The following is a 69531-nucleotide window of genomic DNA, read 5'->3' as shown; positions in this document are numbered from 1 at the left end:
TTATTATTGATTTATTGAGGTAATATCGAGTTTCTTTCCGAAAGCAAGTAATTGAAAGAGGTTATTTTCAGTTCTTGAGGAGGCTATTCAGTTTATTAAGGAGGCCAGTTTTGGCGCATGCGTATCTTACCTAGTTGGCAGTCCCTTCTAGGTAATAGTCTGGTTGGCAGTCCCTTCCAGACTACAGCTCGGTTGGCAGTCCCATCCGATGCGTCACCTGGTTGGCAGTCCCTTCCAGATGACATGAGGTAGTTAGTCGGCAGTCCCGTCTACTACCTGTGGTTAGTCGGCAGTCCCGTCTACTACATGTGGCTAGTTGGCAGTCCCATCTATCCACCGCCTCCTATTCCGGTTGGCAGTCCCTTCCGATGCGTCATCTGGGTGGCAGTCCCTCCTAGATGGCATGAGATGACTAGACAGCAGTCCTTTCTAGTCATCAAACGAGCCTCATGAAAAGGATGTTTTTATAAGGATTGAGGATGAGATTTTAAGAGATTTCAAGATGTTCTTGTTACGTGATTGAGATTTCAGTAAAGAGGATGATTAAAAGTATTTCCAAGATTGTTACTGCATGCGAGGTTTTAGAGAATAACTTGGGAAAGCATTAAGTTTTACTTATTCATTTGAAATTACTTATTTTTCGTCCACTCACTCTAACGGATTTTAAATGTTTTCCCCTGGGCCCTTCGGTTTTAAATGCCCAGTTTGCAGGCCAGTTTAGCTTGAGGTCGAGCGTACTTGGGGTTGAGGCATAGCTGTCATAGCTTCCGCATTATAAAAGCATCGGTCATTTATCTTGCTTTATATTCTCTTGTTCGCCTGTATATTAGATTGCTCTGATAACCTATGAGATTAATATTCTTAAATTCAGAATTGTTTATGAAATGAGAGATATGAGATGTTGTGATATAGGGAGCATGGTGGCTCCAGGAGAATAAGGATGGATGATTTAGAAGTGTGGATGTTTTTCTACAGGTTTTGGGTTGTCCATTTTTAGGGGAAGTTCTGTCAAATTTTTGGTAGAATTTCTTCTAAAGTGGGCCCCGCAGGGCCTCTTCGGATTTCAGGGTGAAATCCGGGGCGGGTCCTGTCATCTAACCACTAAGCTAACACCACATCGGATATGATAACTTATAACTTCAAGTCGAAGACTGATCTCACTACACCAAATAGTTGTAAAACAACGATCACGTTGGTGTACATCTAAAATTATTTTTTTAAATATTAATTTCCTTTTTATTTAATTCAATAGTGTTGAAAATGAAAATCCTAAGGGTACTTCTTGGTTGATCCATTTTAGTCCCAAAACTAGTTCTTGAATTGTTGATTATTCTATTGGTCTATTGGGTATTTAGAGATAGGTAGTTTAATTCACTTTAATCGCTATTGTAGTTTTAAAATTTCTATTATAATTAAATATTATACAAAATCTTCGCACATAGCTATAGACAAGGAGAACACATTAATCAAATAACCTTACTCTTATAGTTTCTAGCTTGTTATTTCCACATTCGATATTGAAGCTCCAATTTTTAATAAATCTCATGTCGTTTTTTAGTTTACTTTCTAGGTGAATTTACTCTCATTTGGTTTGCGGCAAGTAAACATTGGAAAAGGAAACTTGATCCTTTCAGCAGTTTCAGAGAAATTTCAATCCTTGTACCAAACTGAATATTCAAGAAATACAACTTTTTGTTAAAGGAAAAACATATTGTGTGCCTTCTTGGTTCCATGATTACCATCAATCAGCACAATTATAGATCAATCAGCATTCAATGTATTTAATGTAATTAATGTTTCCGTTGTAACTCTATCCCTATATAAAGGGACTACGAAATGAAATGAGTAGACCATTCCAATTGTCATTTTACTTTTACACGTTATCAGCACGCTCAGAGCAAATAGCCAAGAAAAAAAAATCAAAACCCCAAAAGTCTGAATTTCTTTCTTCTTCCCATCGAAACCAGAAGAAAACAAAACCAAAAAAAAGTCTGAATTTCTTTTCTGGACACCCACGTTTCCCCTCTGGACACCCAAGCCCCACACGGACCTCACCTTGACCCGGACGGGATTTCGGTCCGGTTTCCGTTCCCAGCTCCGACGCGGTCCAATCCTGCTCACCGGCGCGGCCTCGTCCTGCTCGCCAGTGTCCCAGATCGACTTCATCTTCCCCAGTCGATCACCTTGTTTCCGTTCCCAGCTTCGTCACCCTTGTTTCCAGTCGCACAGCACAGCCTCTCACAACCGGCGGCGACCACAGCCTCTCTGCACCCACCGGCTTCCCGGGTCCTCGCCCAGCGCCTCCGATCCAACCTTGCACCGCCGGACAACCAGATCGATCATTGAACCTCCAGCCCTGCATCCGGCAGCAACCACAGCCCCGCCTCACCGCCTGCGTCGTTTCCAGCAGCCCATTTCAACACCGATCCGGCGATCCCTACCCAGCACCGATCTGCAGCAGCCGGCCAGTCTTGCGCGCGGCGTACCACCTGCGGCGTCCGGCTCCGGCCTTGCAGAGGGATAGAAACCCAGAAGGAAGAAGACGTCGAAAAAAAAAAAGGGTGACCGGGCCAAAGTAAAGACCCGGCCCAAAGAATACCCGGCTCATCCAATCCAAAAAAAAAAAAACAAAAAAAGGCCTGTGGCCAAAGAAAAAAAAAGGTAACCAAAAAAAAGGAGGCCCTGAGGCCCACAAAAAAAAAAAAAAAAGTGAAAAAAAAGGCCCAGAGAAGAAAAACAGAAAAAGAAAAAAGAAAAAAAAGAAGAAAGCTCATTGCTGAAAAGAAAGACGAAGCAGTCCAGTTTTCTCAAGTCCAAAAAACATCGCTACGCACGCCTGCATCAACACGCGCGTGTGCTAGGATCGTTTTATTTTCTCGAAATCAAGTATGTTTTCTTTATTTTATTTTATTTTTAACTAAGCATGCTCTATACCATATTGTTTATGCCTTTATTTTATTTTGTTATTAAGCATGTTTAATTAGATAATTTTGATTGTTTTAAGCATGCCTTATTATTTATGTTTTATATCATTATATTTAAGCATGATTTATAATTATGTTGAAGCATGTTTTATATTTTATTGCTTATGTTTTTATTATGCAATTGTGAGCATGTTTTGTGAATTTTATTTACTCTTATATAATTATTCCTAAGCATGCCTTTATATTATGCTATTATTTATATTTTATTTTACGCATGATATATTATCGCTATTATTATATGTGGCATATATTTTGGTATATATTTGTGACATTTGAGCATGCCATGTAATTTATTATATGCTATGTTTTTTTATTATTAAATGTGCTATTATTAATTTTAGAATGCAACATATACAATCCGCTTTGCCATGATAATGAAAATTCATGAGCATTATACATACTCACCGTGATAATGCATTTTCACGTAGCATCGAAAAAAAAAAAAAAATGTGTGACCATTACGAATCTTGGTCTTGAAATCTAACTCATATTTTTGGAAAATAATTCACGTGGATGTCTTTATGACTGCGTAATTTATATCTTCTCTCTTGTTTTATGTAGATGGCTGATCCAACTCGACCTGAGTTTGACATCTTGGACTCAGAAGGACTTGAGTACCATCGTTGGGTTTCCGATATGGAAACTGCCTTTGTGGCAAAAGACTACACTGCCACCATTACTGATCCCAAAGATGATGAACTATCTAATAAGGTGAAAGCAGATGCCTTACTTTTTCTGAGGCGACATATTGATCCTAGCCTACGCTGGGAGTACCTTCAGTTGAAGACACCCAAAGCACTGTGGGATGCCCTTAAAAGACGTTTTGGGAACATTCACGATACTTTGCTCCCAGGACTGGCTGTTCAGTGGAATGGAATCCGCTTGCTTGACTATAAAAAGGTCAATGACTTCAACAAGGACATGTTGCGCTTAAAGGCACGTCTCAATTTCTGTGGAAGGGAAATCACAGAAGATGATATGATCTACAAGACTCTTACCACCTTTCCTAATTCAGCTTTTATACTAGCGAACCAGTATCAGTTGGATTATGACAACAAAAGAATCACAACCTTCAATAAGTTGATAAGCCTACTGCAAGTGGCTGAGAGACAAAATAAGATTCTCTTGAATAACAATGCCAGGCCCACTGGGACAAAGAAAATTCCCGAGGCTAATTATGGAAAAATGAAAGGTGGAAATAACTCCAATGCAAGGGGGTTTAGACGTGTTGATCCCTACCCACGTGGCAACAATGCACCACGTGGAAAGGGACATGGGGATCATGGAAACAAGATGCCAAAGGAAAGAGTTGACAATGAACCATGCTATAGGTGTGGATTCATTGGGCATTGGTACAAGAACTGCCAAGCAAACAACAGAGTAGTAGCCAATTACAAGAGGTATAGAGAGTCTAAAGAACAAGTGGCTCACTATATGGAAGAAGGAGGTCATGACCTAGACGTCAACCTTACAGTTGCAGACTCCAATGGCAAAGAGGAACTTGCTAAGTCAATGGATGCTCTCAATCTTGACTGATCTGCTTTACTCATTTTATTTTCCAAAGACAGTTGTGAAGGCATAATGCCTCATTTTTAATTAGACTATTGTTTGGTCTTAAAGTTTATTTTCAATCATGGATTGATGAATAAGATTTCTGAACAAGACCTTGATTTGATTATCGTTGGCTTATTAATAAATTTTGAATTTTATTCTGAAGCACTGAATTTATTCAAATTTATTTACTACACATATTTACATGGTTCGACATAGCACTATAAATATGTAAAGCAATACATCTAGAGAAAAATTATTAGAATGAAAAGAATACCATTCTACGCAAATAGAAATACTCTAAAGAATATGAGTTATATTTTCTAAATTCCTCCCATTTATTTGTAGGAATGAATGGAGGAGAACTTGAGTGCTTAGATGATAGTGGGACTACCCACACAATATTAAGTAATAGGCAATTATTCATTGAACTAATAGCCTATAATTCCTCTGTGACTACGATGATTGGATTATCAAAACTAATAAAATGGCGAGGAACTGTCAAATTTTTGCTGCCTAATGGCGCAACATTTCAAGTCACAGACGCTCTATATGCACCAAGAGCTAATCGAACCTTGTTAATGTTTCAAAGCAATTTGTGCCAACGGTTATCACGTAAAAACACACCGTGAGAATGGAACTGAATACCTTGATATTACATCTAATGACTGTGGAAGGAAACACATCTTAGAGAAACTTATGAGTCAATTTAGTGGACTGTACCTCACTACGATTCGGATCATTGAATCCTATACTGTCACCAACAATGAATTGTGGGACATTGACTCATACAGGCTTTTGCATGACCGCCTATGGCACCGAGGTCGTGACATGATGATCCGTATTTTTCAAGAACTCACACGGACATCCCTTCTTTCGAGTGAAAAATGGGAGAAAAATCCGCCACACTGCAAGGTGTCGGTTCTAGTATTGCTCAAATGCAGTCATTGCCTTCTGAAGTACCAGAAGCACTACCTCCCTCCCATTATGCCTCATTGACTATTTCAAAGGTACATCACTCGTTTTGCAAAGCCTGCTCTTTAGCAAAAACAGGATCGAGACCTTCCTATGCTAAAGATACAAAACAAAACATTCCATTCTTACAAAGGATACAAAGAGATGTCTGTGGACCTATCCATCCAGAATGCGAACCATTCAAGTACTTTATGGCTCTGGTGGATGCTTCGACAAACTGGTCACATGTCGTTTTATTGTCCACAAGAAATGCTGCAATACTCCTAGCAGAGATTATATGTTTGAGGGCTCACCACCCTGATCACCCTATCAAGTCTATAAGGCTTGATAATGCTGGAGAGTTTTACATCAAAAGAATTTGATGATTATTGCATATCTATTTGGATCGATGTAGAGCATCCTGTACCCCATGTGCATACACAAAATGGTCTCGCAGAAGCCACCATCAAAAGGATACAGATGATGGCTAGGGCATTGGTTATGCGCACCAACCTGCCTATATCTGCATGGGGTTATGCAAAATTGCACGCAGCTTTACTTATTCGTTTAAGACCCACAGCTAGCCAACCATTTTCTGCGTACCAGTTGGTAACTGGATATGAGCCTGACACTCCACACTTACGCATATTTGGTTGAGCAGTATATGTGCCTATTGCGCCCCCACAGCGCACCAAAATGGGTCCTCAGAGATGATTTAGTATTTATGTTGGATACGAATCCCCAACAATTATCCACTATTTGGAACCCTTGACAGGCGATCTCTGTACCGCTAGATTTGCGGATTGTCACTTTGATGAGACAGTCTTCCCGTCGTTAGGGGGAGATAGGAAAAAGGATTTTTCAAGGGAACGATAGGAATTGTCGTGGTTTGTCCCCACTCTGTCTCATCTTGATCCCCGCACTTCATAAAGTGAAAGTGAAGTGAAAAGAATAATCGATCTTCAGAACGTAGCAGATTCGATGCCTGATGCGTTTACTGATATCGTAAAAGTGACGAGATCATATATACCAGCTGCAAATGTGCCTGCAAGGTTAGAAATCCCCAACAAGGGGCACGGTGCCGCAGATAGAGGCACTGCAACCCCACTTAGTGGAGGTGTGGTTGAGGCCGTGGCTCCCCAAGGAAGAGGGGGAGGCCACTTGGTTCGATTGACACTCACCCAAGGAAGAAGAGGGTGAGTAAGGCACAAACCAATCATCAATGTATAGAATCCCTCTCATGAGATTGTCTCTGATTATAGTTATGTCCATGAATCAATACTGGAGGACGCTCCGATGTTTGAAATGATTACAGAGAACAAAGAAATCTCAAAGGATTACGAGAGTACGTATGAGTTGATAGAAAGATCTTCCATACACATTGATGATATATACTGTTGCTCAAGGAATCATAGAGCACGATGATATCGAACCCTGCTCTGTTGAAAAAAGTCAACAAAGAGCAGATTGGCCTAAATGGAAAGAATCAATCCAGGTAGAATTAGATTCTCTGACAAAGAGACAGGTATTTGGTCAGGTAGTGCTAACCCCACCAAGTGTAAAGCCTGTAGGACAGAAATGAGTCTTTTTCAGAAAGCGTAATGAGAAGAATGAAGTCCTAAGGTACAAGGCTCGCCTTGTGGCGCAAGGTTTCTCACAACGCCCTGGAATTGACTACGAGGAGACATACTCTCCCGTAATGGACGTTATAATGTTCCGCTACTTAGTTAGCTTAGTAGTTTCCAAAGGACTGGAAATGCAACTCATAGATGTGGTTACTGCATATCTCTATGGGGATCTAGATTCAGTGATATATAAGAAAGTGCCTGATGGCCTTACATTACCCAAGCCAAGTGACTCTAAACCACGGAGTGCGTTTGTAACTAGGTTGAAACGCTCACTTTACGGATTGAAACAATCCAGACGGATGTGGTATACCCGTCTAAGTGACTACTTGATTGGGAAGGGATATAAGAACGATGAATTATGCCCCTGCGTATTCATAAAGAAAACAAGTTCCGGATTTGCAAATTGTAGTAGTATATGTCATAACTGGTACTCTTGATGAAATAAGAGAAACCGCGAGCTACTTGAAATCCGAATTTGAGATGAAGGATCTTGGGAAAACTCGATTCTATCTAGGTCTTGAAATAGAACACCGAGTTTGTGGAATATTAATCCACCAGTCTGCATATGTCCAAAAGTCAGGCGATATAACATGGACAAAGCACATCATGCTAGCACTCCCATGATCGGTCGAAGTTTGGATGCAAGGAAAGATCCATTTCGTCCAAAGGAAGATGACGAACAAGTGTTGGGAGCTGAAATTCCCTATCTAAGTGCAATAGGCGCATTATTGTACTTAGTCCAATTTACTCGACCAGACATTGCATTCTCAGTGAACTTGTTAGCTAGATTTAGCTCAGCGCCAACGCAGCGTCATTGGAATGGTATCAAGAACATTTTCGATACCTAAAAGGAACCATTGACTTGGGACTGTTCTTTCCCTACAGAGAGACAAGAGGGACCGCAGATGGAACTGCAATCCCTAAAGGAAATGTTGATGGCGAAAACGCCACTCACTACACTAAAACGCCAAATGACATTTTGGTCGGTTTTGCTGATGCTGGATACGTATCTGACCCACATATCGTTCCCAAACTGGTTATGTATTTACCAATGGGAACACAGCGATATCTTGGAGATCAACCAAGCAAACCTTTGTGGCTACCTCCTCGAACCACTCAGAGATCATTGTTCTACATGAGGCGATTCTTGAGTGTGTATGGTTAAGAACTATCATTGCACATATTCAAGGGACTAGTGGTTTGAGTTCTACCACTGAAGAGCCTACTTGCATTTACGAACACAATGCAGCTTGCATCGAACAGATGAAGCTAGGTTATATTAAGGGTGATAACACAAAACACATATCGCCAAAGTTGTCCTACAATCAGCAACAACAGACTCTCCTCAAGATTCAAATGAATCAAGTAAGGTCTGAGGAGAATGTGGCAGATTTGTTCACCAAATCATTGCCTAAGGACACATTTGAGAAACATGTGAAAAGCATAGGAATGCGAAGACTTTCCAAGCTCCCTAGATTAATGTAAGTATCAGGGGGAGGTGTAGACGTCAGGGGGAGTCTAACACACACATGTCATACTCAAATGTAAAAGGTGCGTTGTGCTCTTTTCCTTCGACCAAGTTTTATTTTTGTCCCACAGGGTTTTTATTGTTACTTGGCAAGGTTTTTAGTGAGGCAACAACTCATGCACCATTTCGTCTTTGACTTGGCACAAGGGGGAGTGTTAAAGGAAAAACATATTGTGTGCCTTCGTCAAAGCAACTGACGGAGAGGGAATCAAGGAATCAGTGATTACCATCAATCAGCACAATTATAGATCAATCAGCATTCAATGTATTTAATGTAATTAATGTTTCCGTTGTAACTCTATCCCTATATAAAGGGACTACGAAATGAAATGAGTAGACCATTCCAATTGTCATTTTACTTTTACACTTTTGTTGTATATCACAATTTTTTCGTTAGCAGAAGAAAATAAATACGCACTTAATATATTTTGAAGCTTCACAGTGAGGTGTAGTTTTTTTTTTTTTGAGGGAACAGTGAGGTGTAGTTAGTTACCTATTTGTTGTCCGCTTCTTGACAACGTGATGCCTTTTAAGTTTTAAAGCGAAATATTTTAACTGTATGCCTAGTAGAAAAGAATGTAAATACTATGTAAGTAAGCTCGACATCTAGATTTTGTGAGACTAGGTAGGTACAAAAAGAAATTGGTAACTAATTAATCAACTTTTTCCTCCATCATTCAATCACTAAGCCATAATTTGTTCTACTAGTCTAATCACACACTTGAGTAATGCTAAAGTGAACAAAAGAAGATTTATACAATAAAATGGACATAGGTTGTACAAAAAATTTGCAAGGCAAGGCATGCACAATTAGACATGGTACTGAAGGCCTCTTGTGGTGGGAGGGAAGAGAGGGAAGAGAGAGAAAATGAGAAATATTCCGTGGGGCCCATTAGAATTACAAATGGTATAGCCAGGTGAGGTCCGTTTTAGGGGTCATCATTTGACCCTTAGGCCCTAAACCCGCCCGGTCCGTGGGGCTGAAGCCCAACCCGGCCCTTGCATTAGGGCGGGCCGGCCCGACCATTTTTTAAATAGGGTAGGGTATGGGCCATGAGAATGAAACCCGGCCCGGCCCTCCGGCCCGGTCCATTTGAGCCCTTTAGGGCCAAGCTCGGCCCGACCCTTTAGGCCCGCCAGAATAAGCCCTAATAATTTTTCATTTTTTCTATTTTTTAATTATGTTTATCTTTTTTCTATAATATGGAATTTATCTCTTTCTTTGTAATTGATTTCTTAAGGTTTGTTTTCTTTAGTTTTTATTTTCTTTGTTATATAACAATTAATATTAGGAGATTTAGAGAGATAGTTAATTGAATATAACCACCTTAACTAATATTAATAAATGTTATAAGTTAATTCCTATACACACACACACACACACATATATTAAATATGATCAACTAAAAACAATGTCTTATATTACCTATAAAACCATTGAGTCACATTTTGAGGAAAAAAAAAATAATGTAAGTTTTTTTCTTATTAAACAAAATAAGGCCCTTTTCGGCCCTACTCGGAAGGTTGGCCCGTTCAGTCCTAATAGATCGGGCTTTTAGGGCGGGTAAATGTTAGCATATATAAGCCCTGGCCCCACCCTACCCGGCCCTAAATTTTGTTGACTTTGACTAGGCTCGGGCCAGCCCGACTCTAAGCCCTAAAATTCAGGGTAGGGCCGGCCCATGATGACCCCTAGTCCGTTTGATCAGAGCATTTGGGATTTGGACGCTACTCCAGCTCACTAACTCTTGTCGCCAAAAAGGAAAAGACAGAGGGAAAAAAAAAAAGGTAAAAAGTAGAGGTTTGCTGGTCAGGAGTGGCAATGTGGCATGTTGCTTTTTTTTGGGAGGAAATAAGCTGTCCCAACTTATTCTATCTCTATTCTGTCATATGCTATTTTCTGACACTGTACACTTACTTAACAGGAAGTTAACTCCGTTAAGCCCTCATTTTCTTTTAAAATTAAAATTAAAATTAAAATTAATAGCTAATTAAAGGAAATAAAAACACCAGTGCCCTTTGCTCAAAGAGTCCCTCTCCCGTCTCTGCACTCTTGAATTGGACAGAATTGGAGAGCCAATGATTTTCAATTTTTCTGTCACTCAATTTCTCCAAACTTTGGTATTTTGAATTAGATGAGATCATGAGAGGTTCCTTTCACTTATTCAGTTGATACCTTTCCAGAAATTATTTTCGATGTTTTATTTGAATTTAATGCAGAATTAGGGTTGGAAGAGAGGGCAAGCTGCTTTTTGCAGGAAAAAGAGAAGGGATAAATTGGGGGAAGACGATGACCAGAACCAGATGATGACTTTTTTTCCATAGTTTATTCACAAAACAAGGAAAATTAAGAATTTCATAATTGCTTTTCAGTTCCTCAGTACAGTAACTATTATATGCCAGACAAGCAGTTTCATGGAAGGAAGAGTGTGGAGGATGACTTGAGAAGAGAGGAAGTGATGGAGGAGGAGAGAGGAGAGATGGAAGGAAAGCCTTATTCGGTTAATTGTGTTATTTTTTCAACCTTTTTTTTCTTCTTTTTTTTCCCTAACAGAGTTAGCTGTGGTTAAGTAAGATGCCATATGTCAACATAGAAGTGGATGAGACAGAATGGGACACCCAATTTCAGGACAGCTGATTTCCCCCCGCTTCATTGTGGTATAGCAACCAATGGTAGCTTTTCTTTTTCTTTTTTTCTTTTTTCCCTTCAAACCAACAGAAAAAATGGGAAAATGAGTGCCAAAGGCAACTACCTAGCATTCGAGAAATAACCTTCGGACTCGGTACTTCCTTCATAGGCTTCGATAATCTTCACGGTAAGTTGTCATTTTCTCAGTCATTGCACTAGAAGAGACTTCTACTCTCTCCTAGAAATTGCACCTAACGACGATTTTGATTACCAATAAGTGAATTCCTCAGAACCCTTTTCTTCAATTACAGTCACAAATTTCATAATAAGTAGAATGTTTCCCTTTATCCACATTTTGTATAAGGGACCATATGTACTATAAGTCTGTAAACTCTGCATCTCATGTTAAATTATTCTATTAACCAACTGAACTGTCGATGATTTTTTTTTTCATTCAATACATTTGCACTTAAAACAGGCATGATGATATGTCCATTTCTCCGTGTGTGAGTTATATTCAGTCAAGTGAAAACGTTATTGCTATACTTCCTTCTCATTCTGGCTTACTCACATGTAACAATTTTGTACATAGTGGAAGTCTATTTTCCTCAACAGTATGTTTGAATATTGAAGTTTAATTGTTGTGTAGTAAGTATTTCGTGAAGGCAATCAATTTAACGATGTATTAATGAAAGATGGTTCATCATCTATCAATTCCTTTTGGTGTGACTTGACTCTTTCATTTCTTTTTACTTCTTTAAACAGTGAAAGCTTAGGTCTCTGGAAATTTTGTTTGTTGTAGGTTGTTTTTTCTGAGCATATTTTAATTTTGTCCCCCTCTTTTGTATTTCTCGTTTTTCTTTCTTAAATAAATTCTAAAGCGTAAGGTGTCTCATTTAGCTGCTAGTTTCACCCAAAAAAAGAAGAAAAAAAAATGGTTTGATAATTAGCAATACAAGTAATCAAATATGATAACTTATAACTTTAAGTCGAAGACTGATGTCACTATACCAAATAGTTGTAAAACAACGATCGCTTTGGTGCACATCTAAATTTTTATTTTTTTTCTGAATATTAATTTCTTTTTATTTAAGTGAATAGTATTTTCTCTACTCGGGAATGCTTAAAGAGAGTTGTTATTGGCAGGTAGGTACCGGAGAGAACATTGGCATCTTTGCAGAAAATTGGGTGGTGGCATTGCCTGCTGGAAGACCTCTACCAACTGGGTTGATTGATATTGACATCCTGACAGTGAATGACTTAATGTGTGAACATGACAGGTGGAATATACCCTTAATACAGGGGGTCTTTACGGCTGACGAAGCAGCTGCGATTGCAGCTATTCCCTTGAGTAGGAGAGTAGTGAACGACCGCCTATGTTGGAGACTTTCAAAAGATGGAAACTTCTCTGTGAAGACAGCCTATAGGTTTGCTTTTTTGAAGTCGTCCAGCTATCAGCCATTGCAACTCCCTGTTGACTCGGGTTTTTGGAAAAAACTGTGGAAGGTGGCAATTCCAAACGAAGCCAAGATCCATGTCTAGAGAGCGTGTCTGGATATACTTCCATCTTTAGGAAGCTTAGCCTCGAAGCGAGTGGTAATGGACTCGCATATATGTGTTTTATGTGAGGATCTTACTGAAACGACTCTCCATTTATGTAGGAATTGTCCCTATACTAGGTTGGTACTACAGAAGAACGGGTATGTTATAGCCCTAGCAATATGACAGGGGATGTTATTAGTTGGTTAAGTCAGTGTGCTAAAGACTTGTCATTACCTCAGTTCAGAGAACTTTTGTTTTCTCTTTGGGGTGTTTGGAAGGAAAGAAATGATAGAGTTTGGAATCAAAAGAGGCTCGAGGCCTGGGATGTTAGCTTGGGGATTGTTTCTCGGTTAAAGGAGTTCAGATTTCATAATCAGAAACCTCCCCGATCCAAATCTGTATACAGAGCAGTGTGGAGGACACCCCCAGTAGGTCTGGTTAAGATAAATGTGGATGGTGCATTTCATCATGTTACTAGGAAAGGTGGACTGGGTTTTGTAATCAGAAACGAGACTGGAGTGATGTTAGGAGGAGGGGCTTGGTCTGTGAGTGGTTTGCTTTCTTCGGAACACGCTGAAATTTTGGCATGCAAAGCTGCATTAGAGTTTGCAGGGGAGCACGGTTTTGGTCCAGCTATACTGGAAATCGACGCATTTGAGGTTCAGCATCAACTCTCGAGGTGTGCTTCAGCTAACTTATCACTATTGGGCAGAATCTATGATGATGTAGGGATACTTTTGAAGTCCCATAGTGTGGTGCAGGTGTTACATGTCAGTCGGCAAGGAAATGGGATTGCGCATGTGTTGGCTACCTATGGTCACTCTCTTAGGCAGAATGCTTTTTATTTTTCAGTTCCAGATTTCTTACAAGTTGTGATTGCAGCTGAGCTTTGTACTTTGTAGACTTCTTTTCTTTCAATAAATGGCTGACACCTTTGATAAGACTACGAAATCGAATTCAAATTATGATTATAGTGTTGCAACATATTCTAACTTTCGCAAAGTTATAAATTACTTAAAACTCTTGAAGAGCTTATATGAGACATATCAATACATAAAGATATTGATATTTATGGCTAGGTATGTCATGGTGATTTTTCCTATATATGTTTTAAACTATACAAAGATAAATGTATCAATTTCTTTATATTGTCTAGCTTTGTTAGTATTGTTTTAACTTTGTAGGTATGAAAATTTGTGATGAGGCCCTATATGCAAAGCACACATGGTCACACCTCAGTGATAGACACATCAAACCACTATACATGGTACATGTAGCTTATCACATACATAATTGAGGCTTGCAACAATCAGGGAGAGATTCTCATCAGGGGGAGCATCCGGAAGTATGCTACCTAGGACATATGCGTGTTGTGCTATTTTTGTCCTGTTCGACCAGGGTTATTTTTGTCCCACTGGGTTTTTGTTACCTAGCAAGGTTTTTAACGAGGCAACAATAAGTGCATCCAATACCATCATTCATTGGTGGACATCCAAGGGGGAGTGTTGTAAATATTATTATCTATGTGACTGTCCACGTAAATACTCATTAGTTATGTACTTTGATGTAAACCCTACCTCTATATAAAGGAAGCTAATGAGACTGAATAAGAACACTTCTACTTCCTCCTAACTATTCTCTCTTCATCTTCTTTCTACTTTATAACAATTACATATATATAATCCTTGATGATTGCAAGTAAGGTGATTGCATGTTTCCTTATATCGCAGGTGCATGCCATATTCCTTGATTGAATGGGCAGCCTTGATTATTGGTAGCGAATATGCTGATGGCCCACCATGCAGAGGAGGCTGCCTAGATATGTGATTCCTTTCTTTCACATGTTCCGCGTTCGCCATTCCTTAATTGCATGGAATATATGAATACTAGACTCCAAACACATCCTGTAAGTGTAGATAATTAATTAATTATGTAGGAATTTATTCCACAAAATGTGGAGAAAATTGCTACGCATTTTTTTTTTTTTATAATTTTATTTTTATTTTTTTGCATATGCTCAAGATTGATACGTCTACTAAAAACATTACAGATGTATTAAACATTTCAAGTGATTACATAGGTGTGCATTACATGTAATGGCCAAGACTGGCTCATTGTTTGTTTTGATTTATTTATCAGAAATAAGTAGGAGATTAAAAAAAAATGACAATTGTTTGATCTACTTGACCAAATGCTAATTCGCTCGTGGAAAATTGTTTGAATTTTTTGTTTTTTGTTTGAATTTTGTTATTTTTATTCCAGAGTAAAGACGGAAATAAAATATATGCATAGCATGGTGACAAATTTGTACCAATAATAGCCTCACCATAAGAAATGCCAAAACTTTTACAATAATTTTTGGTCTCAGTAGCATGAGGTAATTGACAAGAGTATTAAAGCAATTAGTTAGGCCGCTTTCCTAATTAAGTTGGGCGATTAATTGTATATCTACTATTAGGTTTAGGAGCAATTTCGTACAAAGAAAATGAAGCGCAAATGTTATAAATGGTTCCCGTGGTTTAGGGTCATGACACTGTTTCCCCCTGTGGTTTAAAAAGATCTAATTTCGGTCATTTAGGCTTAGTTTGGTATTGCTGTAAGAAAACTTGGCTGTGAAAAAACTCAGTTGTCAAAATAATCAACTGTAGAAAAACTCAGCTAAATGTTTGGTAAACTCTGTTTTCAAATTGATTAAGCAATAAAAGTATTGCTATAGTGTTTGGTAAATTTTCATGTAAAATGTTATAGCTCGATATAATGACCAAAATATACATGCTAAAAGAGTTTACACTATATATATATATATATATATATATATATATATATATATTATACAATTATACGTTCTGAATGAGCAAGAAGCCAAGAATCAATATTATATATAATCAAGAGCAAGAACCAGTTTCCCTCTTAGTTATGCATTTAGGTACAATTGTCTTTGTATTAAAACCAGACCATAATCTCCTCCAAAATGTTGCAGTTCACCCTTGACTCCAACCTGTGTTAAGATAGACACGAGTTGATTGAATATTGGATTGAAGATTACTCAGATGAAAAGAGATACGATTTGGTTCAACACTTATGATCAACAAACCCATTGAACACTCAAGATATTTATTTAACCCTTCACTGAGAATTGATATAGGAAAGACGAAAGAAAAACAATTCCTTTCGAGAGCAAATCAGAAAACAAAGCCCCCAGGATTAGATAAGAAAAAAAAAAAATTCGATGAAGGGAATTGCAGGATATTAGGCCAATAGTTCATGGGAGATGAACTGAGGAATCAGACCAAAAAAAGACGAACTGAGGATTCAGGCCAGAAAAAAATGAACTGAGGGTAAAAGAAAAACTACCCAACTAATAAGGAGAAACAAGAATTGAAGAACAAATTAGCGACTACCAGTCTGGTAGTACCAGAAGAATTGATTGAATTGAAAGATCCATAGGGATATCGGGTCCGGAATCCGGAGCGAGAAGATCGAGGAAGAAGCATCGTAAGAATAGTCTCAGTCATTTTGAGAAGAGAAAAATGCACCATCAGTGCCTCAACTCATGTGCACCGGCCAATTTGATACCCACACTCTCAATGGTATCAATGTGATACCTGAACCCATATTTCGTTATCGACGAGGTACTTTCGTCAGATTTCACTGACGGCTGCGTTAAAAAAGTCACGTGCAAAGCACGTGGGCCCAAAAAAAAAGGGCAAACACGTCTTTTTACCCACACTCTGATGCTGTTGAAGGTTCTCTCTCTCTCTCTCTCTCTCTCTCTCTCTCTCTCTCTCTCTCTCTCTCTCTCTCTCTCTCTCTCTCTCTCTCTCTCTTTCTCCCCGATCAAATCTCTCTTTCTCCCCGATCAAAACCTCCACTTTTCCTCCATTCTCAGAATCATCCAAAGCAACCAATTCTCGGCATAGGCTCTCTCGCCAACTCCTCCTCCACTGCAGGTGACACATCCGCCTTCTCCCATACCCGAATTGACTGGAAGGAGACCCCGGATGCCTATATCTTCAACCCATGACCCTGCCTTTTTTCTCCAGTCGGCTACACCTGCAAATCCACTACACAGGCGCAACCAAGTCTCCATCAAATCCAATACCCAAGGGGAAACAGAATGGATCTCAGGACCTCTCCTCCCTCCGACGCCGTTAAAAACCCGTCTTTCCTTCGACCCAATCGCTTCTGCAAAACCCACCAATTCTTCTGGGTTCGTGTATGGAAGAGAGAGAGAGAGAGAGAGAGAGAGAGAGAGAGAGAGAGAGAGAGAGAGAGAACAGAGTTCGTATTTCTCTCTGATCATCAAATCCCGGCCGTGCATCCTGGCAGTCAACACAGAAGCTTTTCTCGGTGACCAACGCCCAATCTCCTCTCGGTATCGGAACCCAGCGAGGGTATTAGTCATGTCAACCTCTTGGTCTCGACATTGGCACCAAGCTCGGCCTCGGTGCCCCATCCCTCTTCGCACCTCCCGATCTCGGATTCAATTTCAAGCGGCACCCTCGGCACCTCTAGATCTCGGTTTGTTTGGTTGTTCCTCTACTCTTATGTTAAAGCTTGAAGCTTTTAATGTGGGTTTGGATCAATGGGTTTCTCTCAAATTGGAAAATATTCTTCCGTAAGTGATTTCTGGGCAAGCATTGATTAATGGGTTTTTGATCTAGCTTGTAAGGAAAGAAAGCATAAAGCTTGAGTCTATGTTTACAAATGGTTTTTTGATTTTGAATGATGTCAAATGTCGATTGATTGGAAAATATATTGTTTTCCAGATTTGGTTTTGGTTTGGTTCAGTTAGGGTTGGGATCATTGAGCTGTATGTGACCTGTGGGAGGGTGGGTGATGCACAGAAGGTGTTCGATGAAATGTCTAAAAGAGATGTGATTGTTTGGAATTTGATGATTCGTGGTTTTGCAAGACTTGTCGGAGGCGGAGGGTGACGAATCATCGTCGGAGATGATGCTCAGGGACCGCATTAGGATTTCAATTCAGACAGGGCGATCTTGCCGTCGTTGCCGATGTCGAAGAGGGTGAAGGCCTCCTTGATCGTTGCTTAGATCCTTGCCCAATTTTTTTAGGTTTTTGGGTTCGGGTCGCAAAGAAGAGACAGTCTGCGTTTGAGTTGTTGCAGAGGAAGAAAGGAAAAAATTAAAATAGGAAGAAGAAGAGGAAGAGGAGAGAAAAATAATAAAAAGAATTATTTAAATAAATAAATAAATAATTTCCAGGACATATAAGTCATTGAGGCTATCGCTCTAGGCTATTTCGGTCATTTCCCCTCTTTTTCCCCTCCACATGCTTGCCACGTCACCTATTTAACAGAGCCATCAAAGAAATTTGACGGAAGTATGTCGTTGATAGCAAATTTTGAGTCTAGGTATCACATTGATACCATTGTGAGTTTGGGTATCAAACTGGCCGGTGCACAATAGTTGAGGGACTGTTGGTGCATTTTTCTCTTTTGAGAAAAAGATGAGGACGTTATTGGAAATTTAAAATTTTCATTTAACTTGGTGCAGCACCGCGTGTTGTAGGAAAACACGGTTTTCAAAAAGCAGCCGCTCCGCTGCTTTATAAAATCGCGGTTAAATCACCATTATTTTTTTTTAACGCGCCTTATTTTGTTTTACCAAACACATGCTGTACGTAAAATGTTAAAAATAAGTGATTTTTTGTCTCAAACACAATACCAAACGGGCCCTTAGTTTGATATATCAACTAATTTTGGTCCAACTAATTTGTATACCAGTAAGAGACTCACCATAAGAAATGCCAAAGCTCTTACAATAATTTTTTGGTCTCGGTAACGTGAGGTAATTGACAAGAGTATTAAAGCAATTGGTTAGGCCGCTTACCTAATTGGGGTGGGCGATTAATTGTATATCCACTATAAGGTTTGGGAGCAATTTTGTACAGAAAAACGAAGGGCAAATGTTATAAATGGTCCCCAATTTTTATCAGCTGTGTCCAATCCTTCACACTCCATCCAAATTATCCATCAAGTGATGACGTGGAAAGAGACAGAATGGCTAAATTCCTATAATACGCTTGTCAACATTTTCCCACTCGATGTCTTTGTTCACATTGCCCTCTCTCTCTCTCTCTCTCTCTCTCTCTCTCTCTCTCTCTCTCTCTCTCTCGTTCCTCCGATTGAAACTCAGACAATACAATTTCCACAAGATGAAAATTTTTCAACTAATAAGCTAAATTAGAATTTAAGGGTTTAACGAGCTAAATTTTTTCCTAATGAATTTCTGGGTTGGTTTTATTTTGTACATTTATATGATGATATTAGTATTTTTTGGGTTTTTTATTTTTTATTTTTTGTGTGTGAAGTATTTCTGGTTTTGCAACCAAAAGGAAAAGTAAAAAAAAGAAAGAAAAAGAAAGAGACGAAGGAGTGAAGCAAGAGAGAGAAAAGAAAGAAAATAAGGAAAAATGAATTATTGCATTATTTTTGGCAAATTGGGAAGAAAATAAAATTTATTTTCTCAGCATTTAGTTTATATGATTGAGTAAAGTTACAAGACACATGGCAGACAATGAGTGGAAAATGTTGGAAGGGGAAGGTAGATGGAAAATGTTGTTAGCATTTCTCTTACTATGTTATGGTGTTAACATAATTTATAGACTTGCTTTTTTAAGTGAGTATGAATTGATTGAATTCTATGGAATTGTTGAATAAGTGGACATATATACTCTATATATCGCTGTAGCACCACCACAAACTTTTTGTCTACCGATACTCCATATCGATAGAAGGAGGATATATATGTGATGACTCATTCTAGTTTGAGTTTAATGATACATCGATATGAAATCTATTAAAAAAATAAAGTGATTTTATTCCAAAAATCAGGGTAATAAGCTTGCAAACTCTCCTTGCTGTTTTTCTAAATAATTGGGCTAGGGCATTGGGCTCCCATGTTGGGGCCTGATTTGGTTTATTCTAGTATTTTATTTCGTTTTTATGTTACAGTTGACTTAAGTCTCTTAGGGTTTTATTTTGTTTTATTTTGGTGTGGTTTAGGTTTTAATCAGTCTCTACTCTTTTGAGCTAGGGTTGTTTGGTTAGGTTAGGTTTAGTGGTTGTGCCATTGTTACGGTTTCATATCCAGGGACAAGTTGTTTTTAAATTTCGGTATTTTCTTGCTGTCAATATAATGGGGAGACGCCTCTACACATACTGGTAGTTTTGGTATATGGTGTCGGAAGGGTTTTGTCTCTTCTTGAGGTTGGTTGTAAGAATGTATTGACACTCCTGGGGTAGGTTTTGTCTATAGGTTACAGTTGAGCCCCTATTGGCTCATGGTGTTTGTAATCGCTGGTTCTATATTAAGGGTATGAGTGAGTCCTCTTATCTAATTGGAGTAGTTGAGATTTATAGTGTCATCCCCGTTGTTGTATCCTCTTGGATTAATAAATTATCTTTTTTCTCAAAATAAAAAAAATAAAAAATAAAGAACACACACTGATAACCAATATTCCACATTTGTAATTTCTAGTTTAATATAAAAAAGAGAATAGATTAATATATGTTATTTAAAGTTGGAAACAAAGTTAAAAGGGAGTTGGAACGGCTCAAGCAGACACTATAAATCATCGGGCCTTTACTCGTTTAGTAGAATTTCGAAAGCAAATGATGCAGAGGCTCAAGGTAGCTGTATTGGCCAGACATGGCGGCCTTGACAGTTGTCGTTTCCTCCGCCATTGCAGCAGAAGAGGGCTCTGCTCTCTCCCGGACACTGCCCTCAACGATGATCTTGATAACCAAGTCAATTTCTCACCACCCTTTTCTTGTATAATCCTAACGATAATGTTATATGAGCTCAATTATGTGAAAGACTCTCTCTTTCTCTCTGTTTCAGGTATTGGTTGAAGGCAAAGCTTGGTCCAGAACTGCAGTTCTCAACAGACCTTCTGTGCTCAATGCTCTCACTACTGCAATGGTGTGTGTTTTTCTTTCATAAAGTGATTTTTTTTTTCATTAGTTCGATACATTTGAATTGTTATATAATGTAATGCTTGGTTGGCTTTTGTGGGTATATGAGCTTTTGGCTAACTGGCAGATACCCAATTACTAGAATTGGGTATTTTAGTTGTTATTCTGACATTTGATTATCCGGGTGATTAGTTGTTTGCTGCATTTAGTTTCTTTTGTTGGTTTGGGATTTTAGATGACACCCATTAATGAGTGGTCTGTGGTGATCTTATAGGGGCTTAGATTGCAGAAACTGTACAGAAGTTGGGAAGATAATCCGGATGTGGGCTTTATTGCATTGAAGGTAATTCTGTTTCTTTTTCGCCCCGCTTCCCACTATTTTGGTTCTTTAATATGAGCTACTATTCTTTTGTCCCATGCTGAAGCTGATATTGCTTGGTTTTGATTACACAAGTGGTAACTTATATAAATTGGTTTGAATTTTTGAAGGGCAGTGGCAAGGCATTTTGTGCGGGTGGAGATGTAGTGTCTCTCTATCATTTGATAAACGAAGGTAGAACTGTCATATGTTTGACTTTGTTAAGACCCAGATAGCCAATTTCTTCCCTTCCAGTAAGCTAGTTCATAAACATATTTCTATGGCATGCATGTTTTTATATAAGAAAATTGGCTTTATGCAGTTAGCTGAGATGTACACCAAAGATATACTTATTTTTGATAATAGGCTCCACTGTTTTATTGGAAAGTCTGTTTCTTTGTTTGTGACAGCCCTGCATTTGCTTTACTGTTTGCAGGGAGAATGGAAGATTGTAAGGAGTTTTTTAGGGCATTATATCCTTTTATGTATCTCCTGGGCACGTGTTTAAAGCCACATGTGAGTACTCATAATTCTTGTGTGTTATTCACAGTGCTGTGAGCTTGTTTTGTAGTGACTTTATCAAACTTTTTTCTTTTTCTTTCAAATGAGTGTGCAAATGCATCTGTGGCTCCCTTTTCTTTTCTTGTGTTTCATTACTTGCACTCTTATATCGTGTTGTGTTTCACACCTGATGGTTGATCAAATTTAATGTGGTTTTCTATGAGTTAGTCCTTTCTGTTTGGATACATGGCCTTAAGATTAAGTTGAGTTCTTTTCTTAGAAAGGATGAATTACTTTACATAAAGTAAGGCACTAAGAGTTGAGGAAGGTTTATTGTGTATGTAAAAATAAACTCAAGTGGATTACTATTGTATAACATAGGGTCAGTCTAAATTTACTGCTGGGTTTACTTGACAATGTCACTGATGATCTCCATGCAGGTGGCTATCTTGAATGGTGTTACCATGGGTGGCGGTGGTGGTGTCTCAATCCCTGGAACATTCCGCATTGCAACTGATAAAACTGTATGTAATATGGATCCTTGTACATATAATTATCCTTTTGTTCTTCTTTGTATGAGGATATCATCAATTACTTTGCAAAATCTTCCTAATGTATTTCTGACTTGTGAGTCGTGACCTGAGCATTTACACGAATTTGTTTTGTACACTAAAGCATTTGCATGACTAATCTCATTTGATTTGAGCATATTAATGTAAGGAGCTAGTTGAGACATTGTTGAGGTGTTTGGGAATAATGTAATGAGATCGAAAAAGCTCAAGTATTCTTCAGGAAGTCTTTATATAAAGTTTCAGATATGCTTGAATTTATAAACTGGTTCTTATGTCGATGAGAAGGGAAACAAAGTGATGAATAGCATAGCTTAGCTAATGAAGAATGAATATGAAAGGGGTTTGAATATCTCTGAGCACAGTCACATGAATTGAGTGCTACACCTAATTGTACTTAAGAATGTAAATGTAAGAAGTTATAAATGGTAACTACCATTCCAATATAGGGGCCAGTATAGGTTATGGCTTTTGTTAGCTGCTCCTGTCCTTCAAAAAAATAGTGGATGTTTCTTGGTGTAGTATCAATTATTATTACTATTTCTAAATAAATAATTGATTTCAGTCTAGTAAGGGGTTATGCTGTATGGGATTTTCTAAGAATTTCAGAATACGTAGAATGCTTCCCTTTATCTACAATTTGCATAATGGACCATGACAAGTACTGTAACTCTGCATATCATGTTAATTATGAAGTGAAACCAACTGAAACTGTTGATGATATTCCCATTTTTTAAATTTTTTTTCCATTTAATACATTTGTACTTTAAAAAACATGCTTATATGTCCATTTCTCCCTGCGTGAGTTATGTTCAATCAGTGAAAACGTTATTGCTATAGTTCTCATTTTTGCTTGCTCACAAGCTGGCTCTGTACTTGTGACATTTTTGTACATAGTTAAAGTCTCGTTTGCTCAGAATGATGTTGCAATATTAAAGTTTAATTGTTGTTGCAGTAGGATTTCAACTTTTTATTCAACACACATAGAGAAGCCAGGCCAAGCAGTTGATATTTCTTCTGCTTTATCTATTATTCATTAGGGAAAGAATAGTGTATTAGATTGGTGAGTTGATATCATGTCATTGCAATTTGCAGGTTTTTGCTACCCCTGAAACTCTAATTGGTTTCCATCCAGATGCTGGGGCATCCTTTTACCTTTCACATCTACCCGGTCACTTAGGTATGCTTGCATTTTTTGATCATGTATATGTTTAACTTGTATTTTAGATAATCCATTTGTAGGTAAAGTAAAAAGGAAAGAAGATAAAATAGGTTATATGGCAGAGTTGTTTTCCAATGGATAGAATATGTATTTTTAGGTTAACAAAATCATTGGAATGTTGACACATATATTTTGTATGTGTTTCCCAAACTCCAAGATTATTATGGAAAATTCTTTGGAGATCCTCACAAGGGTTAACGTCCATGCTGCCTTTTTGTGAAAATGACTGATGTTGCCTTGAGTCTCCTGAGTCTTTGAGAATGCATCTAGAAAGTATTTATGGAAAGACTGATCTTCTTTTCTGTTGAAAGGGAAAAGAGTGATCTTTAGAAGCTGTTAGAATTGACATCACTATACATCTTCATTTAAGACTCTGAATGTGCCTCAGCTAGTACTTCTGCAGGACATCTTTCTCTTCTGACCTTTACGTTGGTCATCTCTAGTTTGCTTGCTCATCTCGGATCTAGTAGTCATCTTTCACTTTTCTTCTCTTTGTTGACTTAGTTTTTCTGCAGTGTTCTGTAATTAATTGCCTGCTATTTTTGAAGAAAAGCTGAAGAAGATTGCAATTAACAACTGTTCAAGCGAATTGGTCATTAATCATTCAATTTTTGAAGTCTAAAGTCTAAACATATTATATATCGCTAGTGTACTTTATGAAGAATTGAGAGAACTGTGCTGCACTTGGTTTTTAGGCCATTGTAGTGTCAGTTTAACAAAACTTTTAACTGCTATTAGAGGTCGTTTTTCTTAGAGGAAGAAAGCTGATTTGTTTACGTTAGTAATATTTCAAGGCTCCTGATGGGAGGTCCTCTCTTGTAAAGTGCTGCAGAGAGATTGACAACCCTTTCAAATTTTGTTGCTCATGTCTGCTCTTGTTTGTAGGGGAGTTCTTGGCTCTTACAAGTGAAAAACTCAATGGACCTGAGATGCTTGCTTGTGGGCTTGCTACACACTATTTGCATAGTTCAGTTAATTTCAGAACCTTTTCCGCAATATACTTATAGATACTTTGGTCTATCTTTTTATATAATTCTGGTGTAATTTGTTTCTTTTATAATAGAGGATTCCATTAATCGAAGAAGAACTTGGGAAGTTAGTCACTGATGATCCTTCTGTCATTGAAACTTGTTTAGACAAACATGGGGAACTTGTCCATCCAAATAAGTCAAGTGTGCTTCACAGGTTTGTTATATGAAAGCCTTCAGATAGAAATTCTAGTTCCAAGGGCATATACTTGTCCTAAAATTCTAACTCGGGACAAATTTAAATGTTGATTGTTCATTGCAGAAAGAACTTCATACTGTTTACTATTTAATCTAATTGAGGTTATTAACTTGTACTTTCATGTTTGGGTTTGTCTAGGATTGAATTACTTGATGAATGTTTCAGCCATGACACAGTTGAAGAGATTATAGATGCCTTGGTAAGCATTTATTGGTTTTGCTTATTTCTCTAGTTGTTATCGAGTTTTAGGAAGTCATGGTGTTTTAACTTTCTACAATTTTTATTTACTCTTTATTTTTAATTCTATTTTTTTAAGTAAAGTATTTCACCCATGAGATATGTGTGCAATCTCTCTATAGAATTAAGAACCAATTTAGAAATGAGGTAATGCAATCTATTTCAAGAAAGATTTATGATCAGGGATCAATTTTCTAAGGTGCCTAAGTTCCTACATCTGAGATGTGCCTGCATGGAAAATAATCTAAAAGTTCTAGATGACATACTGAAATCTCCAGTACACTGTTCCTTTGAAATATTTAGCGCCACTGAAGCTCAAAATTGTTTAGCTGTTACTTTAGAAGGCTAGATTAGATTCCTTGAGCTGGTAGTCTGGTACTACTATTTGTTTGGAAAATAACTCTTGCAGTAAATGAACAAGCTGAAGTGCTGATCTTATCTTGCCACAAACTTGAACTCCTTCACCAACTATTTAGCTACCTTCCAGAATTTTGAAAACACCTTCATTCAGTTTCATTTTCTGTAGTGATGTACAAAGTATTTTTCTTCATTTTTTCTTTTCTTTTGGTCCTAATATGATGATGTGCAAGTTCTTTTTGAAAATTTCTTCTAAGCTTGAAGGGATAGTTAATAAGCATTATCACTTTGGGCCCTCTTTGGTGGAATCTGATTGCTTGCCTTAAATCTGTACTTAGGAAATTGAGGCAGGCAGAACAAAGGATCCATGGTGCATTTCTACTCTAAAGAGACTTAAAGAAGTCTCGCCATTGAGCTTGAAGGTTTCCCTTAGATCTGTGAGTTTCTGTCTCTGAGGGTACATTAGACCTAAACTGTTGTATTATAAACCTGAGCTGACACTTCTTTAATAATTGACTCAGATAAGAGAAGGAAGATTTCAGACCCTTGATCAGTGCTTGGTCCGTGAGTACCGAATGTCCTTACAGGGACTTTCTAAGCAGATTACGGGTGACTTCTGTGAGGTATGGTATTCCTCAATTCTTTTTTATGTAATAGACTTTCATGTATTTGTGACTGTATGTCGGTTGGTGTCATCATCAGGGGGTTCGGGCACGACTAGTCGAAAAGGACTCAGCCCCAAAGGTAACTTCTTTTACCATTGAGGCAAAGTAATTTTTATTTTTTAATTTATTATTATTTTTTTCTGCCAAGAGGGGTTTCAATAATTTAACTTAAGATTTTAGTAATGCAAACAAGTGAAACAGGAAAGGAATGGAAACAGGATCTACATTGTTTAACCACAATGAGTGGCGATAATATAATCCTAACTTTGTTATCTTTGTATTGGTATCTACATTGTCTATCCATAATGGTGACAGGATCCTGTTTTCAAAATATGCAGTGGGATCCTCCTAGTGTTGAAAAAGTAACCAAAGACATGGTGGATCAATATTTTGTCCCTCTTAGTGAGTTTGAGCCTGACTTAGAACTTCCAACAGAGTCGCGAGAAGCATTCATCTGATTGCAATATATTGTCCTCAATGATTTCATGTTTGAGAAAAGGTGGGTAGATTCCAAAGTCATATTACTAGCAGTTGCCTAAATGATATCCTTTCATGTTGGGAACTAGAAGTAATAATTTAGAGTTCAGCAGAGCTGCGGGACTATTGCAAAGTTGATCCTCACTTTTTTCCTCTTTCATTCCAACTTAATCGAACTGCCTCAACCACATGCCAATAAATGGTGGGATGACCGAGCTAAGGAAACTATAGAAGTTCAGAGAGCAAAGAGTAAGATCACTTATAAATATTTTGTCAAACACTATTGAAGTTCCCAACTAAATGGATGAATAGCTTACCATCCAGAGCTTAATAACATGCTTGTAGGCTTTTGCTGGTTATGAATACTATTTTACTATTTAGTGCCAAAGATCATTGTTGATGGCATGCCCATATAGTTGTTAAGCCACCTGAAACTTTTCATTTTTTTGACTTCACATTTTACTGCACAGTACAAACATTAGAAGAGGTTTTGTTCATGTACCCAATGATTCCTTAGTCGATGTTAAGTGTTTGATGTTCTTGGATGCAGATCAAAAGTTGTAAAGAACAACGAGGCAAATACACATTTTGCCTCATTGCTTATTTGGCTTATTATTCTTCATATTTTGATTTACATCCAAGGACAATTAAGAAGTACATGAATGAGACTGAAGCAGAAGACAGTCTAGTTGTCAATCATATTACAGGGTTCATCTTCGAGTCTCACCCAAGAAAGAAGAGAGTCCATCTCAAGAATACAATTCCACACACTGCTCATTAGATTCAATGATCACTTGTTGAACCCTAAATTGGGTCTCCATTTTCTGAAAAAAAAAAAAAAAAACGAAAAAGCGGAGAGCACTATATAAGCTTGAGCAATGAGCAAAAACCATGGTTTGTATGTTACATCACTAATTGATGGGAACCTAACAACGGATCTAATGTGGATAGAACCGTCCATCAATATTTATTTTATTTTATTTTTTTACATTTTTTGTCTGGAATTTAAATTCAGAAACTAATTTTAGGAAAAAAAAATTATGTCATTAAATTAAATGAAATAATGTTCATCCGATAAGTAACTGTTTTAAAGAAGTTTCGCTCGACCACCTTTGAATGTGACTTGAACTATGTGAACAACACTGATCAAATGACTATAAGCGACCATCATTTGTAATACTTATATTTTTATTTTTTAAAATGGTGGCCGAGTGAGCTATCACTCTGGGACCGAGACCAACTTGAGTATGGCCCCAAGGGATGTTTTTCACAAGATAAGGTTCGAATCTAAAGACCTCCTATTACCAGGAGAAGCCTGCAACGTCCGCCTCATTTGCAACCTAGCATGCTTCTACTAACCAACCCCATTAGATTTTTTTTTTTTTTACTTATTTGGTATTACTTTAATAAAATTATTATTTTCTGTTTATCCCTTTTCTTTTCTCATTAGAAATGGATTTTTACTATTCGATTATATAATACCCAAAACCAGATGGTTCGAAGATTTTTGAAAAGCCAGAAACACCTGCTTCGGGCATTTAGGGCTTGAAAAACCCCCAAAACCCAGCCACATCATCATCATCTCCTACCTGGATTCTCAACCTCTACTCTACATTATACACCCTTTTCTTCTTCTTCTTCTTCGTCGTCGCTCCCAATTTCGATACCCAATCAATCTCGCTTTTGCTAATTTGCTTACTTTGCTTTGGTAACTAAACAATGACGACTCGAATTGCTCCGGGAGTCGGAGCCAACTTGCTCGGTCAACACTCCGCCGAGAGAAACCAAGACGCCACTGCTTACGTCGGCAATCTCGACCCTCAGGTTCTCCTTCTCTTTCTATTTCTTAATTTTCTTTACAATTAGAACTCTGAGCAGCTAGGGTTTTGGCATTGAGTTTGTTCCACTTGGTTGTTGATTTTTCTATGTTTGATTGGTTTTCAGGTTAGTGAAGAATTGCTGTGGGAGCTGTTTGTTCAAGCTGGCCCTGTTGGTATGTATCTGATTCAAAAGCTTGCTTTGCGCACTTAGATTGCTCTATATGCTGTTTATTAAAAAAATTAATGAAATTGAATTGATTATGATATGTTAGAACTACTGATGGAACCGTACACTTAATTTCATGCAGTTAATGTGTATGTTCCCAAAGATAGAGTGACAAATCTGCATCAAGGATATGGATTTGTGGAATTCCGAAGCGAAGAGGATGCTGATTACGTAAGTTTTCGTTTGCTCGAGTTACTGTGTAGCTCCCTGATTCCTGTTAGAGATATTGTTTCTGACTAAATTTGTTGTTTTGACTGTTGTGCAGGCAATCAAGGTGCTTAATATGATCAAGCTTTATGGAAAGCCAATTCGAGTAAATAAGGTATGTAATTCTGTTTTTCCTAGATGTCGTTCTCTGTGTGTTCTGTGCCACATAGGAAGGTAGAAATTCTAATTAGAAGGGGCTCAGGGAAAGCATTCTGCTTCATCTCTCTATGCCACATACCCTTATTTGTAATGATATTCTGATTGATTGTGTGAATTCTTTGATTTCAGGCTTCCCAAGATAAAAAGAGCTTGGATGTAGGGGCAAACCTTTTCGTTGGAAATCTTGATCCTGTAAGTTGGTCAGCCTGTCTCAAAACCCAATTGATAATACTGTTATGAGATCAGTTCTAATCTTTTAATTTTTAATTTTTTGTAGGATGTGGATGAGAAACTTCTCTATGATACTTTCAGTGCATTTGGAGTCATAGTTACAAACCCAAAGGTACTGCCTCAGCTTCATCTTTCATTTGCGTAATATTTTTATGAAACTTTTCATATCTTAAACTTCCTGCAATGTACTTTTCTTTTAGGGATGCTGTTTTCTTCATTTCTTGCTGTATACTTCAAAAAAGAAGAAAGAATTGAGTTTAAGAATCTTCTAGTCTAGTTCAACATGTATGAGATTTTAATGGTTTTGAAATTCTTTAAGCACATAAGCCCAATTTTGTAGGTATATGAAATTCTCTGCTTTCTTTTCACCAAGGTGTATTTTTATTATAAGAAGATACTTGCATGGTTCTGATTTTATTTGGAGGGCAAAATCATGCAGGATGGGTCTTGTTGCCAGTTTCTTTTGTTTTCGGTGCTATCTTAAATGGTGATGCCCATATGGAAATTGTACTGACATATTGTTATTTCTCTTTTCTAGATAATGAGAGACCCTGAAACTGGGAACTCCCGTGGATTTGGCTTCATTAGTTATGATTCCTTTGAGGCATCTGATGCAGCTATTGAGGTACGTCCTTCACTGTCCTTTATTTTATTTTATATTGGTTATTAGCTGAAAAAGTACAATTACATGGATGAATAAGTGCATGTAGTTATCAACTCCTAATAAATTTGAAGATTAGTTTTAACTATTTAAAATTAAGGTTCTACTCATATGTACAACGGTACAACTTTAACATCTATTATTCCTGAGGCTTGAGGCAAATATATTTTGTTTTGGTTTTGATGCCTAAAGTTGAACTGTACATGCATCTACTGATATTTCTTAATTGTGTAATGCTATGCTTGCTGAAATGGTAGCTTTTCCATACAAAGTTGAGTTAGAGTTTGATTTCTTCTCCTTGTTTTCAGGCAATGAATGGCCAGTATCTGTGCAATCGTCAAATAACAGTCTCATATGCATATAAGAAAGACACTAAAGGGGAGCGTCATGGTACTCCGGCAGGTGAGACCTCTTGTTTACTGAGCTCCTGCTTTTGTGTTGGTCTGATGTTATTATTGCTGGTCAATCATTACTCATTACTAATTATTGTAATTACATTGCAGAGAGAGTTTTGGCTGCTAGTAATCCTACATCTAAGAGCCGGCCTCACACACTGTTTGCTAGTGGGCCTCCAACACTTCCCAATGGTTCTCAGGCCAATGGTACCATGGGTGCTCCGGTGCCTCCGCGTCCCTTTGCAAATGGTGGTGTTGGTCCAGGTCTGATTCCGCCGCTTCGTCCACAGCCCCCCCAAGGTATGGCTTTCCCGCCGATGCAGATGGCTGTTCAACCAACTTGGCAAGGTCAGCCTCAACAACCAGGTCAACCAATGATGCCTCCACCGCCAATGCAGCAGTTCAGACCTGCTCCCCCGAACATGCCGCCACCCCCTCCCCAGGCAGCTCCAGCTCCTCCACGGTCGCTTCCACCTCCTATGGCTATGGGCAACCAACAACAGATGTGGCGGCCACCACCTCCCCCTCAAATGAGGCCTCCTAACATGCAACACGCATCAATGCCGCCACCTCCCCCACTTAACAACCCACCCCTACCGCCACCTCCTATGAGTTGAATAACCTGAACTAGAGTGGATAACAATGGTATGGGATGCTTGTTGTTTCATTTTTTTGCCTACTATAGAATTCGTAATGTCTAAATTAGTTCAAACATGTTGAAGTGATTACTGACTAGAGGCAGTTTCTTTGTCAATGCATGTCAATCTCTACAATGGGGTTTTCGAGAATAGAAATTCTAGTTTAGAATTCCTACTTGAATTCAGACTCCAACTTTGTTCCGTTAATTCATGATCCAAAGCTACTAAAAAGATTTGGATGGAGGGTTTTTCTTCATACCAAAGAAACCCCAGTTCATATCTTTCATGTAATGGTGATATAGCAGTTTTATTTAGCCAAATGGAATCGTCTAACTATACAAGGCTCTTGCATATAAACAAATTGTGCATTACACCATCACATAACACCACCTAGTCTCATATTGCACCTTGTAGTCTACAACCATTATATGCTGTACTTGCTGGTATGGTTTGATCAGCTAAGGGTTCACAATTTTGTGCTCTAAAGAACTAGGATGTATGATCCCTACCTATTTTGTCTCAGAATAAGGATTAAACTAACACGTCAGTTTTCTAGAGAATATAATTCATAATTGTGATGAATACATAATCTTTCACATGGACAGATAGCCTAATGATATTTGTTACATAATTGTGATACATGGAGATAGAGAAGCCAACTCAAATGCATGACTGCAAATTTCAATACAACAGAGTCAAAGAGGCCTTGTTTGCTGTCGCTTTCTTCTCTGCGAGATTAGAGAAAGAGAAGAAAAAAGCACAGCGGCCATAGTGAGAACCTTGCAGCCTCTGCCTCTCCAACCACGGAGTTATCAATGCGGTCACTTTATTCATCAGCTTCTGCTTCTGCAAGTGTCCCGTCAGGCGCACCCTGCTCACCTACTTCTCTCTCTGCTGTTGAAAGTATACAGATTAGTTCCAGTACATCCACATATAGTTAAGAGTTGTGATGCCGCTAATGAATTGCATAGATGAGTCACCTGTTTCTTCATCATCAGATTCTCCAATCACACTGTTCAAGATATCTGTCCGACGAGCATAGTATTGTCTATTTCTTTGCCGCTGGGGTCCACCGGAGAGGAAGTACGTCCCTGGCATTACCTCATAGAACTTGGACAAATATCCACCAATATTACCAATCACCTCCTCGTTAGCGTGTTCTTTCCCATCAGAACAATTAGCATATCTTCTGCAACTGTTGTACTAGTCTTCTTCCTTGTGCAGAAGCTGGATTCCTCTCTTCTACGTCAAACTCAGAGCATCTCGTGATTACTCCTACAGTGATATGATCGTCAACTTGCAGTCGATTCCCAAACTTCCAATGGCTTAACCATATCACGTCTTTTTCATCACTTGGAATTCTGTAGCATGACGAGGAATATATCCACCTCAAAACCTTGCTCTTATTCCGAACTTTAATTATTACCGGTTCAGGATAAGTTGTACAACTTTTCTTTGCATAGACAGAGCTGATGTTTAAGCCTCAGATGTTGTGATGGGAAGTAAAGGCACAGTAAAGGATATTGAGGACTCTCTCCAGTCTCCACTACTTGTACGGCTGAACTCGCCCGGAGCCTCGTTTACATTTTCCGGAAGAAATGTACTGAATATGCTGTATTCATAAGAGTCCCTGCAGCATATGTCATATAGATTTGCATGGGAAGCACTTCCTCCAACCTACTGAATATAGTAGTATTCGGTGTGTACATGCTAATTACGGGCTTCCTTGAAATCCAAGTTATGCAACCTACAAGGTTGAGAATTTCTCTATCAACCCTTCCCATTGGTTCTAACTTGTACCAGTACTGTATCTCACAAAGTTTGGGGTGGCCACGAGTATGCATCATTCCTATTTTCTTTGGTACGCGCAAAAGTGATTGAAAAGCCTTCTCCAATGAATAACATTCAAATGCAATCAAGTATGTTACTCGATCATGGTAGCCCTATAAGCGACTTGAGACGTGTACAAAGACTAAATCCAAGATTGGATTGAAGCGTCTTACGCAATTTGGTAAGCTACAGATTGGATTGAAGCTTACATCAAATATCTTCAATGAGGGTGAGTTACCAATATCTGTAGGAAATCTATCATCAGACAGATCGCATTGTGTGAGTCTTAATTCGACTAAATTGTTGGGGAAACAATCCCAAAACGTATTTAGACTTTTTCCAGACCTAGTTGCAGTGATTAGTAATTGATTTATTGAAATTCTTTTTACTTGAAGACTTTCTAAAGATTCCATCTTACTCATCGATCTCCATTGGAAACTCATTAAGACTTGAACAACCAGATGTAAAAAGAGTTTCAAGTTTCTTTAGCATAGCAATGTTATTTGGAAGCTTTCTACTACAGAGTCTGCCAGATTCAAGTAAACGAGTAATTAAACGAGTTTCTCTAGCTTTCCAATGGATTCATGGACTTCAGGCAAGCTTGGACAATCTTCGAGAATCAACCTCTCTAGATTTGGGACCAATAAGAGTCACCGGCCTCAGTTAGGTCACGGGAATAACTGATATCAAGGATCTCAATAAAGGGAGGAACTGTGAGATCAGTGCAGGGTGGCGGTTAATATTTAGTTATCTACATACAATAACATAAAGCCCTGAGAAAAATTGAAAAGAAAAGGCGCGGAATAGCATACCTTTGTTCTCAAGCTGCTATACCATACTGCATTTCAAGAACAACCAGGTTTCCAAAGGAAAATCAATGGGTATTGATTGCAAAGGGAATTCAAGTCAACATGTTGTGTTTGGATAAAGTAATTTCAATTTCTACAGAAATTCTAAAATCATGAGAATTACAATTTCGTGAATTTAAACTCTGTTAATTGAGAAATCCATTTTTTGGATTTTATAATGTAGAATTTTTAAAATGGCAAGAATTACGAATTCTAGTGTTTGGACTAATTTTTGTTAATGAAATTTAAATCGAATCAAACAAATAAGAAATCATTACGGACAAAGCCCAGGGAACTGGACAGTGACTCTTCTATTACATTATGGAGAAGTCCATTCTCGTCATGGGAAGTGGTTTAGGAAAGGGCTCTCGAATCAGAAGCGCTCACCGGCCCTGACCCTGCCAACCAAGTCAAAAGAAAGAAGAGAACCAAAGGAGATGAAAACTTCGTACTCTTATTTTGTTCTACTAATTATCCACCGCAGCCTCAACTGACCATGGCATTGCATCCTTCTGATCTATAAGAGTACAATGGTTCTTCGACTTAGGAACATGAAGTCGATCCGGACTTTCAAAAAAGTTCTATTACGTTCTTAGTAGCAGTCGGGACCTTTTCTTCGTTTGCTTCACAAAGCTTTTCGTCTCCTTGATAGCAGCAAGTTTTCCAAAAGTATGGAAAGCTGGAGGACTTTGTACCATCCATTCCAGTGGTTGAATTCTGTTCAACAGCCCAAGGACTTGGAGCACATCTTTTGTTATTTCCACTCCTTGAAGTGATTGTTACGACCACGAGGAAACATTTGGATAATCTGGAATGCGACATGGCATACCCGAAAGCCCTAAGAAATGCATGGGAATGAAGTCAGATCTCCTCATCATTTCTGATAATGACAGCAGTATATTTCCCATTTGAATTGTTGGTAATTGAACCTTATACACTTCCTAAAGGCAGTGAAAACTAACTTGTTAATATCACCAGCAACAACCACCTGAAGCTCTGCAAGTACTTTCAACACTCCATCATTATGCAGGCTCCAATGTAGCTGGTTTTGCAGCCAAGTTGCACTGTTTCAAAATTTTCAGAACTTACAACTAAATCATATGAGAGGCCAAGTACAAAAATTCCTACTGAAATTTGACATGTATAACATGATGTTGCAAATAACTAGATAGTTACCAGAGTATATATGCCTTCTTCTGTGATGTTTAATGGTATAGGTTGTCCCAAAATGATGTTTTCCTATTCAAACTTGGATGCGACCCTGTAGTCAGTGGATCAACATATCTGCAATTCAGAAATAGAAGAAATAAACTACAAAGGGAGAAGCCTATAACAGGTTTACCAAGTAAGCTGAAAATGTGCATGTGTACAAGCAGGGTATGAACACCATTCACATAAATCTGCAGCACTTTCACACATACCTGCATATTGGCCTTGAGACCATGTTGAATAATAGTTTCTCTGATAGAACAAATTCATGCTGGCCTTCAAGGCCCCTGCCATATCCTTCGCTGGGAGAGAGAAGAGGGAGAGACCAGAGAAAGAGAGCGAAAGAAGACAGTGGCCATAATGCAAGCGACTAGACAAATACAATCTTGCAGACTCGGCAATAAAAGTTATGGCTGCCTCACTTCATAATTTCATAGAATATTGACAAACTTGTGATGCTAATGCTAATGTATCAGTAACAGCAGACCTGCCAGTCTCCAATGATGTCACTTATCTCAGAGGAAGTTCTTACCATCAGCAGATATTTTGACAAATCTCAACCAATGACATAAGCACATGGATAACAAGGTTCTGGTAGGAAAACATTTATAAGAGGATCAGATCACAAAAATGCCAAGTTATTCTATGACTTTCACAAATACAGAAAAAGAAAAGACAGCAGCCACGATGAGAACCTTGCAACCGAAGAATTTATTGCTGCCACTTTCTGCTTCAGCTTCTTCTGTTGCTGTTAGTGTCCTATCCCCCTGTTTCCTTTCTTCTTTGTCTATAGAAGACACATATAGTAAAAATTAATCCATATAGAATATATCTTAATCAGAGGAAAAGAAATTATGTGTCAAATATCAACAAAATAAATCTGTGATCCTAATTTATGAACAGAATGAGTTTTACTTCGACCAGTATATCAGTCAAACTATATATTAGTTTCTAACCAAATCATGAATAGCATACGACTGTTTGAAAACAATGCAACTACCACTTCAAAAAAAGATACTTCAATTTAGTAACAAGAAAAATTAAGGCCTATAAGATCATTTATGTCTTAAGATTGTTGAAGAAATAGGGGCTGAGGTATATTTATAAGAAAATCAAGAAATAACTGGCGCAAAACAATATTAAGTTCAAATATCAGTACTGAGAAATTTAATCTAAAAATATCAAATCCTCCAACAAAATACACTTGATACAGCAGTAATAACACACCTGTTTCTTCATCATACTCTCCTATGATGTCACTGAGGTAACGATCCTTTTTCCATCTGTTAAATGTGTATCTATTATTTTCTAAAAAGGGTCCACCGCAGAGGAAGTATGTCCCTGGCCTGACCTGATATAACTCTGACAAAACTCCACCACTATTACCAATCACCTCATTAACACCACAAGCATCGGGATCATCATAAATAGGATCTCTACTACTGCTGCTGTACTGTTGCTTACTCATCTTCTCTTCTTCCTCATGCACCACTTGGACACCAAACTCTTTTACCTGAAGCCAGTTATCTGGCGTAAATATTGAGACAGTGACTACATCGCCACCTTTGAATTGGTTCCCCAAACTCCAATGGCTTAACCATATCATGTCTTTTCCATCACTTGGAATGCCGTAACATGACGGCACATAGATCCACTTCAGACCCGTGCTCTTATTATTGACTTCAATGATTAATGGTGGCAATAGAGTAGTAACATCTGTCGTCCATGCATACACAGAATATATGTTGAAGCCCCGGATCTTGTGATTAAGAAGTATAGGCACAGGAAATGATATTGAGGAACACCCTTTACTTGTATGGCTGAACTGTCCTGGAACCTCATTTCCGTTTCCCGAAAAGAATGTGCTGAAGATACCATATTCATGCAGTCCCTATATACATATATTATACAAACATACTTATGATTAGTATGCCAGGTATGCGTGTGTGTACATATATATATATGGGGGGGGGGGGGGGAGAGATAGACAGACCTGGATGCGAATGGGTTCCATGGATTCCCCTTCCAACGGGGATTTTGCATCTGGGGTGTGCATCAGAATGGGTTCCATGGATTCCAAGTCGGACAAACCCAAAAGTCTGATCATTTCTACATCAACTGTTCCAATAGGTTTTAACTTGTACCAGTGCTGAATCTCAACTAGTTTGGAGTCACCATATATGGACAATCTCTTTGGTATGCATGAAAGTGATTGAAATGTTATTTTTTCCAAGGATACACAATGGTCTGCGCTCAGTAGATCTCTTACTCGTGGTAGACCTGTAATTGATCTGAGACTTGTACAGTAACTCAGAGTAAGCGTCTCGAGTTTCCAAAGGCCTCTGATTGAATCTGGCAAGGTACAAATGGGATTGTAGCTGAGATCCAAATACCTCAATGAAGCTAAGTTACCCAAATCACTAGGAAAAGCATCATCAGAAAGATTGCAGCTTCCAAGATCTAACTCAACAATAGAGCCAGAAAAGGAACCCCATAAACCATCTACACTTAATCTTGATCGTGTATTTACCTGCCCAGGGATAGTGATTAGCTGATCTATTGGAACTCCAAATGCTTGAAACACTTTTAGAGATTCCATGTTTCTAATCTCCATTGGAAACTCGCTAAGATTTGAACAACCTGATATAATAAGTGTTTCAAGAGATTTTAACATATGAATGTTCTCTGGAAGCTTCGTGATATTGATGCAATCTTTCAAATTCAAGTAAACAAGTTTCTCTAGCTTTCCTACGGATTCATGGACATCAACTAAGCTTATACAATGTTTAAGAGTAAGTCTCTCCAGATTCTGGACCAATGAGAAGTCACCAGTTTCAGTAAGGTTTGAGGAATGGCTGAGATCAAAGATCTTCAATGATGGAAGACGCTGTATTTTGAAGGAAAAAGAGAGATAGAAGGTGGGGTTAGATCTCAGTCGACTCTGACATGGTTATCAAAACCATAAAAAAAAATTATAAAAAAAAAAGGAATAAGAAATGTAGGTCAACATACCTTTGCTCCCTTCCACACTTGTCTCAATCTACTATAGGACATTTCAATAACAACCATCATCTCCATAGGAAAATCACTCGGTATTAAATTCAAAGGACATTCGCGCCAACACAACCATCTCAATCCTTTAGGAAACTTTTCATAACTTTCATTGAGTTGTACATGACCAAGATGAAGGAATCTGAGTTTGTTCATCATTGAAAATGCATTGGCATCCAAGACCACCATATCTGAATTTCTTGAAGGACCATGTGCAGAGTTCATAGGCATGTTCAGGACAAGGCCTTCAATTGCATTTGAACCCTAAAAGAATAATGACAAATATATACATATATAAATCATTTGAATACAAATGGAGAAAACAAAAAGGGGAAGAAACAAAAAAGGAGGAGCAAGAAGAAATGTTTCTTACAGTCTTTTCTCTTAGTACATTAAGAGAGTCCTTGTGATGCCATAGCCTACTACGTTTCTCAGGATCTTTTGATTCTAGACGAACAATTTCTCTCCCCATGTCACGAATCATGTGATGCATATTCACCTTATTACATTCTTCAATTCTAACCAGATATCTATCAATGAGATTTTGAATGCCAACGGTTGTGTAGAAACCACATGCATCTAGAATTTTGACAATGATATCCTTGTCCTTTCCAATAAAAAAACATGCAATATGGAGGAATAAACTCTGATCATGGTCATCTTGTAAAGAGTTGAAGCTCGTCCTCAGTTTACTCATTACTATACTGTTTGGTATAGTTTTGGATTTCTTTAATGCACTTTCCCATACATCTATAGTCTGCCCTGAGAGAGAAGAACCCAATGTTTGAAGAGCTAACGGAAGTCCTTCGCATTGGTGCACTACCCTCTCTGAAAGTTTCACGTAACTTTCAACAGGGTGGTTGAGCCCAAAAGCATGCCTACTGAAGAGGTCTGATGATTCAATGTGGTTCAAAGTTTCAACATTATGCACCTTAATATCTCGATGACCCTTGAGCAATCCTGCATTCCTTGTTGTTATTATAATTTTACTTCCAGAACAAAAGCAGCCTTTCATCTCAAGTATTGCATCAACTAGGCCCTTGTGATCCACATCATCGAGAACAAGAAGAACTTTTTTAGAACTTATGGCATCTTTTATTTTACTCATTCCCTCGCTAGGACAGCTTATATCCACTTTTCTCCCATTCAAGATACTGGAAAGAAGCTGTTTCTCTATTTGAACAAAGCCATTTGGCTGTTTTAAAATCTCTCCGATATTTTCAAGAAAGCATCTTCTTTCAAATCTCTCAGAATTTGAATTATAAACAATTTGTGCAATAGTTGTCTTTCCTATTCCACCAATTCCACAAATTCCAAATATACCAGTACTGGATGATCCATCCTGTAACCACAAATTGATGCTTTTTACTCGAGAATCAATTCCAACCAGGTAAGCGGGAACAGATAAGGGAACTCGACTTAACTTGCCTTCAATCACCTTAACAATTTTCTCAATAAATTTTGACTCGTGCCTAGAATATCAAAATCGAAAACAAATTATGTCATGACTTCAATGATGGAATCTAGAAATGTTACTAATCTTAATACCAGAAATTGATCCAACTACTTCAAAATAAAATCAAACGGCAGGAGGTTGAAATGAGATTACTTACCCGTCAGCTTGATTCTTTAACACCATGCCTGCTAGAGCCGCAACTTCTGTAAGTGCTTCCTTCCATCGAATCAACTTTTCCATTGTTTCATTCTTTTGGTGTGTGATAAACGCCTCTCCAAGACTCCCCGTCTGCTCCCCCAATTGGGATGGGTCGACGTCATAGAAGATCGGTAAAACGAACTGATTGGACCTCTTTCTGCATTGAAGGATCGTCACAAGCTCGTCCAGGCACCATCCGGACGACGCGTAGTCTTTTGAAAACACAATAACAGAACATCGCGAGTGCTGGATGGCTCTCTCTAATTCTGGTTTGATCTCTTCTCCTACCGGGAGTTCATCGCCGTCTCGGAAAGTGCAGATTCCTGCGTTGGTCAAGGCTGTGTAGAGATGATCGGTGAAACCCTTGCGAGTGTCTGTGCCTCTGAAACTCAAGAACACTTTATATGTGAATTGACTAGGAGAAATACTGGAAGACGAAGCTTGTTGAGCTGATGATGTGCTAACAAGATCCATGGATGGACATGGAGATAATCAATCGGAAAAAATCACAATTCAGGATGATCAGTATACTTTTGCTAACTATAAATTTTGGGGTCAATTTGGGATAGAAGAATGGTGCGAGTGGGGACTGGGGTCAGGGGACCGTGGAGGAATAAACCAATAATTACAAGATTTTGAAATTGAGAGTGATTGCCGCCCGGGGCCCTCAACACGTGATTATTTTTTTATTCTTTTATACAAACGAAAACGCGATATCAAGATTCCTTGGTATTGGAAAGCCATATTGGAATCAGCTGGGCGTTTTAAAGCTGAGAAAGACTTGTGTTGGGCACCTGCACCTCCACGTGGTGTGGCAGACTAATCACTGCCCAGTAAGGGAGGTCTTTTGGGTATTGTATATTTAGGAAACGCAGGGGCAGTTTCAGAAAAAATGAAAAATTTTCTTTCTTCTGATTGGGTGGCCCTAAAGCCACGTGATGGGAAAACCTCCACCTAAGAATTTCTCTTCAAAGCTGGAGACAGAAGATTAGAAGGAGATGCTCTTAATATTATTCACTGTCCAACAGTAGTTTGGATTTGACTGAAATTGGGGCCGTTCTGGATGGAGTCCCCTCCAACAGTTTGAAGTTGTGACTTGGAAGCATGTGCGCAAAAAAGCTAAACAACTAGCTCATGGTCTGGCAACGAAGGCATTGAAGTTGGTCCAATCTATGTACTGTAAGGAGGTAGGTCCTCCTAGGTTATATGATCTGTTAGAAGCAAATTAATTGTTTGAGGCTGTTCTCCTTTTGGAGAGTTTATTGGCCTGATTTCGAGTTTAATAAAATTCATTTGATAAAAATAAAATAAAAAAATTTCTTGATAGTATTACAAAAGAACTATTTTTTTTATAAGCGAAACGGAATCAGGTTTCATTAATAATAGCAACGACCACTCTCGGTCAAGCTAGAGGGATTCGAATCCCTCATATTACATCTCGATGCACAATTCAGCCTGCATAGAGCAGAGCAACTAAAACCCAAAAAAGAAAATGCAAAAAAATTAAAAACTCATACTCTTATCCAACCCTAAATCAGAGCAACCAATTTGACAAGCATTGACACCTAAGACCTTAATTGGTGTACATCGCCACTCATCAATCAGCAAACAACAACAACCAAAGGCAGTATAGGGTGAAAGACCAGCGACACTAGTGAGCGAAGCTCAATTATTCAAAGCAATAAAAAACACCATAGACCTTGCAGCCCAAATCCAAACAGCTCAAAAGAAAAAGGAAAAGAGATGGGTTACCCATCCAGGCCACAAAGCTGCAGCCCAGACGGATTGGAGGCCCACTGGCCCAGAACCTGTCTCCTCTCTGTCTTCCCTTCAGATCGATCAGATCGGAGCAGCCAGTCATTATTCAGGCGGCCGGCCCTCCACCAGCATTGTGAGCGGAGGAACCCTCGACCCGACCCAAACTTCTAACCAGAAGAGGAGCTGGAAATATGGCCATATATGCTTGAATCTGGAACATAGTCTACTACTTGCAAATTTTCTAAATATTCCTAGTGGTATTACAGTTAATAACTTGATACGTACAAAGTATACACTTTTGTTTGTTGAACAAAGGAACATGTGAAGTACAGGCAATTACATGAAGAACAAAAAAACGTGAATAGTTACAGAGACAGTAATAGCAAATTTATCTCCTCATCATTTCTGATAATAACAGCAGTGATATGTCCCATTTGAATAGTTAGTAATTGAACCTTATATACTTCATAAAGGCAGTGAAAAAACTAACTTGTTAATATCACCAGCAACAACCCCCTGAAGCTCTGCAAGTACTTTTAACACTCCATCATTATGCAGGCTCTAATGTAGCTGGTTTTGCAACCAAGTAGCACTGTTTCAAAATTTTCAGAACTTACAACTAAATCATATGAGAGGCCAAGTACAAAAATTCCTACTGAAATTTGACATGTATAACATGATGTTGCAAATAACTAGATAGTTACCAGAGTATATATGCCTTCTTCTGTGATGTTTAATGGTATGATGTTTTCCTATTCAAACTTGGATGCAATCCTGTAGTCAGTGGATCAACATATCTACAATTCAAAAATGGAAGAAATAAATTACAAACAAGGGAGAAGCCAATAACAGGTTTACCAAGTAAACTGAAAATGTGCATGTGTACAAGCAGGGTATGAACACCATTCACATAAATCTGCACTTACCCACATACCCGCATATTGGCCTTATGACCACGTTGAATAACAGTTTCTCTGATAGAATAAATTCATGCAGGCCTTCAAGGCCCCTGCCATATCCTTCGCTGGGAGAGAGAAGAGGGAGAGACCAGAGAAAGAGAGGAAAAGAAGACAGTGGCCATAATGCAAGCAAGTGACTAGACAAATACAACCTTGCAGACTCGGCAATAAAAGTTATGGCTGCCCCTCTCCAGAAAATTCATAGAATATTGACAAACTTGTATTGCTAATGCTAATGTACCAATAACAGCAGACCTACCAGTCTCCAATGATGTCACTTATCTCAGAGGAAGTTCTTACCATCAGCTGATATTTTGACAAATCTCAACCAATGACATAAGCACATGGATAACAAGGTTCTGGTAGGAAAACATTTATAAGAGGATCAGATCACAAAAATGCTAAGTTATTCTATGACTTTCACAAAGACAGAAAAAGAAAAGACAGCAGCCACAATGAGAACCTTGCAACCCAATAAGTTATTGCTGCCTCTTTCTGCTTCAGCTTCTTCTGTTGCTGCTAGTGTCCTATCCCCCTGTTTCCTTTCTTCTTTGTCTATAAAAGAAACATAAATTAGAAATTAATCCATATAGAATATATCTTAATCAGACAAAAAGAAATTATGTGTCAAATATCAACAAAATAAATTTGTGATCCTAATTTATGAACAGAATGAGTTCACAACTACCACTTCAAAAAAAGATACTTCAATTTAGTAACAAGAAAAATTAAGGCCTATAAGATCATTTATGTCTTAAGATTGTTGAAGAAATAGGGGCTGAGGTATATTTATAAGAAAATCAAGAAATAACTTGTGCTAAACAATATTAAGTTCAAATATCAGTACTGAGAAATTTAATCTAAAAATATCAAATCTTCCAACAAAATACGCTTGATACAGCAGTAATAACACACCTGTTTCTTCATCATACTCTCCTATGATGCCACTGAGGCAACAATCCTTTTTCCATCTGTTATATGTGTATCTATTATTTTCTAAAAAGGGTCCACCGCAGAGGAAGTATGTCCCTGGCCTGACCTGATATAACTCTGACAAAACTCCACCACTATTACCAATCACCTCATTAACACCACAAGCATCGGGATCATCATAACTAGGATCTCTACTACTGCTGCTGTACTGTTGCTTACTCATCTTCTCTTCTTCCTCATGCACCACTTGGACACCGAACTCTTTTACCTGAAGCCAGTTATCTGGCGTAAATACTGAGACAGTGATGACATCACCACCTTTGAATTGGTTCCCCAAACTCCAATGGCTCAACCATATCATGTCTTTTCCATCACTTGGAATGCCGTAACATGACGGCACATAGATCCACTTCAGACCCGTGCTCTTATTATTGACTTCAATGATTAATGGTGGCAATACAGTAGTAACATCTGTCGTCCATGCATACACAGAATATATGTTGAAGCCTCGGATCTTGTGATTAAAAAGTATAGGCACAGGATAAGATATTGAGGAACACCCTTTACTTGTATGGCTGAACTGTCCTGGAACCTCATTTCCGTTTCCCGGAAAGAATGTGCTGAAGATACCATATTCATGTAGTCCCTATATACATATATTAAACAAACATACTTATGATTAGTATGCCAGGTATAATATATATATATATATATATATATATATGAGAGAGAGAGAGAGAGACCTGGATGCGAATGGGTTCCATGGACTCCCCTTCTGATGGGGAGTTTGCATCTGGGATGTGCAACAGAATGGGTTCCATGGATTCCAAGTTGGACAAACCCAAAAGCCTGATCATTTCTACATCAACCGTTCCAATGGGTTTTAACTTGTACCAGTGCTGAATCTCAACTAGTTTGGAGTCACCATATATGGATACTCTCTTTGGTATGCATGAAAGTGATTGAAATGTTATTTTTTCCAAGGATACACAATGGTCTGTGCTCAGTAGATCACTTACTCGTGGTAGACCTGTAATAGATATGAGACTTCTACAGGATTGAAGATTAAGCGTCTTGAGTTTACAAAGGCCTCTGATTGAATCTGGCAAGGTACAAAAGTTATTGTAGCTGAGATTCAAACTCTCCAATGAAGATAAGTTACCAAAGTCACTAGGAAAAGCATCATCAGAAAGATTGCAGCTTCCAAGATTTAACTCAACAATAGAGCCAGAAAAGGAACCCCAAAAACCATCTACACTTAATCTTGGCCGTGAATTTACCTGCCCAGGGATAGTGATTAGCTGATCTATTGGAACTCCAAATGCTTCAAACACTTTAATAGTTTCCATGTTTCTAATCTCCATCGGAAACTCGCTAAGATTTGAACAACCAGATATGATAAGTGTTTCAAGTGATTTTAACATATGAATGTTCTCTGGAAGCTTCATGATATTTATGCAATCTTTCAAATTCAAGTAAACAAGTTTCTCTAGCTTTCCTATGGATTCATGGACATCAACTAAGCTTATACAATGTTCAAGTGTAAGTCTCTCCAGATTCTGGACCAATGAGAAGTCACCAGTTTCAGTAAGGTTTGAGGAATGGCTGAGATCAAAGATCTTCAATGATGGAAGACACTGTATTTTGAAGGAAAAAGAGAAATAGAAGGTGGGGTTAGATCTCAGTCGACTCTGACATGGTTATCAAAACCATTAAAAAAAAAAAGGGGAATAAGAAATGTAGGTCAACATACCTTTGCTCCCTTCCACACTTGTCTCAATCTACTATAGGACATTTCAATAACAACCATCATCTCCATAGGAAAATCACTCGGTATTAAATTCAAAGGACATTCGCGCCAACACAACCATCTCAATCCTTTAGGAAATTTTTCATAACTTCCATTGAGTTGTACATGACCAAGATGAAGGAATCTGAGATTGTTCATCATTGAAAATGCATTGGTATCCAAGACCACCATATCTGAATTTCTTGAAGGACCATGTGCAGGGTTCACAGGCATGTTCAGGACAAGGCCTTGAATTGCATTAGAACCCTAAAAGAACAATGATAAAAATATACATATATAAATCATTTGAATACAAATGCAGAATACAAAAAGGGGAAGAAATGAAAAAGAAGGAGCAAGAAGTAATGTTTCTTACAGTCTTTTCTCTTAATGCATTAAGAGAGTCCTTGTGATGCCATAGCCTACTACGTTTCTTAGGATCTTTTGATTCTAGACGAACCATTTCTCTTCCCATGTCACAAATCATTTGATGCATATTCACCTTATTACATTCTTCAATTCTAACCAGATATCTATCAATGAGATTTTGAATGCCGACGGTTGTGCAGAAATCACATGCATCTAAAATTTTGACGATGATATCCTTGTCCTTTCCAATAAAAAAACATGCAATATGGAGGAATAAACTCTGATCATGGTCATCTTGTAAAGAGTTGAAGCTCATCCTCAGTTTACTCATCACTACACTGTTTGGAATAGTTTTGGATTTCTTTAATGTGCTTTCCCATACATCTATAGTCTTCCCTGAGAGAGAAGAACCCAATGTTTGAAGGGCTAATGGAAGTCCTTCACAGTCGTGCACTACCCTGTCTGAAAGTTTCACGTAACTTTCAATAGGGTGGTTGTGTCCAAAAGCATGTCTGCTGAAGAGGTCCAATGATTCAATATGGTTCAAAGTTTCGACATCATGCACCTTAATATCTCGATGACCCTTGAGCAATCCTGCATTCCTTGTTGTTATTATAATTTTACTTTCAGAACAAAAGCAGCCTTTCATCTCAAGTATTGCATCAACTAGGTCCTTGTGATCCACATCATCGAGAACAAGAAGAACTTTTTTAGAGCTTAAGGCATCTTTTATTTTACTCATTCCCTCGCTAGGACTGCTTATATTCACTTTTCTCCCATTCAAAATATCCGAAAGAAGCTGTTTCTGTACTTGAACAAAACCACTTGGCCGTTCGAAAATCTCTCTGATATTTTCAAGAAAGCAGCTTCTTTCAAATCTCTCAAAATTTGAATTATAAACAATTTGCGCAATAGTTGTCTTTCCTATTCCACCAATTCCACAAATTCCTAATATACCAATATTGGACGATCCATCCTGTAACCATAAATTGATGCTTTTCACTCGAGAATCAATTCCAACCAGGTAAGGGGCAACACATAAGGGAACTCGACATAACTTGCCTTCAATCACCTTAACAATATTTTCAATAAATTTGGACTCGTGCCTAGAAAATAAAAATCGAAAACAAATTATGGAATCTAGAAATGCTACTAATATTAATACTAGAAATTGATCTAACTACTTCAAAATAAAATCAAATGGTAGGAGGTTGAAATGAGATTACTTACCCGTCAACTTGATCTTCTAACACCATGCCTGCTAAAGCCGCAACTTCTGTAAGTGCTTCCTTCCACAGAATCAGCTTTTCCGCTGTTTGATTCTTCTGGTGTGTGATGAACGCCTTTGCGAGACTCCCCGTCCGCTTCCTCACCTGGGATGGGCTGACGTCGTAGTAGATCGGTAAAACGAACTGACCGGACGTCTTCTTGCATCGAAGGATCGTCACAAGCTCGTCCAGGCACCATCCGGACGACGCGTAGTCTTTTGAAAACACAATAACAGAACATCGCGAGTGTTGGATGGCTCTCTCTAGTTCTGGCTTGATGGCTTCCCCGGCAGGGAGCTCGTCGTCGTCTCGGAAAGTGCAGATTCCTGCAGTGGTCAGGGCTGTGTAGAGATGATCGGTGAAAGTCTTGCGAGTGTTTCTGCCTCTGAAACTCAAGAACACTTGATATGTGAATTGAGTAGGAGGAATACTGGAAGACGAAGCTTGTTGAGCTGATGATGATGAGCTAGCAGCATCCATGGATGGACCTGGAGCTAATCACAATTCAGGATACGTTTGCTCACTATAAATTTTGGGATAGAATGGGATATATATATTTTTTTTTTTTGGAAAAGGAGATGAAGAATTGTGCGAGGAAAGTCTTTGACTCTTTTGAAAAGTGGAGACTGAAGACTATGGAGGAATAAACGTAAACCAATAATTACAAAATAAAACAGTGAACTGCCGGATACAAATAGAAAAAGGGTTTTAAACCTTATCGTTTATTTTATTATTATTTTTATTTATTATGACTATTTCGTACAAGGTTATAAAGGTTTTTTTTATGTAAAATTGATTTGTTAGGTTGATACGTCTAAAGATGCACAACTTAAACCTTGCACTCAAATATCATAGTTGGTAATATAGTGATCAAAATATCATAGTTGGTAATATAGTGATCAAGCAAGGGTCAACTTAAACCTTGCACTCAAATATCATAGTTAGTAATATAGTGATCAAGCAAGGGTCATTACCTGTTGATGTTTAAAGTTCAGCGGTATCTAAACTTTTGTTAACCCTGATCCGACGGGCGGACCGCTACCTATGATATTCTCAGAGTTTTCGCTACCTGTCAAGTGAAATACAGAGAGCGTCAGAGGGGGACCGAGCTGGGCAGTCTTCTCTTCTCCGATGCCTAAGTTAGTCAATGTATTTATGTTAACAAAGTAACAATAGGTAAGTATTAAAATGCGTAATCAATGAGGATAGAAGAGAGAACCTTTTATAGGTGAAGAATGAGCTGATCTTCTTCATGTTTTCGATGTGGGATTGACATGCTTCAGTCCCCAGCTTCTGGAGCTTCTGATGCTGTCTTGCCGAGGCGCGTGGCGGCGGTGATCTGGGGGCAAGCCGGGGCTCAGGCGGTAGCCTGCTTGGCTGTGTTCCCATAAGTCACTCATTTGGCAGGAGTCGGTACCGCTAGCGGTAACATAAGCATGGCTCATTATAGCTAATTATGCTTGCAAATACCTATGTAAGTACATAACCCGCTGAAGATTGTTCCTAAACTGCTAATCAGATGTCACAAACTACTCTAAACTATCACCACCAAATGTTAGTGGTGAGCAAATTTGATTCACAAACACGTTATGTAGTTATTTAATTCGGTTGATGGCAAAATTGTCATTTTACAGCCCGCAGATCCAACTTGTGCCTGGCAAGCGTGCAAAAGTACTGTCAAAGGAACAAAGGAAATTTTCCTATGAACTTTTAAACATCAATATCACAAATTTAGGAAAGATGCTACGAGGAACACTGATTACAGTTGTAAAAGGGTTTAATACATACAACTATTAAGCAAAGATAAATGTCACGGCCTAATGATACAGATTCCTTTCAGGATTGAAGTTCATGGTGCCCATTTACAATCTCAAGTTGTTCCTGTGCGGTTTGATGAAGGTAGAACAACGCAGCTATCATCTGCTATTTCTGTGAAACCCAGTTGCTCAGATAAATGATCTTGATAGGAGAAAAAAAACTTCTTTATCAAAAAATAAACTGCAATATGTTGAACCAAACGAAGGAAAAGGCAAAAGAGAGTGCGAACTAGTAAAGGTGGAGCTTTTGGCTGGGTTAAACTAGTGTATTTAATTTTTGGCTGGGATTTCCTTCCTTCTTTTGAAATGCGGCCTGGACTGCAAATCAAAGACACAGCACCAGTAATGGTAACAAGCCCACTCCGACTGCAGAAATTTTTTCGGTCTCTCATTGCTTCTTTTGTTGCTGCAAATGTCCACATTATTTCGGTGAGAAGAAACAAATATACCATCAATAAAATAAGCTTGTAATGCCAATTTATCAGTAACAACACACCTGCACTTTCATCAGAATCTCCAATAATGTGATTGAACAAAACTGACCCTTTTTGTAATACATGTGACTGTCTATCATATATCATAGGTCCACCGCAGAGGAAGTATGTTCCCGGCATCACCTGGTATAATTCGGAAAAATCTGTACAATATTTACCAATAACGTCATTATCATCTGGATATGTGGTGTTGTGTTGGTTACTTATTTTGCCTTCTTGCTCATGCACAACCTGGAAGCCCCACTCTTTAATCTGGAATGGTTCAAATGGAAATACTGTAACAGTAACTTCATCGCCAGCTTCCAATCGATTTCCCAACTTCCAATGGCTTAACCATACCACATCTTTGCTGCTTGGAATGCCGTAACATGTTGGTCCATAGATCCACTTCAGACCTTTGCTCTTATTATTGACTCTAATTATTATTGGATCAATGCACCTGACATCAACATCGTAGTTTGCATATACACAGAAGATGTTCAAGCCTCGGATCCTTTGATTAGGAAGTAAAGGTGCAGGCACAGTAAAGGACATTGAACGTGATGACCCTTTACTTGTATGGCTGAACTGCCCTGGAACGTCGTTTCCCTTTGTAGGAAGAAATGTGCTAAATATACCATATTCATACAGTCCCTGCACAGAATATGGCAAATACTATTATTTCATTCATCATAGGAAGAAATGTGCAGATATATACCAAATTTTTGAAAGTATGGTTAGCCTTATCTGAGAATAACTGTGTGCTTGTGTACCTATATGGTTGGGAGGGAGAGGGAGCGGGAAGGAGGGAGGGAGAGGGAGAGGGAGAGAGAGAGAGAGGCACCTGGATGGGAAGCATCATCACTTCAGCGTTGTTATATGGGGTGTGCATCCAAATGCGTTCCATGGATTCCAAGTTGCACAAACACAAAGCTTGATCATTTCTAAATCCACTTTTTCAATGGCTTCTAACTTGAACCAGTACTCAATCTCAACTAGTTGGGACTTGTAAGCAATCAAGCCTATTGACTCTGGTATGCACGATATCGATTGAAACGTTACACTTTCCAAGGATTCACACAAGTGGACATCCAAAGTTCTTACTCTTGGTAACCTTACAAGTGATTTGAGATCTCTGCACCCCCAAAGTAACATTGAATTGAGCCCTTTAAGGCCTCTGACGAAATCTGGTAAGCTACAAATTGGATTATTGCTGAGATCCAAACTCTTCAATGAGTATAAGTTAACAGCATCAGAAGGAAAACAATCATCAGAAAGATTGCAATGTGGAAGACTCAAATGAACTAAAGTGCAGGACAAACAAGCCCAAAAGTTATCAACACTTTTTCTTGGCCATGATTTGGCTTCCCCAGAAGTTGTGACTAATAGATTTAGTGAAATTCCATCTGCTTCAAGAACTTTCAGATATTTCATCTTCCCAACCTCCATTGGAAACTCATAAAGATTTGAGCAACCGGATATAATAAGTGTCTCTAGTACTTTCAGCATACAAATGTTCTTTGGAAGTTTCACAATACTTTTGCAATCCCTCATGTTCAAGTATACGAGCTTCTCTAAGTTTCCAACAGATTCATGGACATCAACCAAGCTTGAACAATCTTCAAATATCAGTCTCTCTAGATTGGGGACCAATGAGAAGTCACCGCTTTTTATCAGGTCATGGGAATGGCGGAGATCAAGGATCTTCAAAGATGGAAGATGCTGTGAATAAAAACGGAAGGTGGGGTTAATTCTTAACAGATGTAACACACTTATTTCCCACATCCCAAAGGGAAGAGAGTAAAAAAAAAAAAAGAAGAAAAAGAAAAAAGAGGGAAAGTCTGCAGTGTCATACCTTTGTTCCCCACCAGAGTTTTCTCAAGCTACTGCAAGACATTTCTAGAACGACCAGGCTTTCCAAAGGAAAACTGATGAGTATAGAATCCAACGGAAACTGAAGCCAGCACAACCATTTCAACCCCTTGGGAAGTTCTTCACAACTTCCAGTCAGTTGTACATAACCAAGTTGGAGTAATCTCAGTTTGTGCATCCCTAGCCTGCAAATGCATTGGTTTCCAAGACGACAGGGTACCGGTACATGTTCAGGGCAAGACCTTCAATTGTGTCTGAACCCTATATCAAAAAGATAAAAAAAAGCATTCGCCTAAGTACCAACAACAAATGAGTTAGGCAACACATACATAAGAGGAGCATATATGGTTCTTACTTTCTTTTCTCTCATCAGTACTTTCAAGGAATCTTTGGGATGCCATAATCGACTGCGTTTCTCCGGCTCCCTTGATTCTTGTCGAACAATTTCTCTTCCCATGTCACAAATCATTTGATGCATGCTCACCACATTATTTACATTGATTGTTACCAAACATCTATCGACAAGATTTTGAATACCAACAATTGTGTAAAAATCACATTCATCTAATATTTTGACCACAACATCCTTGTCCTTTCCGATAAAGAAACAAGCAAGATGGAGGAACAAATTTTGATCATGGTCATCTTGTAAAGAGTCGTAGCTTATTCTAAGCTTGCTCAAGACTTCACTGTTTGGAATAGCATTCAGTTTCTTTAATGCACTTTCCCATACATCTAACGTTTTCCCCGATAAAGAAGAACCCAAAGTTTGAAGAGCTAACGGTAGTCCTCCACAGTGGTTAACTACCCCTTCTGAAAGTTCGACGTAACCTGCAACTGGATGGTCCTGTCCAAAAGAATGCCAACTAAAAAGCTCCAGTGATTGAGCACCATTTAAAGTTCTAACGCTATGCACCTTAACAACTTGACTAGCCTTTAACAACCCAGAATGCCTAGTAGTTATAATAATTTTACTTCCTGGACAAAAGCAATCTCTCATACCAACTACTGCATCTAACTGACCTAGATGATCAACATCATCGAGGACAAGAAGTACTTTTTTGGTGCTTATGAAATCTCTAATCTTAATTATTCCCTCACTAACACTCTGTACTTTCACTTTCCTTCCCTTCAAAATATCAGCAAGAAGTTGCTTCTGTAGTCGAACTAAGCCATTGGGTTGTTCTGAAACTTCTCTGATGTTTTCAAGGAAACTGCTTCCTTCAAAACTTCTGAAAAATGAGTTATAAACTACTTGCGCAATGGTTGTCTTTCCAATACCACCAATCCCAGAAATTCCATATATGCTAACATCAGATGATCCATCTTGTAACCATGAAATGATGTTTTCAACCTGATACTGCATTCCCACCAGGTAAGGGCTAACACTTAAGGGGATGCGACATAGTTTGCCTTCAATCACTTCAACAATTTTCTTTATAAACTTCGACTCATGCCTAGAAATTGCAAAGAAAAATGAGAAATCAACCGTGAAAAGACTTGAGAAAGAGAAATTAATGTATCAGATCTCATAATAATAATATGAAGAAATTACCTAAAAGAATGACAACGTTTTGACATTTAAAATAGATATAACTGATGAGAGAAGCTTCATGAAGATGAACTGCCTATAATGGAATTACCTATCAGCTTGGTTTTGTAGCACCATGCCTGCTAGATCTGAAACTTCGGTAAGTGCTGCCCTCCACCTATTCAACTTCTCCAGAGATTGTTTTTTCTCATGTCTAGCAAATGCTATTGCAACACTTCCACTCTGTTTCCTCACATGGGATGGATCAATATCGTAGAATATTGGTAAAACTACATGATCGGAGGTTCTATTGCGTTCAAGTATCATGACAAGCTCGTCCAGGCACCATCCTGAAGATGCGTAGTCTTGAGAAATCACAATGACAGAACTTCGAGACTGTTGGATTGCTTTCTGTAGTTCTGGCCGGATACCTTCTCCTCTCTCGAGTTCATCCTCATCTCGGAAAGTGCGAAATCCTGCGTTGACCAAGGCCGAATATAGGTGATCGGTAAAAGTGTAGCGAGTTTCTTCACCTCTGAAACTCAAGAAAACGTGATGACTACATCGAGAATGAGATGTGTTGGAAGAGGCGGCTTCATGATCAGCTCTAACAAGAGCCATTGACGAAGGAAATTACAAAATAGCTGGTTCCTCACTGACTGGAAAATTAAGGCTTCAGAACGAACTTGCGTCTATGCATCCCCTTATCTTCAGTTCAAAATTTTTTTGGTCAACTGATGACTTTTTGTTAAGAATCAATTTTTTTTTTTTTTTTGGTGAACCTGGAGAACTAAGCAAAGGCAAAGCCCTTCTTAGATCCAGAATTTATTAAACTAAAAAGAATACAAGGGAGGGGAAACAAGGCCAACCTCCGAGACTAAAAAGAACTATGCAAGCAAATTAACGAAAACGAAACTTTGGAAGACCTAGATGATCGCTATTACAATGTGCTTGAATAAAGGATGGCGCTGAGTTCCACCACATTAAACCAGGGGAGGTAGAACCAAAATTTGCCAAAGCATCTGCCACTTCATTACCCTCTCGAAATATATGCGAAGATTTGAATTGCATTTGAGACATTCGGTGCAAACAATTACCCCATTCTATACGAAGCTTCCAAGGGACCAAATGAGGAGAGCGAATGAAGTCAAGAACCAGAGAGGAGTCTACTTCTAGCCAAATATGCTTCCAGTCCCTTACCCAAGCAAGTTCAATTGCTTTAATAACGGCCATTACCTCTGTAGCGACAGAGCTTGGAATGTCCAAATTAGAGGCAAAAGCACCAAGATAATTTCCTTTGTAATCCCGAAAGACGGCGCCGTAACCACTGAGCCCTGAATCTTGCTTCCATGCACCATCAGAATTAATTTTAATCCATCCAAAGGGTGGAGGATGCCAAATAACCTGAACAATTTTAGGAGCCCGGCGGGGCTTGCATTGAACTCCAAAACTCTTCAAAACTCGAAGATCATTCACAGTGTTAAGCATGCTACCAGTTGCAATACGACTGGTAGACTGAATGTGGCCAGAAATTAGCTGGCAAACATGAGACACATGGTGCACATAACCTTCATGTTTAGATTTGTTCCTAGCTTGCCATATAAACCATATAGTAGCAGTAAAACAAGCCAACCACAAATCTTTAAGTTGTGGGCTACGGTTCTCCAACCCCAGGAACAACAAGTCAATTAAAGAATTAGGAACCCCCACCAAATTGAATTTTGAAGCCATGCGGGTCCATATAATATTGGAAAAGGAGCATTGGAGGAATATGTGGACCAAGGATTCAGTACTATTACCACACAGGCCACACTTAGAAGCCAAAGCTATACCTCTTTTTTGCAAAAAGTCATCAGATAATATTCTTCCCCTCAACACTTTCCAGGCAAGCAGAGACATTCTAGGAATGATAAATTTAGACCATATGCACTTACTCCAATTTACTTTAGGAAGAGGATGTCGAAGAAAATGGAAAGCAATTTTTGCAGTGAGCTCACCCGATGTAGAAGGAGACCAAATTACTTTATCTTCCACCAAAGGGTCTGCAGCAATGGGCACCTTCTCAATTAACTTACATAACACCGGGAAATGAAATTGAAGGAGATCTGGGAGGGCCCAAGAATTATTAGAAATATAATCCCTGACACTTTCATGAAGATTATTCCCACTAACGCGATCACCAAAAAATTCGATTAGAGGCCGCCCCATGAAGTTATGTTTCCAGAAGGAAATCTTGGTACCTGAGCCAATTAACCACTGAGCGTTTTCCAGTATTACAGGCCAAAATTTCTTCACACCGGGCCAGATGGAAGAAGCAGCATAAGAGCTCCGCATGGAATATTCCGGCCAAAATCTAGTCCGGATAAAAGCACATCCAACCGCATTAGAGGAAAATATATCCCAACTACTCTTCAAAAGCAGAGAACGGTTGCGCAACACTAGTTGCGTAAGCCCCAATCCTCCTTCGTCTAATGAAGTACAACATGACTTCCATGCCACTAAAGGAACACCACGTTTGTCAATTGCACCGGTCCACAGAAAATTTCGGCACCATACCTCTACCCTACGTAGCAAAGAAATAGGCCATTCATAGATTTGGAAGCTGTAAACAAGCATACTGTATATAACTGATTTAATCAATTGAAGTCGTCCCGCTATAGATAATAAAGAGCCCATCCAACTAGAAAGTCGTAAGCGGAGTTTATCCACAATCGGCTGGAAGTGAGACACTCGAGGCTTGCCATGAAAGATAGGAACACCCAAATACATAAATGGAGCAGTGCCAAGAGGAATACCCAAAAAAGAAGCAATTGAATGCCGCCGATGGGAAATATGCTTTCCAATAAAAACCTGGGACTTGGACTTGTTTATGATCTGCCCTGAAACGTTGCCATATTCCTCCATAAACACCATTACTCGCTTCAGGTTGCGTTTATCCCCTCGACAAAAAATAATGACATCATCTGGAAACATGACATGTGATGGAGCCTGAGTACCCCGGGGAGAAGAGATGAGCTGAAGTTTGCCAGAACCCACCAAATCAGAAAGCCCGCGGCTTAGAACCTCTTCAGCTAAGCAAAAGAGAAGAGGAGATAACGGATCACCTTGCCGCACGCCTCTACCGCAAGAGAAATAACCCACAGACCTGCCATTTATTAAGACTGAAAGCTTTGCAGACTGAAGAAGAGCACTCACCCATAAAACAAACTTTTGATGAAAGCCGAAGGCCTTAAGGACATCAAGAAGAAAACTCCAAGAGATAGTGTCAAAGGCTTTAGTGATATCTGCCTTTATCGCCACATTACCACCATAACTCTTTCGATCTAAAAGATTAAAGCATTCTGAAGTTGTCAGAATGCAGTCTGAGATACTTCGGCCAGGAACAAAAGCATGCTGATGAGGAGAAATAATACGAGAAGCAATCGAGGCAAGTCTGAGAGAAAGAATCTTGGGAATAATTTTGAAAACAAAATTCGTTAGAGCGATTGGGCGAAATTGCTTGAGCGAAACTGCATGATCAACCTTCGGAATCAAAATAATTAGCCCAGAGTTGAAGGAGTTAGTCAGCTCACCATGAACAAAAAAATGATGGACTGCATTAATGACTTCATGCCGCACTAAGTCCCAACATGAGACAAAAAAATATCCATTAAAACCATCCGGGCCAGGGGCACTGTCAGGATCCATGGCTTTCACTGCCATGAAAATTTCCTCAGCCGAAGGGATTGAGGTAAGGGAAGAATTCTCAACATCCGTGACAAGTGAGGGAATAACCCGACCAACAAGACCAGGAGCAATAGAAACAGCTTCATTGGCGAAAAGATCTGAGTAGTAGTCAATAATGTGATTTTGAATTGAGTTAGGATCATCATAAACATTACTACCATCACGCAGCAAAGAGATTGAAGATCGCATCCTCCGGGCACGACATTGAGCATGAAAAAAAGAAGAGTTACGATCCCCTTCTGATAACCACCTCAACCTAGACTTCTCCCGCCAAAATAACTCCTGCAACCTTAAAGATTCATTTAAATTGGCTTGAAGCTCATTCTCTTTAGCAAAAACATCATCAGAACCCCCCGAAGAAGCAATTTCTTGTTGTAGGACATCCAAAGCATTAAGATCAGAACTAACCTGAGCATGGATATCCCCAAAGACATCCCAGTTCCAGCTTCGAAGGGCCTTTCGCAAAACCCGCAGCTTATGCTGAAGGGTAGACAAAGGGCAGGCAAAAGAAGGAGTGGAATACCAGCAATGCTTAACAAGATCGTGAAATCCCTTGTGCTCCAACCACATTTTTCGAAACCGAAAAAGGCTATGACGAGGCAGAGGATTTAGAAAAGGTCATAAGAAGCGGATGATGATCAGAGCAGAACCGAGGAAGAGTACAACAATCATAATGATCCCATGTATCCAACCAAGCTAAATTTGCAAGGCTCCTATCCAGACGCACCTGAACATTGCCATGGACTCCGCGCCGACGAACCCAGGTAAACTCCGCCCCTTTAGTGTCAACATGGAAAAGCTCACAAGTGTCCGACATGGCTTGAAATTCAGCACAAGATCGTTGACAAGGCAGAACACCACCTTTCTTTTCATGAGCTCCAAGCACCGCGTTGAAATCGCCGAAAACTAACCAAGGGCCAGTGACAAAGCTACCCTTAACATTAGCGAGATCAACCCACAACCGGCGACGGTCAGCAGCAGTAGTACAAGCATAAACGGCAGAAATCACAGAAGACACTGGATCAAACATCACTTGAAGAGAGACTTGTTGATCCGATCTAGATAAAACTTGAACCTTTGAGGAGAAAGAAGATTTACAAAAAATCCATAGATTTGGCTGAGAAGAGGCCCGATCATTTGTACATATTACATCCATTCCCAACTGACTCCAAAAGTTGGGCGGAATAGAATTCAATGAGACGAAAGGCTCAGCTATACATAAGATCTCCGGACTGTGAACACGAATAAAATCTTTCAAAGCATTTTGAGTAGGGGTATTAGCAATGCCCCTCAAATTCCAATATAAGAGCCTCATTTAGACGCTTCTTTGGTACGGCGGAGATAGGCCTCCCTGTTCTCAGATTGAGTGGCCCTTCTCATTGATTTTCTATTGGCCCGAGACATGACCTCAATAAAACCATCTTCATTACCTTCTTGTTCAGCCTCCTCATACCAACTCTGTGGATGTATACGAACTAAAGAGGTAAGATTAACATCATGCTCATACTCCTCATTCCTCTCGGAACCCCTAGTAGAAAAAGACCTTCCATTTCCACCAGTTGCATCCTCCACACATTGAGGGCCAACATCACCCACCTGTTCAATCTGTCCATTAGCGTTAGGAAGAGTGACTATCTGTTGTGCATCAGTCGAGTTCTCAGTCGTAGCCACTACCACAGTGTCGGTAGCGTAACCAATTGGCCTCACAACATCATGAACCGCAGTGACAGTGGCATCCGTAGAGCCATTCCTATTCTCCAACGTAGGGAGAAGACAAGGAACCTAAGAAAAAGTCCGCTTAGAGAAGGAAGGACCCTCTCCAAGGTCTTCCACTACAGGAGGAGTACTATCAACTATAACCTGCTTCCCAATCTCTTTCGCTGATTGTTTTGGAACATGCTTCTGCTTAGATTTGGGCCGCCGCCGGCGACGAGGCTTACGTGAGCGTCCACGCCCCACATCAGCCACATCTGGTGGAAGCGAACCTGTAGGTGTCTGGACAAGCTTGCAATCTGAAAGCCTATGACCAATGTTACCACAGTGGAGGCAATAGTCAGGAAGACGTTCATATTCAACTTCGACCACAACTACCTCCCCATTTTTTCGACGAACAGTTAAATCCCAAGGAAGATCAGAGGACAAATCCACGTCCACCAAAACCCTAGCATAGAGGCCGAACTTTCTTTCCAAAGTATTCGCATCTATTTTCACCGGAACACCTATTCCGTTTGCTATCTCAAACAGTGTTATTGGCTCCCAGAATTGCAGTCCAAGGTCCCACGAACGCACCCACACCTGTGCGTTGGTGTTCCGTTGGGTGGCCGGCGAGAAGTTTGGCGTCCAACGCATAAAGCGTAGAATACCAGGTCTTAGGGAAATCGCACCTTTCTCCCAAACCATCGAGAGCACGTCATCTGAAGAAAAGCGGAAGGTGAAGTATCCCTTCCCCATTGGAATGATGCTCCAGTTACCAATCTCACCCCAAACAATGGACAACTTCTTGCGCAGGTCAGGAAGAGAATACTTCTCCCCGGAGGCCAGATGGAGGCGAGCTAGGAGCATGTGCTTACACTTCTCCAGACCGGCCTGATACCCATCTTCCGAAATGGTGACAGTCATTTTGCCATCGTGGATCTCAGGAGGCGGCAGGCTTGCAATGGAGACTGTCGGTTTAGCCACCACAGACGCGTAGGAGCGAAGAGCCCTGGGCGTCTGAGGAGCCAAGAACGACCATGGACAGATCGAACCCATTGAGGTTATGTTGTGCATCAGTCGAGTTCTTAGTCGTAGCCACTACTACAGTGTCGGAGAATAAAGAGGAGGAGCATTGCTAATTTTTGTTAAGAATCAATTAAAACTTCCTTTATTCTACATTTTCTTATATTGAATATTTGTCTAGATTCATTGTGTTTGATGTATTAATTAGTTAGTTGACCTTATAGTATTGAATGTCTAATTTAGTGTAGGAAGATTTGGCTCCACCAATTATGGATCAGCCATATTGTGTAATTCCTATATATGTACTATCATTATATCAATGTAACTCAATTCACTCCTAATTTTGGGTCAATCTAGTGTCTGTTGGAAAACTCACCAAATCCTTGAAATGTTGTGTCATTTTCTTTCCTGCTTTTTGTATTTTGCAGGACTTGACTACGAGGGAGATGATTGGCTTGGGTAAACGGCATGGCGATCTCTATTGCATATCACCTATGCACTCCACTCCTTCCATTCAGCATTCACCATGTGTAGAGATGATCGGTGAAAGTCTTGCGAGTGTTTCTGCCTCTGAAACTCAAAAACACTTGATATGTGAATTGACTAGGAGGAATACAGGAAGACAAAGCTTGTTGAGCTGATGATGATGAGCTAACAACATCCATGGATGGACTTGGAGCTAATCACAATTCAGGATGATGATCAGGATACTAAAGAATGGTGCGAGGAAAGTCTTTTGAAAAGTGGAGACTGAAGACTCTGGAGGAATAAACGTAAACCAATAATTACTAAATTTTGAAATTGGGAGTGATAATAGCCGCACGGGGCCGTCAACACGTATTTCTTCTTTTATTTTTGGGTTTTTGTCAATTTACCCCATTTTTAGAGATTTTTTTCCCACATACCCCATTAAGTTTTTTTAATTCTCTCTTACCCAAAACACTCTAAGGAGGTCTTCCCTAATACCCCATTAAGATTTTTTTTTTGTTTTTTATCTTTTTTTAATACCATTTTACCCTCACCCTTTTGTTAATTAGAGAGGGAGAGAGAATGGAAGAGAAAGAAACCATGGGAGATTTCGCCGGAGCCCGGTCACCGGCCGACGGAATCCGGTCAACTTTCGCCCAATTCCTGTCGCCGCTGCCGACCAGACTTTTATGAAAACTTAACCGGAAATGTTTATTGCCTCCAATAGACGTCTATTGCCCCCCAATAGATGTCTGTCAACCATGTATTGCCCCCTAATAGATGTCTATTGCCCACCAGATTTTTCTAAAAACCTCACCGGAAATGTTTATTGCCCCCAATAGACTTCTATTGCCCCCCAATAGATGTCTGTCAGCCATGTATTGCCCCCTAATAAACGTCTATTGCCCCCCAATATAATTTTCGGTCGTCGGAATGGGAATTAATCTCCTTAAATTCAGACAAATAAACTTTAATTAAAGAAAAAAAATGAGGAGATTATATCAATTAAAAAACGTCTATTGGGGGGCAATAGACGTCTATTGCTGTCCAATAGAACTTTATATTGCCGGAATGAAAATTAATCTTTCTAAAATTAGACAAGTAAAACTTTGATTAAAGGAAGAAAAAAAAAGATTACATCAATTCAAAACGTCTATTGCCTCCCAATAGACTTTTAATAAACGTCTATTGGGAGGCAATAGACTTTTATTTTTGTGTGCTTTCGTGGGAATCCGTGCTTACCCCACCACAAATCAAATACACACACAATTGCATAACTTCTGGGGCAGTAGTTGCAAAACTAGCAGATGCAAGCCCAGCTGAGGTTTTTCCCATGTCTTCCCAAGGTTGATAATGTAAATACATGACAATCACCATAGCAGCAATTAGAGATCAAGCAGAGCCAGATCCTAACAGTTTATGCATTACCAATGAGCTGCAACTAAACACCACAAAGCAAGCCGGCCAGATTTCAAGCCAGAGGAGGGATGGCCGGATCTAACTACGGCGACAAGCACCGATCGATGACGTCCTCCGGAACCTCCAGCCCAGAGCCTCCTCGACACAGGCAAAGCGCGACTGCATGCCTGAGGTTACCGGAATTCGATTCAGAGCAGCTTGAGGTCGTCATGGTGATCAGACGGAGGTCTAGGAAGCCGGAGTTCAGTCTGGCTTGTCGGCGAGCGCTGTAATGGGCGATGCTGGTTCGAGGTGACTCTGAAGCCGGTCTCGAAATGATGGGAGGATGTCGGCGACATCGACTCTGACGAGGGGGGAGGGAGAGAGAGATCGGAGGAGGAGAGAGATGAGGCAAGTGGGAATAAAATGTAATTTATTAATTAAATTAAGGGTAAAATTGTCATTTTGCTTCAAACTGGATTAGTGGGAATAAAAATTTGTTGCTGGGTTAAGTGAGACAATTTTAGCTGATTTTGGTGCTTTGGGTCAAGGCCCCTTTATTTTTTTATATAAACGAAAACACTTTATTCAAGATGGGTCTTTCTAAACCAAGTGATGTGGTGTATTGGTCGAATGGCCTAATCTGGAACCCTCAGGTCTAGCATTCGAATTCCAATTTCATCCTGTGGCCAGCAGATTTGAGGGACCCTTTGGGTTCGTGCGTCTGCGGTACAGTAGATTAGTCTGGCTTTCGCTGCAATGACGGTGCAAGTGCTGGGATACTACTGCATGAGTGTGTGAGTTACTAACCTAACTTCCCGGAAAAAAAAAAAAAAAGATGGGTCTTTCTAAATATACCTAGCAAATTTCTATGTGGACCCAGCAAATTTTTTACCCTCAATAAAAAAAAAATTACTCACCCAACAATTTTTCCAACAATACCTTTATTTTTAACTCACACCCAGCAAATTTCACACCTAGGAAAACCCTTATTATCTTAGCAACAATGAGGGTCGCGCCAAACTCATTCCTCAACTGAGAGGAACTCGTGCAGAGCATCATTATAGAGGACAGACTCAGCGTTTATATTGATTACAATTGAGCCGTGATAATGTTTAGACTTGAGGCTTTGTTTGCATTATTTAGCATTGCATTTGCACTTGAAAATAAATTCTGGTTGAGAACTTGAAAATGGATTTCAATTTTACAGCAATAGGGAATGAGAGATTGAGTTTACATTTCGAAAATGATCGATACCATATATGCGCACCAACTTTGTCAATATCATGCGTATTAAACCCTTGAAGCAATTATAAAGGAAAGTGAAATTTGGGTTTAAGGTTTTGCTCGAAGAAACAACGCAACAAAGTAAAACAGTGAACTGTTGGGTACAAATAGAAAAAGAGTTTTAAACTTTATAGTTTCTTTTGTTATTATTTTTATTTACCATGACTATTATTGTCATTTCGTACGAGGATATAAAGGTCTTTTCATGCAAAATTGATTTGCTGGGTTGATACGTCTAAAGATGCACAACTTAAACCTTGCACTCAAATATCATCGTTGGTAATATAATGATCAAGCAAGGGCCATTACCCGCAGAAGATTGTTCCTAAACTGCTAATCAGATGTCACAAACTACTCTAAACTATGTTACTGAACAGTTAAAAAAATAAATTAATTAACGAACCTAGACTCAATGGAATTTTCTGAAATTTTACAGGACACTAAAGACACATTGAATAACACGTACAAAAAATTTCAGAATAATTAGAGTTGGTTTGATATACAAAATAATTCACGAAATACTGAACATAGAAAGTTAACAAAGCAGAAACAAATTTTATGACTTTAAAACAATTGATAAAAACAAAGCCAAGGACTCATTCTCAACCACCAAACACACTCAATCACATCAAAGCTCAGTTATGGAATTCTAATTCTCAATTGAATTTACCTGAAGTTAACTCACAAACTCGAATTAACCCATTACCCTTTCTTAGACATCCAAGGCTTTCCAATTATATAAATCTCACTGTCGTGCTGAGCTGCTCTCAGTTTCATGTCAAAGTTGACTAATCTGCACAAGCAGATTTATTGATTTAGCTTCATTTCTTGTACTTTGCTCCATAACACCTATAAAACATAAAAGTAAAGTAAATGACTCAAATAGATAGAAACTACATAAGAAAACATGAAGTAGTACAAAATCATGTATATTTATGAGCTTATCATGGGTCTACACAGAATTTGCTTGATACATTTAGGAAGACCCATTCAAAATTATTAAAGAATTGAGAAAAATTTACAAATAGTACCCAATTAAAATGAAGGATCCAAATTTCAATTTCAGTGAAAATTTTGGTTAAAAATAAAGAAATTGTTTTAGGAAATCAGGAATTGGGAGAGAATCAGATGTGTCTTTCATTGATAATAGGCGCCGTTTTTTATAGAAGATTACAACTAGAGAATATGAGTCTTACATGGAAACTGAATCATACATTGAATAAGATATATCCTAGAATATCTATAAGACTAACCTTAGTACAACTTGGACAAGTATTAGAGTTTGGGCCAGACAAAATTAGATATCCTTAAACACTCCATCTTGTGTCTCCCAAATGTAGTACTCCTCTTGTTGCCTCGTTAAAAACCTTGCTGAGTAACAAAAACCTAGTGGGACAAAATGAGTACAACACACCCTTTAGTTTCGAGACCAAATATGTAGACATCTCCCCCTGATATCTGTATCTCCCCCTAATGACTATGATTATGAGAGTTCGAATAACTTTCGCAAACGATACTACCAACATTTTTCTCGAAAGTGGATTTAGGCAATGACTTAGCATTGTCCTCATATCGAACCTGATTCACTCTAATCTTGTGGAGCTTCTGTTGTTGCTGATTATAGAAGAACTTGAGCGATATGTGCTTGGTGCTCTCGCCTTTGATGTAGCTTTGCTTCATTTATTCAAAGCAAGCAGCATTATCCTCATAAATGCTGGTAGGCTCATCTGTGGTAGACTTCAAATCACAATTGCTTCAAACATGCGTAATTATGGATCCAATCCATGTATATTCACGAACTACTTCATGAAAAGTAATAATCTTTGCATGGCTCGAAGAAGTAGCGATTATAGTCTGTTTTGTAGACCTTCAAGATATCATTATCTTACCCATGGTGAACACATAACCAGTTTGGGAATAACCTTTATGTGGGTTAGAGAGGTACCCAACATCAGCAAAACCTTCCAAAACACTAATGTTGTTTTGGGATGGGGATAGAGAATGCAGACTAGTGTTGGCGGCGTTCCTGGTGTGTGATGGGTCCAAATCCATTATCTCTCTGTAGGAATAGAACAAGCCTATATCACCAGTCTAATAGCATCGCGTTGGCATAGAGCTATATCTAGCTAACAAGTTCACTGCAAAAGAAATGTCCAACCTTGTGTATTGAGTTAAGTACAATAATGTGTCTATTGTACTCAAGTAGGGCCCCTTTACCTTTCACACATCTTCGTCATCATCCTTCGGATGAAGAGAATCCTTTTTAGGATCAAGATTACAGACGATCATAGGCATGCTTGAAGGTTTGACCTTGTCAAAATTCCTAAACATCAACACGGTGCTTAAGTTCCAAACTGAGACAAAACTGTGTTCTCCCAAGATCTTTCATCTAAAACTCAGATTTCAAGTGTTCAGCTGTTTCCCTTAACTCTCCCTTAAAGAGTTAAGGGAAACCGCTGAAGATCATGCCACCAACATGAACTGCGATAGAATTTGGAACTTGTCATAGAAATGCGAGGGCATTTACCTATCTCTTCCCAATTAGGTAGTCACTTTAGTGAGCATTTCAACCTCATTTGAAATGCGCTCTGTGGTCTAGAGCCACTTGACTTGGGTAAATGAAGTCCACTAGGAACCTTTAAGTATATTTCGTATCTAGATCCCCATAAAGATACATAGCAACCGCATTCGTAAGCTGCATATTCAGTTATTCGGAAACTATCAATCTGACAGGGTAGTGGACTGCAATGACAGTCATTACTGGAGAATGTCTCCTCGTAGTCGATCCTATGACGTTTTGTGAGAAACCTTGAGCCATAAAGCGAGATTGCCATTTTTTTTTTCTCATCACACTTTCTAACGAAGACCTATTAGACAACAGGTTTTATGTTAGGAGATGTCAGCATCACTGGCTCTAAAAACCTTTTTCTTGGTTAGAGAATTCAACTTAACCTAGATCGCATCTTTCCATTTAGGCCAATTTTCTCTACGTTGGCATTCATTCATCAATGGAGCGTGGTTCGAAATCATTGGACTCCACAAGCTCTTGCGCAATGAAACGCGAGACTACATCATCAATCATGATGGAGTTTTATCCCACGTCTCATGTACACTACTGTAATTTTTAGAGAGCTCTATATTTTCAGGAATAGGTTTTGAATTTAAGGTGTCCCCCAATGATAACCTTAGTCCAGAACATTCTTATGAGATGGATTTCGAGTGTTGACGATCAAAGGATTGAATTGTGCCAAAGTATCTTTCGAACCCACGGGCCTCCCACCCATCCTAGCTATGGCCATGGTCTATAATTGTTACGACCCAAACCTCAATTTATAGATTTACTGGTCTTTACGACGGTAAATCACAGTTGTTTTACTTTTACGTGAGTTTCGATACTATTAGTGGCCCTAAAAGATGACTTTTTGCTCGGGTAAAAATTTGAGAAAACTTTCTTCATGAAATTCGTAGAGGACGTTAAACCGAGAGCGTGCATATGTGGTTCGTAAAAATCTGAGTTTATATGCAAAAGTTATAAGCGAAATACTAAAATTATTGTTAGAGGTAAATGGTATAAATTCAAATTTTTACTGTGGGCTGGTAAATTTCTTTTTCTTTTCTCTCTCCTTCCCCCCGTGCTCTCTCTCTCTCTCTCTCTCTCTCTCTCTCTCTCTCTCTCTCTCTCTCTCTCCTGCAACTGTCTCCTTCTCTGCCTCCAGGCCACCTGAAGGCGTGCAACTAGCGTCGTTGGCTTTGTCTCCTCCTCCTCTCGACACCTACGGTGGTATCTCACAAAAACTTGGCCAGAAAATGACGAACCAAGTCGTGGAAGTTACTGTAGCAAAATGTGTCATCGCCGAGTTCTCCCATTTCCGACCACCACAGGCGACCAAACCAGGTCCATTAGAAGCGCCTTGAGGCGTACTTAAAGCTCCCCAAATCTCTTGAAGCGATTTGCAGCGTGGAGGAAGAAAGCATAATTGGAAAATTTCACTACTTCAGATTGCTTAATTGTTCGGCCACTTAGAGGTATTTTCTGATTTTGCCATAGTTGAGGTTGGACGTACATGGATTTGAGGCATAGTTGGCACTACTTCCACATTGTAGGGTCTATAGGTCCTTTATCTTCTTTATTGTTATTTTAGATTTGCTCTGATTACCTACAAGATTAATATGATTAAGTTGAGATTTGTTTATTGTGAAAATGAAGTTATTGGTATTTGGGGAGCAGGGTGGCTCTAGGTGTTTAAGGATGGTTGCTTAGAAGTGTAGTTTTACTTCTTTTCAAGTTAGGGCTGTCCATTTTAGGAAAAGTTCTACCGAACTTTCTTGAAAGATAGGCCCCGCAATGCCACCTCGGATTTCAGAGTGAAATTTGGGTCGGGTCCTATCAGTAACGCTTGAGTGCCACTCTCTATGGCATTAGTGCCATGCCTACCTCCGTGTAGGGTGACATTACGTTCTCTCATTAGGACTTTCATCCTTGCAGGCATATTTGTACCAGATATGTGTGATCTCGTCACTTTAGTGGGGATTGAGATGAGATATAGTGGGGACATACTATGATAATTCTTATCGGTCCCATTGAACATCCGTATTCTTATCTCCCCCTAACGACTGGAAGACTGTCTCATCAAAGTGAAAATCCGCAAATCTAGCAGTAAAGAGATCGTCTAGCAAGAGTATTAAGTGGTAGATGATTGTTGAAGTCTCATATCGAACGTATTTGCCCATTCGTCTATTAGGACCCATCTTAATGCGTTGTGGCTGTGCAATAGGCACATATAAGGCGCACTCAAATATGTGTAAGTACGAGATACTGTTACCTAGTCACTAGCTATAATGCAGAGATAGATTGAGTGGCGGTGGGTCATAAATGAATTAACATAGCTGCATGCGATATTACATAACCCTAAACAGATATAGGGAAATTGGTACGTATTACCAATCTCCTGGCTACCATCGTGGTTATTTTCACGAGACTATTTGGGTGTGTACATGGGAATATGATGTCCAACATCAGTCCCGATGCAATAATCATCAAAAGTCTTCGATGTAAACTCTCTAGCATTGTTAAGTCAAATTGACTAAATGGGATGATCCAGGAAATGAGCCCATCACCATATAATTGTGATTAAGAGTGTAGAATAAGCAGCATTACAAGTGGACAATAGCACAACACGTGACCAGCGTGTCTGTGCGTCAACCAACATCATGAAATATTTAATGTTCGCAAGTTGGTTGAATCGGTCCACAGAATCCTCTCGGGTTCTATGTAAGAACGGAATCAGTACTTTCGTATTCTTTGAGTAGGACGGTCTCAGTTCTAATTTTCCTAAGTAATAAGCTTTATAGAATGAGTGAGAGATTTTAGAAGCAACCAATGAGGATTTTGGTTGTGCCTGAGCGTTTGAAATGCTATTAGAAGTAAAGTTTGGTGATTGTAGCATCACCTGGAGTGCCATCACCATGATGACGCCATCCATGGCATTATAGATGTGGATTGTGCTAGCTTAGACTAGCGGTGGATGGCGGTAACATTAGAGGTAGCAATGGCCTCATACTTGGTCTAAGAATCAGCATTTGATTCTTCCTTCATTTCGCTCGAAAGAATGGATGTCCGTGTGAAGTTTTTAATAGATGGATCATCATATCATGACTAGGATGACCTATCCAATCATGACAAAGCCAATCTATGTCTAAATCCAAGAGATCTTCTCTCATAACTTCATTGGATTCTTTTCTCATAACTTCATTGGATTTAATAGCTCGAATAGTAGTGACATAAAAACTACTAGAGAGATACATAAGTTTATCTAAGATGCGTCTTTATTCACAATTATTAGAGGTATTGCAAATGAACTCTTTTCTGTTTTCTACATGCATTTTCGCATGGAATATGTTGGCTCGAATAGCTCAATAGGGTTTGATTTGGCCTAGGAGCTTAGAGAGTTTTTGTGATAGTAATCAAGGTTTAGGGTCATTTGGCAAGAGGAATTTGGATCATTTCGTGTCCTTGAACTAAACCTGATGGCCCAGCCATCGTAGTCACAGAGGAATGCTTGGAATTTAAAATGGAGTCAGAATGAAAAGAACTCAAAATTTTATTCATAAGCCAACGTTGTACATCATTTTTTCTTTGACCAAAAGAAAATATAATACGATTATTAGCTAATGCAAATCAAAGGTAGTCGTTTAACTTCTTTTGGTAACTCCAAAATAAATATGACTAGGTGAGTAGAGAGATGTCGGTGGAGCAAAGCTCGCTTAAGTACCATGTTTATACCTACACTAGCAAGCTAGTTCTCTACATCACCAAGCATAAGTAACACCCACTTTGGGACATCCACGAGACATGGCAAGGCCCAACCGCGACATGCATCTTGTAGCCCTATGTTCAAGCTACGCTACGGTATCCGGAAGTCGCAAATCCGTCGCCGAGAAGCCACCTTCCCGCCCTTGCCAAGATGCCTCCACAACATGGCTTTCTACATGCTTCTTGGACTAGCTAGAATTGTGTGGTTGCTTGTCCCACATCGAAAACCATGTAAAGGAAGAGCATTCCTTCACCTATAAAAGGAACTCTCCTCCCACTTAAACACCATTCATTCATTCCATCCAATCTCATTACATCTCTTGTAATCTTGTTGGGCCGCAAGGCTCGACACACTAGTACACATTCAAGTGGACGTAGTTTAACGCTAAGGCGGGAGACGAACCACTATACATCTTGTGTCAATCTCTCTCTCTCTCTCTCCAAAGCTAACTAGAGATCCCGCTCAATCTCTAACGTTAACATTGGCGCCGTCTGTGGGAAGCCAACACAAAGGCTTCGTCACGTACCATGAACTTCGGTAAACATCAAATTAGAGCTTGGTCAACGCCCGGCGGAGCCGGTCAACGCCCATAGGGTCCGGTCAACATCTGACCAAGGTTAGTCAACGCTGAACCTTCAAAAAATATATATATATATATTCAGTGCCAAATTTGCTCTGGACACCCAGAAAAATTCTCTGGGCACCCATCTCCATTTTCAAATCTGCATTTGCGCCCAAACTTCCGCTCCGCTACCTACAGCCAACCTGCAACCTGCAAACTCTGCAGCCTTCACCCTTCTGCAGCTCCGCCGGATAAGCTCCTTCCGCTGACCCAAGCCTCCGCTAGCTGTTGTCGTCAAACGAGCTCCGCTAACGAGCCACTGCTAGCTGAAGCTCCGCCGAGCTTCTTCCGCTAGCAACCTCCGCCACATTGTACACCGCTAGGAGACGCTAGCGGCAAAACCTCCGCCGAGCACCACCACCGCTAGGAGCAACCGCTAGCCAAAGCTCCGCTCCGCCGGACTATCTTCATGCTCCGCTGGCCTACTCCTCCGCCAGGTTGCAGCTCCAGGCCCTCCGCCGGAGAGTCGTCCGCCAGGGGACCCCTCCGTTGGACTGTTCACCGCTGAACTGTTCACCGCTGGACTGTTCACAGCCTCCGCCAAGCGAGTCTCCGCCGAACTCAAGGCCTCCTCTAGCCTGCATCCGCCGGACAACCACCGCTAGGCTTCAATTCCCCAGCGGAGCTTCAATCCCTGGACGACCTGCCCTTTCAAGGCGGAACATCAGTCTACCGGTCACCCAGAGATATACTCTGGCCACCCCGCTTCTGCACATCAACACCAGGAGCCTCCGCTGGCTTCCTCCGCTCCGGCAACCGCTGAGCAAGGCTCCGTCCTCTCACTTGACCCAGAAGCTCCGCTAGCCTCCTCCGCTAGCTGTCGACGTCTACCACCGCCACTGGCCTCCTCCTTCCTCCGTTAGCTGTCGATCCAGAGCGCCGCTGGCCATGCTCTGCTGATCGTGCTTTGCTGACCAAGCCGCCGCTAGCCA

General features: G+C 39.3%; 7 protein-coding genes across 15 annotated transcripts; 3 read left to right on the top strand and 4 right to left on the bottom strand.

Moving 5' to 3' along the window:
• The first annotated feature begins 12995 nt into the window (after positions 1 to 12995).
• Positions 12996 to 13718, top strand: LOC112167011. Its single transcript, XM_024303957.1, has one exon. The coding sequence runs from the start codon at positions 12996 to 12998 to the stop codon at positions 13716 to 13718; it is 723 nt and encodes a 240-aa protein (XP_024159725.1).
• A 6650-nt stretch (positions 13719 to 20368) lies between these two features.
• Positions 20369 to 26809, top strand: LOC112182453 (3-hydroxyisobutyryl-CoA hydrolase-like protein 1, mitochondrial). Of its 2 annotated transcripts, XM_024320950.2 has the most exons (15): positions 20369 to 20587; positions 20682 to 20762; positions 21030 to 21098; positions 21245 to 21308; positions 21550 to 21629; positions 22055 to 22138; positions 23279 to 23363; positions 24291 to 24376; positions 24469 to 24590; positions 24771 to 24831; positions 25565 to 25663; positions 25748 to 25849; positions 25929 to 25970; positions 26230 to 26390; positions 26482 to 26809. In XM_024320950.2, the coding sequence occupies exons 1-14, from the start codon at positions 20453 to 20455 to the stop codon at positions 26347 to 26349; spliced, it is 1230 nt and encodes a 409-aa protein (XP_024176718.1). In that variant the 5' UTR covers positions 20369 to 20452; the 3' UTR covers positions 26350 to 26390; positions 26482 to 26809. The 2 variants fall into 2 exon arrangements, with proteins under 2 accessions (XP_024176718.1, XP_024176717.1); XM_024320949.2 differs by having other exon boundaries at positions 26230 to 26809.
• Positions 26810 to 27858: 1049 nt separating this feature from the next.
• LOC112175585 (splicing factor 3B subunit 4) lies at positions 27859 to 31019 on the top strand. Its single transcript, XM_024313276.2, has 9 exons — positions 27859 to 28192; positions 28313 to 28361; positions 28497 to 28585; positions 28680 to 28736; positions 28910 to 28972; positions 29058 to 29123; positions 29550 to 29636; positions 29981 to 30074; positions 30176 to 31019. Exons 1-9 carry the CDS (start codon positions 28088 to 28090, stop codon positions 30682 to 30684), a joined length of 1119 nt encoding a protein of 372 aa, XP_024169044.1. The 5' UTR covers positions 27859 to 28087; the 3' UTR covers positions 30685 to 31019.
• A 2514-nt stretch (positions 31020 to 33533) lies between these two features.
• On the bottom strand, positions 33534 to 39916 carry LOC112175559 (disease resistance protein RUN1). 6 transcript variants are annotated; one of them, XM_024313257.2, is made up of 10 exons: positions 39257 to 39916; positions 38017 to 39115; positions 37605 to 37907; positions 36586 to 37479; positions 35820 to 36483; positions 35288 to 35379; positions 34805 to 35183; positions 34560 to 34667; positions 34346 to 34467; positions 33534 to 34221 (listed from the first exon to the last, which is right to left on the bottom strand). In XM_024313257.2, exons 1-7 carry the CDS (start codon positions 39769 to 39771, stop codon positions 35127 to 35129), a joined length of 3624 nt encoding a protein of 1207 aa, XP_024169025.1. In that variant the 5' UTR covers positions 39772 to 39916; the 3' UTR covers positions 33534 to 34221; positions 34346 to 34467; positions 34560 to 34667; positions 34805 to 35126. The 6 variants fall into 6 exon arrangements, with proteins under 6 accessions (XP_024169025.1, XP_024169014.1, XP_040369474.1 ...); XM_024313246.2 differs by having other exon boundaries at positions 34346 to 34447; XM_040513540.1 differs by having other exon boundaries at positions 34560 to 34644.
• A 918-nt stretch (positions 39917 to 40834) lies between these two features.
• LOC112175541 (disease resistance protein RUN1) lies at positions 40835 to 47016 on the bottom strand. 3 transcript variants are annotated; one of them, XM_024313234.2, is made up of 9 exons: positions 46336 to 47016; positions 45113 to 46211; positions 44701 to 45003; positions 43691 to 44584; positions 42930 to 43593; positions 42478 to 42569; positions 41982 to 42373; positions 41760 to 41852; positions 40835 to 41667 (listed from the first exon to the last, which is right to left on the bottom strand). In XM_024313234.2, exons 1-7 carry the CDS (start codon positions 46851 to 46853, stop codon positions 42317 to 42319), a joined length of 3627 nt encoding a protein of 1208 aa, XP_024169002.1. In that variant the 5' UTR covers positions 46854 to 47016; the 3' UTR covers positions 40835 to 41667; positions 41760 to 41852; positions 41982 to 42316. The 3 variants fall into 3 exon arrangements, with proteins under 3 accessions (XP_024169002.1, XP_024168993.1, XP_024169005.1); XM_024313225.2 differs by having other exon boundaries at positions 40835 to 41647; XM_024313237.2 differs by having other exon boundaries at positions 40835 to 41647; positions 41990 to 42373.
• A 968-nt stretch (positions 47017 to 47984) lies between these two features.
• On the bottom strand, positions 47985 to 49589 carry LOC112182873. Its single transcript, XM_024321432.2, has 3 exons — positions 49508 to 49589; positions 48687 to 49317; positions 47985 to 48596 (listed from the first exon to the last, which is right to left on the bottom strand). Exons 1-3 carry the CDS (start codon positions 49568 to 49570, stop codon positions 48244 to 48246), a joined length of 1047 nt encoding a protein of 348 aa, XP_024177200.1. The 5' UTR covers positions 49571 to 49589; the 3' UTR covers positions 47985 to 48243.
• LOC112182872 (disease resistance protein RPV1-like) lies at positions 49581 to 52895 on the bottom strand. Its single transcript, XM_024321431.2, has 4 exons — positions 52179 to 52895; positions 50891 to 51992; positions 50519 to 50796; positions 49581 to 50385 (listed from the first exon to the last, which is right to left on the bottom strand). The coding sequence occupies exons 1-3, from the start codon at positions 52685 to 52687 to the stop codon at positions 50716 to 50718; spliced, it is 1692 nt and encodes a 563-aa protein (XP_024177199.1). The 5' UTR covers positions 52688 to 52895; the 3' UTR covers positions 49581 to 50385; positions 50519 to 50715.
• Between the last annotated feature and the right edge of the window lie 16636 nt (positions 52896 to 69531).

Source organism: Rosa chinensis, chromosome 1 (genome assembly GCF_002994745.2).
Source record: "Rosa chinensis cultivar Old Blush chromosome 1, RchiOBHm-V2, whole genome shotgun sequence".
Lineage (NCBI taxonomy): Eukaryota > Viridiplantae > Streptophyta > Magnoliopsida > Rosales > Rosaceae > Rosa > Rosa chinensis.
Note: the sequence above shows the minus strand (reverse complement) of the source record. Positions and strands in the feature narration are given on the sequence as shown.

What these genes read in the sequence shown, in the direction of transcription:
- LOC112167011 (XM_024303957.1), top strand. Translation starts at nt 12,996, where the DNA reads ATGACAGGGGATGTTATTAGTTGGTTAAGTCAGTGTGCTAAAGACTTG.
- LOC112182453 (XM_024320950.2), top strand. Translation starts at nt 20,453, where the DNA reads ATGATGCAGAGGCTCAAGGTAGCTGTATTGGCCAGACATGGCGGCCTT. An exon ending in ACGATGATCTTGATAACCAA is followed by an intron (nt 20,588 to 20,681) that starts GTCAATTTCTCA and finishes TCTCTGTTTCAG; the next exon opens with GTATTGGTTGAAGGCAAAGC. An exon ending in ATGCTCTCACTACTGCAATG is followed by an intron (nt 20,763 to 21,029) that starts GTGTGTGTTTTT and finishes GTGATCTTATAG; the next exon opens with GGGCTTAGATTGCAGAAACT.
- LOC112175585 (XM_024313276.2), top strand. Translation starts at nt 28,088, where the DNA reads ATGACGACTCGAATTGCTCCGGGAGTCGGAGCCAACTTGCTCGGTCAA. An exon ending in TCGGCAATCTCGACCCTCAG is followed by an intron (nt 28,193 to 28,312) that starts GTTCTCCTTCTC and finishes ATTGGTTTTCAG; the next exon opens with GTTAGTGAAGAATTGCTGTG. An exon ending in AGCCAATTCGAGTAAATAAG is followed by an intron (nt 28,737 to 28,909) that starts GTATGTAATTCT and finishes CTTTGATTTCAG; the next exon opens with GCTTCCCAAGATAAAAAGAG.
- LOC112175559 (XM_024313257.2), bottom strand. Translation starts at nt 39,771, where the DNA reads ATGGATCTTGTTAGCACATCATCAGCTCAACAAGCTTCGTCTTCCAGT. An exon ending in ATGTACTAAGAGAAAAGACT is followed by an intron (nt 37,908 to 38,016) that starts GTAAGAAACATT and finishes TTATTCTTTTAG; the next exon opens with GGTTCAAATGCAATTGAAGG. An exon ending in AGAGTATGATGAAGAAACAG is followed by an intron (nt 35,380 to 35,819) that starts GTGTGTTATTAC and finishes TGTCTTCTATAG; the next exon opens with ACAAAGAAGAAAGGAAACAG.
- LOC112175541 (XM_024313234.2), bottom strand. Translation starts at nt 46,853, where the DNA reads ATGGATGCTGCTAGCTCATCATCATCAGCTCAACAAGCTTCGTCTTCC. An exon ending in ATGCATTAAGAGAAAAGACT is followed by an intron (nt 45,004 to 45,112) that starts GTAAGAAACATT and finishes TTGTTCTTTTAG; the next exon opens with GGTTCTAATGCAATTCAAGG. An exon ending in TGGAACCCATTCGCATCCAG is followed by an intron (nt 43,594 to 43,690) that starts GTCTCTCTCTCT and finishes ATATGTATATAG; the next exon opens with GGACTACATGAATATGGTAT.
- LOC112182873 (XM_024321432.2), bottom strand. Translation starts at nt 49,570, where the DNA reads ATGGAACGCATTTGGATGCACACCCCATATAACAACGCTGAAGTGATG. An exon ending in TGATGATGCTTCCCATCCAG is followed by an intron (nt 49,318 to 49,507) that starts GTGCCTCTCTCT and finishes TATTCTGTGCAG; the next exon opens with GGACTGTATGAATATGGTAT. An exon ending in AGATTCTGATGAAAGTGCAG is followed by an intron (nt 48,597 to 48,686) that starts GTGTGTTGTTAC and finishes GGACATTTGCAG; the next exon opens with CAACAAAAGAAGCAATGAGA.
- LOC112182872 (XM_024321431.2), bottom strand. Translation starts at nt 52,687, where the DNA reads ATGGCTCTTGTTAGAGCTGATCATGAAGCCGCCTCTTCCAACACATCT. An exon ending in CTACAAAACCAAGCTGATAG is followed by an intron (nt 51,993 to 52,178) that starts GTAATTCCATTA and finishes TGCAATTTCTAG; the next exon opens with GCATGAGTCGAAGTTTATAA. An exon ending in TACTGATGAGAGAAAAGAAA is followed by an intron (nt 50,797 to 50,890) that starts GTAAGAACCATA and finishes TTTTTGATATAG; the next exon opens with GGTTCAGACACAATTGAAGG.